Source organism: Lonchura striata, chromosome 2 (assembly GCF_050655825.1).
Source record: "Lonchura striata isolate lonStrDom1 chromosome 2, ASM5065582v1, whole genome shotgun sequence".
Lineage (NCBI taxonomy): Eukaryota > Metazoa > Chordata > Aves > Passeriformes > Estrildidae > Lonchura > Lonchura striata.
In genome coordinates this window covers 12,269,466-12,341,554 of record NC_140704.1, presented here as the reverse complement: position 1 = coordinate 12,341,554, position 72,089 = coordinate 12,269,466, and the positions used below count along the sequence as shown (strand labels likewise).

Below are 72,089 nucleotides of genomic sequence, written 5' to 3'. Positions count from 1 at the left end.
GAACTATAATGAAATATTTTCATCTACAGCTACTGTTTTAGGTGTTGCTATTTTTGTTGCTGCTATTATTATTCACAATTATCATTATTTGCTCTCTATATATATTAGTTATTTCTTAGCTCTGTAGCTGTCTGTGATTGTTCATATCAAATAGTGGTCTATTGATGTACATAATCAAAATTGATTTAATAGTAATATTTTATGGAATCTGAAGAATGAGTAATCTCACAGAAGATGATGGATGAATAGTTCAATAACTGGCATGTGCTGCTATTTCAAGTTCTTCAATCTTTTTTTAGAAAAAACTCTCTAATCAAAAAAGTTTGATTTAAATACATGTATTTGATTTATATAATATACACTCAAATTTTAACTTGGGGAGGAGGAAGGGGGAGTGATTCCCTGTAGTCCAGAGATTTCTAGAGTGACTTATCTAAAATGCTGCAATTTTTGATCTCCATCTCCAATAAGAACAACCAAAGAAGATACTTTTCAGAATCAAAATCTTTCTGGATGTTTCACTATTCCTTCAGGATACACATTATTGAGTTTCAAGAAAATCATATGCTGAATAAGCAGTCAAATATGCAAAGCAGGATTTATCTGACAGGAAAGACACACCCTGCCAATCTGTGGTGACTTAAAGTCATTATTTGGGATTCCCAGCAGGAGATGAAGCTTTGTACTGAACAAGGCACAAACTCAGCCTAAGGTGTCTTTCCCATTTCTCACAGAGCAGCCAAATCACCAGGTTCTCAGGGCATGGGTGAGTCTTTTTATCTGCCTTGCTCTTTCCTAACCCTTCCCAATCCCTTAATTTCTTCAAAACTCTTGTGTTACTGTGGGAACTTCCCATTACAATAAAGTGGAATTTCCCAAGGAGGGAAATTCCATCATTAGAGAATTCCCAATTATTTCTGCTAAGATTTCTCATTAAAATAGCTCCCTAACACTGCTGGGTGAGGATTCCAAGTTCTCTGTATCGATGAAAAACAGCTGTATCTCCTGGGAACTTTAAAAGGCATTTCTCAGGGGAATAAGAAGAGCCCTAAGGTGATGCAACCACTAATTGTAGTTCTGGAACTAATGATAATGCTCATAAAATTACATGTTTTTAAGATATTTTTAAACACATGTTTCTTATAGTACCTAAGTTATCCAATCAGGAGAACAAAACAACAATGTATTACTTAGGTCACCATTTGGATCATGTTGTGGCATTTCAATAAGAATACAAAAATTAAGTAAGAGCTTACTGAGCATTTCGACATAACAAACAAATCCACAAAAATCTGAAATTTAAATAGATTTTAGCTATTCTGCAAGCAGAAAAAGGAGTGAAATAAATCAGATACATTATTCAGCACAAAGTACTCTCCCAAGTCCTCTTTTTTTCCCCCTTTTTTCTTTATCTAGCAAACTTCAGAACCAGCCATTGCTTTCTGGGGATTTCATTACCATGTGGAAGACATATTGTAAGAAAGCTTGTTCACTAGGGAAGCATTATCTTTTACTGGCAATCTGAGAGTGCCACTGAAAAATGACCTTTTACTATCAAAATATTAATGTCTTTATCTCAAGAAAGAATTTAAAATCTAAACCTCACATGAAAATGGGATATCATTTTTCTTTGCACTCCAAGGATATGGTTGCTTCATAATGTCTGTATAATTCTCTGTTTGACATGCACCTGGAGCCATATTATATGATTACTAAAAGTTATTATATTTCATAAGTCTATGGTAGTGTTCCTGTCATGGGGAACAAAAACTGGAGACTACACATATTTGTATCCTGTACATAAAATTTTGGGGTATCTCTGACACACAGACATGGATAGTGGGCAGCAAGAATTAATATCTGTGTGAACCTGCAGGACTGCTCTGTTTGGAGGCTTAGATTACTGTCACTCTCTTGGTTCTAAAAGAAACGCAGAGTGAGCAACGATGCTTCCTTTGAGTGCTCGTGCCATCACAGTGCTTGCATCACTCATGACTTCAGAGCACCTACATCATCTCATTCCAGGGAAAGAAGTGCCTAAGTCCCACATTTCCCAGCGAAGAATGTGCTACATTGCTGATTATCTGTGCCCCTGAGTCCTGGGGCATCATTCCACCCAGAGGGAAATAGGTGATGGGAAAAGAAATAATGAGGGCAGCCCCAATCACAGGTCCAAACCTAAAGCCCAAATGTTTATATTGTTTTTTGATTCATAGGTTTAAGCTTGGTCTCTACTTTTTTACAGCTGGCCACAAAGGGTAAAAAAATTATATATGAAAGAAATGCTGAGATTATAGGAAATGGAAAGATGAAGCTGCATTTCATGCATGTGAGAAGTAACACACAATCCTTTTATACAGATAAGAAATGAATTGGTTGGTCTATTTGGGATAGATTATTTCTTGCAGAATTTCTTTGAACCTATGCCTTGAACAAGTGAGACTGTTACTTCCCCTGTAGTCATGCTAATCCAATGCTATTGAATAATCAGGAAAAGACAAATTCATTTAAAAATATTTACATGGATTACTAAGGATATCAATAAGCATTTAAAAATGCTCTAGCTGAATCACTTTCCTTAGGACACAGTAGATAAATCTTAACTCATGAGCCAAGGACAAGCTCTGAAATTCTTGCATTATTAAGATGATGGAAAAGCTTGATAATATCAGAAGGAGCAGTCCAAATCCTTTCCCCTTACCACCAACCTGAAACAGATGTGTCTGCCTTTGGTTCAAATCTAGTACTCAGTGAACTGATTTAACTCACTAAACAAGTAGAAAAATTAATCCAAAAAGAAGTTGATAACTTTTTTTTTTTGACTTTGTCAGCTCCCATAAGAAAAGCATATGCTATAATTATATCCTGCACTTCAGTTCTACTGATATCCACAGGAATTCAAGAGTTTGCACAACATTCAACAGAAGTCTTCTTTCATGAAACCAGCAGTACATCATAAGGAATAAGCAGAATTCAAAAACTGGATCTTCTTCTCAGAGGGCTTAAAATGGGTCTACATTTCTTTAGCTCTCTCTCTCTGAAGATGCCAGTTCACTTCTAGAGAGCAGCTACTCTTTTTAGTGGTGCTAAAATTTAGCTATAATCCCATATCTAAAACAACACACAGGCCAAAATAAAACCTCAGGTAGAAGCATCTAATTCTGTATGGTTTAAAGTGACTGCTGTGACCAAAAATCCAAATGATAAAAGAAAGCATAATGTTTTTAAGAATTTGCAAATAGCCTTATTACCTAAGCCCATCAATGTGGAAGTTAAAAAAAAAACAGCATTAATATTAACATTCTTACAGCAACACTCTGCAGCATTGAGATTTTGGGTCAGCTTCATTTTAGAAGGATAAATAATGAATTGAAGTGCCAAATCATTTTGTGGACACATCCTGTAATGCAAATGCCTCTTAAAGGCAAAAGAGTGACTCATGCTTAGAAATAACATAGAAGAATCTGTCTCTGATGAGTCCTCAGTAACTACATTGCAATTTATAATAGATTTCTTCCCTCATATACTTCTATGAAAACTTGTTTTTGTTCTAGCACCTTCTAGTAAGGGGTCTGATTTCATGGTAGAAGTAAAGGTATTAATATCTATATTGTATTGCCAGCCTTTTTTACCAAAATGTAGAAAAATGGATTTTGGCCATTGATTTCAGTCACCAAAATTCATGGTCCAGGACTGTGGTATTGACTATATGTGGTATTGACCATATGACTCTGGTCAGGTGGGAATTGAGAATATTAGGTCTCAATAGATATATTACTTGGATGTCTTATTTCTAGAAAAAAAAAAAAAAACAACTCAAAAACAAACAAACAAACAAAAAAGCACAAAAAAAACCAAAAACAACAGGGAAATCACAGAGACCTTTAAAATCTTAAATTAACAAAAATGTTAGTACTTTGCTAACAGAGCTTCAAGTTATTTTGTCCCCAGATCCTAAGCCCCTCTGTTAGGATTCACTGGGACTATGAAGAGAGTCAGGTTTAACTGCATAAGCAAATTTCTTGTTTCAGACCTCAGTTTGACTAATTAATCAAATTGCATTATTTTTAATAGGTTTTACAAGTTGGACTTCGGGTGAGGTTTATGTCCTATTTAACCTGTGTTTTGAATTAAGTAGTGTGAACTTTCACTATCTATGACTTAGTCTTATACATGATATCAGAAGATCAAAATGAGCTAAAATAATTGGTAATTAGCATCCTTTTCTCTCTTTTCATAAATTTGCAGGAACAAATAGTTTGAGTTTTAAGGATATTAGGCAATTCTTGTCACCTTCTTGTCACTCTTCCCAGAGTGTTGGACATAACAAAACAGCAATCATAATGGAGGGAAATAGGACAAACCACAAGTGGGAATCCCTGATCCGTTGCAAAATATAATTTCATACAGAAAAAAAACCTCTTCAAAAGAGGAGGTAGATGCACTTGGGGTTTTTTTCCATAAAATTTTAAAAGCTTGATTTGCTTTTTCATAAAAGCTCATTTCTCAGAGCTAAAAATTGAACTTCTAGCTTTTCCACCATTTACTGAAAGATTTTTAGCTTAAGATAAAGAGGGGTTAAATTTAACATCCCTTAAACTGCCAGAGATCATGAGTAATTCTTCTGAAATTAATGCATTTCCTCTACTTTCAGATGCTAGATGACAATCTTGGCAAATATCCTACACAATATTCACTAAGGGGTAGCAAAATTCTCTCCACAAAATATATGATTCTCTACTAAATTATAAAATGAAAGTGTCTTCAGAACTCTGAGGATTTATTGGCCTATGAGCTGTGGTCAGCTAGGCCCATACATCTACTGATGCCTTGTCCCATGACTATCAAAGAGGTCTTATTCTGGAGTGTGTGGGGATTGGATTTATCCCAATAAAATAACCGGTATGCATATAGAAAGAATTACTCCACTGTAGGAAGACTGAACTGTTTGATTAAGTTAACTACACAAGTGGAAAAGAAAAATAATTTTCAGTAGCTGTTCAGTAAAAATGAATAAAGACGTAGATAAGTTTGTGAAATAATTTCCTCATGTCAGTAAGTCTTTTCATCTATACCTGAAGGTATTTCTTTACATAAAATCAGGAAGAGGAGAATTTTCTAAACTCTCCAATGTGAGATGTGGTAGAGAATTCCCACTTGAGTAATACCATTGTCTAAATAGATAGTTTATAGAGCATTTGGTAAAGTTTGAGTACATGATCACTGATTTTCTTCAATAGTAAGCAAAAACATTAAGTACCTTTGCTGACTTCCTGAATGATCTGTACAATTTTTTTTTAAATCATGTCTAATTACTATACATCACTTAATCTCACTGAGTCATTCCATTTTAGACCCTTGCCTTGAATTAATAGGACTTCATGTACAATTAGTGGAAATTGTAGCCCCTTCTAACACCAGGAGGAAAGATTTTTTTTTATCCTTACAATCAAATCAAATTCTTGATTTAATTTACTTGAGGTTTTCGTGAGATGCAAAAATCACTGAAATTCCACTGACTCAGAAGAACTACTCGATTAATTGCATTCAGTCACAAGAACACAAATGCCCTGATCTGGTGCTTGCACAAGGAGGGTCATGTGTCTTATATGATTCAGTAAAACACGAGTAGTATCAGCTGGTGTCCAGAAGCCAGCTTCTTCACGTGATTATAATTAGGAGCAATGACTGCAGTGAATTCACAAGTAACTTCTCAGTTTCAGGAAAAGCAGAATAAGATGATAAATTTGATTAATAAATTGTGTCATTTACTGCATGGTTCCATTTCTCGGTCTCCAAATATTATTTTATAATTGAGAGTCATCTGACAGCTACAATCTGCATCACAATGTTGTTTTCACACATGAGACAACACTGATTACTAGAACACATCCAACACATTGTAACAAGAACAGTGTGGCTCCAGACATGCAGCCCCTTTATACCTACCACACATGCTCTTGCCTTTGCCTCACACAGACAAACATGATTCCTTCACACAAATCTTAATAAGTTCTTCCAACATTTTTAAACATTGTTTTTATTTAGTACCGCATCTTCAGCAATATGTGAGCCTACTATATTGATGTGAGCAGCCACATTCATTGGAGTGAGAATCAGGGGCTTGTAAATCAATGGCATTAGGCAGCTGACATGACATGGACCTGGGGGCCGATTTCTCACTTTACATTGCTGATTGAGTAGATCATGGAATCATCACAGAACAGATCAATGCTCTCCCACCAGAGCACAGCTGCTTTCACTGAATTACCAAACTAACACAGAATTGTAACACATGAGTTGTTTTGCAAATGCCCCAAATGTGGTTCAGGAAATGGTTCTTCCACTACAGCAGCAAAGTCACAGCTTTTCTTTATAGAATACAACTTGTTAAAAAGTTATCATTTCTTAAAGTTATAATTGCAATTATCATTTGCATGGTTAATTCAAAGCCACATAATTGAACCATGCAATCCAACCAGTGCTAGGAAAAAAGAAATTAAATCTCTTGTCCTGTACTGAGCAGGCAGTTTAAAGAAAGAAGAGCAAAAGTCCTTTTCTTCCCCAAAGCTATTGAGAAGTGCACAGAGAACTGTCATTTTCCTGCTAATCAGCAAATACTGACAAAGCATTTCCTTTTGGTCAAAGAAAAAAAAAAATAGTTTGTTCATATTTTTCTAATAGTTCTTCTCTATTCTTGGAACGAGTTCTAAGTATGTGATAAAAAATATCAAATCCTCTCAATCACACTGAAATACAGTTACCTCCTTAACCCATCACATGCTTATTCATGATACCATTGTCACTGAGGGAAGTAGGAACATAGCATACAGAGATGGAACCTGGCACACAGATTAGACAGTCACCAGGTTCCCTGCCATTAAAGACAATCACATCAGACACACTTTTAAGTACATTTATAAAGGTTCACTGTACAAACAAAGAAAAATAGATTGAAAAAAATCCTAGACTCCCTTAGGAAGGCCATTCTGAGACCTATCAACTGCTCTGATTTTTGAAGCAAACTGTGAGATTGTGAGATCACCTTTGGTACTGAAGCAAGCCAGAGTATGGAATTTGTGTCCAGCAGGAAACCAATGCAAAAATTCCAAGTACCACAGACATAAGGTGAGGAAAGAGGATTCAGACATCTGTTTTGGAAATATCAAAACAAAAAAAAAGGTTGTTTCTCTTTATCAAAATGGAAGACTTCAAAGTTCCATAAGGCAACACTGGAACAATCAGCTAAAAAGAGGATGTTTTAAAGATTAAATGTAGCAGAAAACCAGAAAAGTAATGTTAAAATATTAAATATTCCCCTGTAGTATATATCAGCATTAACAAAAATCTAATTAAGATTTTATATGCTAAAGATTAGAAGACATCAACAATTTTCTTGAAGGTGGAGATACAGAAAAGGACATCTCTCCAATAAGGGCAGGACTCATTTGGCAAAATGTGAATACTGCATTGGAGATGCCTGGGAAGGCCTCAGATTCCTACTTTGCTATGACAGCATATTCACTAAAGGTTTTCCAAGAGCTACTTCTAACCACTAATCATAAAGCAAGCTGAGGGCTCGCTGAGCTGTAGATTTGTGTAGGAAAATAAAATTAACCCCATACTGATGTTTCAGTGATGCAATTATTAAATGTTTTGAGTGCATGTGCATAAATATTTCAAGTTGTTGCAATATTTAAATGATTATTTAAATATTCACATTATGATGATTTATCTTTTACTGTTACATTAGTTTTGTTGTTTCATATGCTCTTAAAGAATCCTTAAAAGAGAGATGATTGACGCTGGATTTTAACTCCCAAATAGTGAGATCTTCTGGCATCATATGGATAATTCCATTGTATCATACTGCCAACATAATAATGTCATGCATCTAGAAGCACATCCACATATTTATGGGGATGAATTTGATTAATCCCATTCAGTTTCTCACTTGTAGAGAACTTAGAACACATGTCAGGATTTGTGAGATCAGGGGCCATGACTTCTAACAGCTGAACACTGAAGAGCCTCACTGCACTGGTTTATTTTTCCTGGGCCCAGCAGCATTCACTGGGTTCTTTTTCGGCTCACCATCCCCGCTGGAGAGCTGGGGAAACGGTGCCCTTGTTCCACCCATTTTGCAGGAAAGTATGGTTATTAAGTTAACACCTGAAGGCTGAACTGAATGTCAACTTGCTGTTGTGGCTGAGAAAGGATTACTGCCACTTACTGAGGTCAAGCAGAAATACAGAACAAAGAGTTGTGTTAAATAACATCTTATACTTCTGCAGTTAAGTAAACTAAAATCAATACCTTAGACATCAGAGAATTTTTATTTGGAAGCCTTTGATGCTTTGTACTTACACAAGGAGTATTGTACAAGACACTGTGTGCATTAATAAAAGTATACAATTTTTAATACACAAATGAAGAGATTGATTTAAAAAAAAGCAAAGATAACAGCAAAATAAAAACATTTTATACTGAAATGGTTAAAAATGTGTTGAGAAAGTATTTAAAAACTGCTCTGTACCCTGATGGCTTTGAAAAGGTAAACAAGACATTAAAAATGCAAATGAAGGAAAAAGATGTTCTTTATCCAAGTAGAACTAGTCTTGGAGGAGAAAAAGAGACAGTGAAGGGACTGGTTTACAATTATACCTTTCTAACATCTCTTTTTTTTATACAGCTGTGTCATTTCATTGTTTCATGGGAGACTGCACTGAAGCGGCATGTGTATTCAGATGAAAGGAGAAGATGGGATTGAGAGAAGCAAAGGAATTCCCTTTTTGGCGAGCTTCCCTCCTGAGCACAGCACTGCCTTCAGAGACCTGAGCCTGCAAACCTATGCTTACATATAAAAGATTGCTGTAAATGGAGAAGAAAAAGATACCACCCCCTCAAAGCAAATGAACAACAAAAAATCTCCTTGAAAATCCTGTGCCTGACTGAAACTAGGGGAGCTATTTCATGCTGTATTACCACAATGATTAATTTTATTTTGAGACTTATAAAAGGACTAATTGCTCTAATAAAAATTAAAAGGCCTTTGCCTACTAAAAAGATCATCTTACAAGCTGATATTTAGTGTTTTTAAGTTACTAATTTAATGGCAGTAACCTTAAAAGGGCCTGATTTGTCAAGCTGTCTCATCACTGCTGCAGCTTGGGCTACAGCTGCTCCGATGAGAATTGTTCCTTCCTGAGAAACCAAAAGATCTTGTCTGCCAGATCCAAGAGGGACAGCTTATTTGAAAACTAGGTCTGGCAGTTGCAGCATTCGTTTGAATGAACAGTTCCTCTTTCCTGGAGCCGTTTTACTGCCGTGTTTCCAATGTTTGTTTTGCCCTGCCATTTGCACTGCTGTAATTACTCAAAGTATAGGTGACCTCATTTAACGTTGATTTGCTGTTTTCTCTCCTGCTCAGTCTGACCCAGCACCCACTGAAGTCAAGATTCCAATGTGCTTCAGCGGCAGGAGCTGGATGTCAGTTCACACACTGCGATACAAACACTGACTAAACACAACTGCACTTAACAGCTGTAGACTAATTCTTTCTGGTCTTCTCCTCCTCTTAAAACAAGGGCTTTTCTCATGCTAAAGAGCAGCCCAAACTGAAGAATGAGTTGCCAGTCCAGTGCTCCTCATGACAAAAGCACTGCATGATTCCATCCCAAATATATGTATTTTTAAAACACCTGGACACCTTCAGTTAAACTTTTCCCAGTCAGCTTTTCTGTGGAGAGAGGCAGAATTTGTCTTTTTGAAGGTCTTTACCTTTAGCTGCTTATAAGTGTGTGAGTCATGTGAGAAACATCCAGAATCCTTGAGCAAAGGAACCTTGATCCCCCTATGCAGATTAGGACAACTGGATCCTGACTGGGGCAATTCACATGCTCTCAGCAGCAGAGAAAAATAAGCACATTCAGTCAGCTGACAGGATTACATCAGATTCCATCTGCTGTGCAAAGGTGTTTTATCCAAATAAGTAAAAGATCCCAAGATACAGAATACACTAAAGCCTGACATCCCAGCCTTGTATTCTTATCTCTTTAAAATGCCTTATGGCTAATATCATCTTTTATTCAGCACTATCACCTCTTCAATTTTTCATTCAATCTCAAAGCTAACGTCTTGACTGAGGTTCCTTTTACTGATTAATATACAACAGTAAAATCCATTTTAGGGGCAACTGACACTGCTTTGGGAAGTGTACATGACAGTAAAATCATGTCAGTGCCTGTTCTGAAGCTATGACTTCAGCCCCTGTATATTCCAGCTGGCAAACATGCAGAGGAGCATGGCTGGGATCACAGTGCCCCTGGGGGCACCATTCCCAGGGTCTGCCCTCCTGCTGGCTGTGGGGTCACACCCAGCTGGCCTCCACCAGCCTGTGCTGGGACATGATGGGAAAGGGTTTGGCATTCTAGCTTGGCAATGAGCTCCTAATGCCCCTGTGAGCTCGGGACACAGCTCCACTTGGCTGGAATTGTGAGGTGAAAATCCCATATCTCTTTGGAAGCTCTCTTTTTATGTCGAGTGCACCTGGGCAGTGGAAAGGGACAGTTTTCCCACAGTTCTGAGGGATCAGGGCCAAGCTGTGGGGAAGAAAGGAAGGAGTGAGGTGGGGTGGTATTCAAATGTGCCACTTGAGTACCTAATGTTTTATGAGTGAGACGTGACAGGGATGCTGAGGATTAACTTGTGCTATCTCCCTTCTATAGCTGGCAGGAGAGAGGGCTGAGACCTGACCCCTGCTTCAGCCATCTGTGACTGTGGTCCTGTCCTCTGGGGGCTGAGCTCATCAAGGGGGGATGCTCTTCATGGGTTTCTAATATAAAGCATATCATGGTGTTACCAAGCCCTGGCATGAGTAGCACATTTTCAGAGCTTTTAAGGAAAGAGATACCTTTGTATTTTCTTCCAGGCTTTTCTTTTTCTTTCCCCTGCCTGTTGTGATTAGAAAAATCCATTTGCAGCACCTCTATTTTTACAAGGTTACCTTATGAGGTGCAATACAGAAGGAAAACCTGAAGGTTGCTTTACTGGTCAGTACTCAGGTAAGCCAAGAATCCCCACACTGACTCATGAGATTTAAAGTACACTTTGAGAAATTTGTGCATTTCTTTCTGCTTTCTCAGCATTTTAGCTTCACAGCACTCACTTCCCTAAAATTTCCGGTAACAAAAACTAGACAAATTTTACTCTTTAATAGTTAACAAAATTAGGGTAATATAATACATTGCATACAAGTGATTTTAAATTTGCCACCAGCTATTGTTATACAACAGCTTTGGGAAATGTGGCTCAGCTGTGACAGAAGAAGTTTGAAATGTCATAGCAGTGAAGGAATTGAAAGTGGAACATGGGTTAAATCACTCTACTGTCCTAGTATTCTCTTCTTCTTTCTTGCACTGCAGAAAAAAAGAAGAAAAGTAGGCACCCAGCCACCTCAGATATTAAGACTTCTAGGACACAAGTGTGGACAAAGCAGAACAAGATATAGTCACTTCAGGCTTGATGTAATTGCCAAACAGGATGCAGTGGCTACCAGGATTATCTTTCTCCAGGCAAGAGTAGTGCAACAAGCATGACACAGCTCTGCTCCAGTGCTTTGAGTATCTTTATCCCCACAGACACCACACCAAGTCAGAAAAAAAAATCAGAGTTATTAATTTGAGTCAGCTAAGTAAAGGAGTGACATAAGAGACTCTGCTTTTGTGCTTGCCACCGAGCAATCTTTATAAGTGGCATTTCCTGGATTGCTGACTTGGGTTCTGACTGTATCACCCGGATGTGAGAACACAACCTCCAGGAAATGGGGTGAAAATGCACTCTCCTCTAATGAGCTGTAACCACACACTTCTGTAGCCTTCACTTAAGCAGTTTAACTGCAGTGAACACAATTGCTGTGCCACACAGAGTAACTGAGAGTGGCAAGTCCCTGAAGTTTTATAAAGGGAACCGCACTGGAAAAGGGAAGTGTCTGGGGCAGCACCCTCTGGAAGAGCTGTCTCTGGAGGTTGCTTGGGAAACAGCTTCTGGCTAATATCTTGTCCCAAAAACAAAGCGATATCTCCATCATATCTAGGGAAATGAACAGGACAGAAGTTCTTGAGTCTGCCTTCCCTAAGCTCTAGGAGAGAATCAGGTCTCCAGCCTTTTGTCCATGGCAACAGAGAGAATCATCTGATGCTGCACCAGCAAAATCATAGAGAAGTTGAATGAAAAGATCTGTCATTCTCTCAATGGCCAAGGCTGGCTCACATACGTAAATTTTACACATCTCCTGGTAGTCCCCAACATCCTTGCTCAGCAGTTCCTGTCTGATTCAAACAGAGAACATCTGCTAGGGAGGGTGATTTTGCTTCTGGTTGATAGGGGACCTCAGATGTTCCCAGTGTTGGACTCCCAAGCTGACATAAGTTTTTCACACTCTGAACTATCTAGTGATGGCTTCATGGATGTTCAATGGAGCTTAGTTCTAAAATCACACTTTTTTTTATTTACCTAAATGGAGTTTAATTTATATATTTCTATTAGCACTGAAAGATAAATGCTCTTGTGACTCTACTTCTGTTTCCAATTTGTAAATAAACTCTTTAAATGTAAATTCTCTCATATTACTCATGTGTGTGACATTTATGCAGCCTCAATAACCACATAGGCTTACACCTTATTTTTCACGATGCTTTGTCAAGTCAGACACAGAAAATAAACCTGATTTTCTAAGCCCATGTGCACATATAGAATTGGACACCAATACTTGGACCATCTTAAAAATAGGTTCTTCTAATTTGAAATTCAAAGATTTGAACCATTTTTAATTCCATTAAATGGACTGTGGTAGGAATCAGGTCCAGTTTGTACTTGAGTAGCTGAGATTAAAAAACAAAAAAGAAGTTGTTTCCTTTGCAATTATAATTGCAATATTTCAATAATTTAAAATGTTGAGACTGATTTTTTATGGATATCAGAAGCTCAGGGTCATATACAACTTGTCTTTTAATCCAAGTGTGGTTTCAGGTATGACTGTTATTATTTCAATTAGCAGATATTCTGTTATGAGGAATATAATATGGATTATGTCTTGTCATTCAAATAATTAGTTTCAATATTAGAATAAAACAATAATAATAATTAATAATAATAATAATAATAATAATAATAAACAGCAATTACTTTAAATAATTTTTTTGAATCTGACTTCCAAAAGTAAGTAAATATTGTTATTCTTTTTTCATGCAGGTGAAATCTGAGACTAAGAGGTAAAGCTACATGATACAAGAAAAAGAAGTTAGAACTGGGATTTTAATCTTCTTAAACTATTATCTCATACTTCTGTAAAGACTTGGTGGCTATGTCTTGCTGGATTTTCATTAAAAATATGTATTTAAATAACAACTTGAATCTGCCATAAAAAAAATCTTAGATGTTATTCACATCATTTTTCAATTAATATTTGCATTTAGCTAAGCAGAGCATAGCATAACGACTGTGAACTGAAGTTATGGCTCTGTAGTTTGTTTGTTTATGGCACACCACGTGTTCCCATGGAAACAACCCACTGTATCTATGGTAACAGGCACAGTGGTATAAACTGTGAAACCAAAAAGAGGAAGTTAGTAAGCTCAAGTTCTAAGAAGAACTTGTCAAAATGGAATACTTCCTGTAATGAAAATCTGTTATAATTCACTGGGCGACTGTCACAAATCTGTGTTTTGATCTTGGATCTGCTGGAGGATCCCAGAAATTCAAATATGCAGCTCTGCTGGGGCTGTGAACATGGTCTGTGTGAGGTGAGCGTGTTCTCTTACCTCAGGGGCTGGGCTGCATTTATTTCAAGTCATCAACAGAGCTTTTGCTCATCTGCCTACAAAAATATCCTGCAAAGGGTTGGGTTTTTCTACATTGTGCAAAAAATACACAAAATTACTGGGTGTTTTTTTCCCCCTGTATTTTACTTGTTCACCAGAATTCTTTATGCCATTTAAAAAACAAGCAAAGCTTTGCCACAGTAGAAGATATCCACATAATCCTATGCTAACATTTTCCAAAGTTGTTCAGAGTCACCATCTGGAGATATTGATTTCTCTCCATTGACAACAGGGAGGACTTAAGTTTGTAGGCTTTGGTAAACTGAATTTTACAATAGTGAAATGCTCAAAATAGCCTTTATAAATACCATCCTTCAAACATTCAAAACAAGTACACCACTTGAATGCAAATTGTGTGGATTTCTTCTTAAATTAAAAACCAGAACATTCCATAATTAAAATTACTTCATGAATTGTTAGGCTTCAAAAATTCAAGGCCTTTTTTTATTTTGAATTTCACTATAGATGCACCCTAATTATGATCTCGTACTGGAAAATTGACTACAGAAGGAAGTTAAATAGGTCAAAATTTTATGTGTAAATAAATATACATCTAGATTTGGAAAGATATATGGTCACAACTGAAAAAAATAAATGTATTGGAAAAAAAACATGCATTTGGTGTTTGCCACTCTATCAGAGATCATTACTCAAAGTTTGTATCATTCCCTGTAGCATTGGCTCTGGTCCAGGAGGTGAAAATGCCCTACATGAGCTTTGGTGCATCAAGGATATGATCCTGTGTTTCCTGCCTAAATCTTTCTTCTTCAGCAAGAATTTTTCCCCAACCTTAATCCCAGCAGTGAATCTGGAACAATTTACAGGACAAAAGTTAGTAGGTGCAAAAGCTCGGTGTCTGAATTCACCTTTGTTAAATGAAGAATCCTTCCAAAGGAGCAGAAGGTTTTTATCAGGAAACACCAAGGAGAAGCTTGTATATATTTATGTAGCCCCATAAACTTTATGGACTCTTGCACGTTCTTACCAAATGAGATTGTGCCTCAGTGCACGTTTGACCCATCCACACCTGGTGTCAGAATAAACTTGGATTTTAACTGGTGGAGCACACATAGCCATCCATAAAGCAATTACTCAGAAGTCTTACACAGCAGTTGCATAATTCCTTTTCCGTATTGTAAAGGAAGTGATGTGCAAGAGAAAGCAAAATTGTGCTTAACTTAAACATTGTGGTCAGGAGGCAGTAGATTATATCACAATTTTCTGTTCTGCTGTGCCATTATACCACTGTGAAATTATAGAATTCAAAATTCCCATGCTGGCAGAAACCTGGGGAAATAAAGTAAACACTCATGACCAGATCTTAATATTTCTGTTAATGATTTTCAAAATGCATTGCAAAATCTGAAATCCCTAGAAATATCACCTCTTTTTTTTCCCCATCAAAGATAGGATTCCCAAGAAACCCAGTAGCAAAAAGGTTTAATCAAAATAGTTAAGATTTCAGTGAAAAACATATTGTCATTCAATTTTGCAATTAAAAATTGAACTTTTCAATTATATGCAGAAATTTACTTTTGATTATGAAATTTACTTTTGATTTTTTTTTTTTTTTAGCTAAAAAGATTATGGCAGCTGTATTATTCTGAACAATTCAGATTAGGTCTTAAATTAGCACTAAAAAGTATTTTTACAGCATTTAAGCACTGCTATCAGAATAGCAATACAAGTTACTGTAACCTCTTGGAAGTTTCCTACAAACACATTGTAGCCATGTATTATATTCCATTTTTAGAATATTGCCATTAATGATCTAAAGGAACATATCAGTTACGGTTGAAGGTCATATTATATTGAGACGTATTTCCAAAATTCCAGAAGTAGTGTAAAAGGAAAAAGTGTTCCAAAACACAGTTTCCAGTAAGAAGTATATATCCTGATGATAGCAAGACCAGAATTACTTGAGATTGGCAATGGAAAAATAAATAATAAATGACTTTTCACTTTAAGGTGCCAGTTCTAAAACCTCACTGTGTTTTGCACTGCATTATGAGAGACGTACATAAATTTGGGTCTGTGAGAGTTGGCTGATTTCATCCTATGGATATTTGGGTTGATTGCTACATCAGCAGCTGAAAGCCCCCAGGGGAAGCACGTCTTGTCTCTGGGTATTTCTGGATATCACACTAAATCTGGCTTACCATCTCTACCCCATCTCCTTGACTCATCCCACATGTCACATCTAATCAGACTGTTCATGAAGCAATGCTACTTTCTTACTCTATAAATATTTGGTGAATAGTTTGGACAAGTGATACTCAGCTGATGATTTGTTTGCAAACTAATCATTCCAGCTATTCATCACTTGGTCTTTGTTATTCACAGTTGTTCACCCAGGTCATGGAGTCTTAAAGACATCTGAAAGATTGTGATAATTGTTTTTGGAGGAAGAGGACAGTTTTGATATTTTTATTTATTTATTTTAATTATCCATATCATGGCATAATCAGAATAGTGAATATTTATTTACAAAATAGTAATTGCATTTCTATATTTTCCTGACCTCTAACCAAATAAACAAAAATATTAAGAGCAAACTAATGAATGGAGTAGGCATTTTATACACTCAAATGTCATTGGAACAAGATTTACCAATAAATCTTGAAGGGGAAGAATTTTATACCACTGTAGAAATCATTAATAAAGTGCTTTTGATCATATTATAGGAAAATCATAACAGGAAAGTCAAAATAAAAAAAAAAGGAAAGAAAAACCTGCCAAAAAAAAAAAAAAAAAACCAACAAAAAAAAACCAAAACCAAAAATGCCAAAGGCATTTTAATGGACAATTACTTATTTATGTATAGGTTTGTGGATTAAAAAAGGGGGAGAGGGGATGTTTCTGGTAACTTCTGATACTAAATCCCAGAACACATAATTTTATAGTTCGTAATCACATCTGTGATTTTAAAGATGACTCATTTTTCATTGGACTATGCCTGTTTTCATCTATTCACTCACAATGGATGTGGCCAAATGAGGCAGCTTAAGGAGCTTCCCTTCCCTGCTGAGCCCAGGGACTGCACTGCTGCCCCAACACAGCTCTCTGCTCAAAGCACTATTTTAGTCATTGATTGCAAGAGGTTTGGAGCACTTCACACAACCAGCTGGCATGTTTTAGCTTCTAAATAGCAACTCTGAGTGGCCACAGCCTGCTCACTGCAATTGTTATAAATAATCATACATACAGAAGTCAGAGCAAAATTATTCTTGCCTGCATTCGTTTGTCCTGAACAGTTAAATGGAGCCAGACTAAAAGAATAGTTTTCCAATGTATATCTAAATAACTGATACAGGAGACAAGGAGACAAAAATAAATTAAATATTTGTATTTCTCATACTCCTAAAGTCCTAGCAACAGTAAGAACAATTTCTATTTTTCTGTGCAAAAATACCTGTTCCAGTATATTTTTAAAAATACTCTTTCACATCCTGTTTGGTGCCAAAGACTCCTTGCTGTGGTCTATGTTGTCTATGGCAGCCCTGAAAATGCTTGTTTGACTCTGTTTTGAATGAAAATACAACATATTAGGAAATCATAGTAGAATTATCAAGAAGGCAATTCTGCAGTTAAACCTTTAGGATGTTTTTGAATAATTAACCTAATAATTAACCTACCAAAGGTGTTCCCCAGGAGGAAAACAGGCATGAGTAGTAACAAATTATTTACATAAAGGAGAAAGAAAAGATTACACTCCAGATGAGGAAGCTGAAAATCCTTGTATTTTATTGTGAAAAAGTGTAAACTCATCTGGATAGAAGCTTTATGTTTCTATTGGGTTCTGCTGTGAGCTGAAGTGACTAAAGATAACTGTAATTTCCTGAATTCAGCTGAAGACGTTCACCTTGGAGGTCTTTAATAATTTTGCAAAACATCCAACAGCCCAAAAAACATACAACTGAAACAGGTAGATGTGATTACACGAACCACCTCATTCTTCTGTGTTCTTGCAGGTTAGAGAAAGAGGTTTAAAATAGAATAATTGAGGCAATCAGGTAAGAGTTCCTAGCAATCAAGGACTATGCGGAAGTCATAGAAACTTGCCCTTTACTGAGTAAAAACCATAATAATCAAAATTACCTCATTTTTTTACAAAGTCAAATATAAGATTGCCAATCAGTCTTAGCACTGCAGTATAGATAGAAATGTATATTGTCAGAATAAGTAGTAATATAAAACGAAGATAGAAGACAGCTACTACACAAAAGCAAAACACTAGGAAATAACATAGTCTGGAAATTAAATTTTCAAACAGTCACTTCATTCAAGCCCAGGAACAAACTTCCATTAGGAGGAGTGGGTAGGGAAAAAAAAAAAACAGTTACAGGGAAACCTGACATATTTACAGAAGTGATTTTTTGATGTGAGGGTATGGTGAGAGGCAGTGAATTTGCTGATCAGGAAGCTCCTATGGCAAGTGTGTCAACTCTCCCTAGGGGAGACATGAAGAGAAAATGAGAGAAATATCAATTAATGAACATTAGAATTTGTCATCAATTTCAGGCTAATTTCATGTAAAGAAAATAAAGTTTTTGGCTTTATCTAAACAGCAAGAAGTTGCTAGAACAGGTGCCAGCCTATTTATCCCAGAAAACCATTCAGACAGAAGTCAGTCTAGAATGCCAACACCCAATTTGCCCATATTGCTAATATCAGTTGGTACAGTAGCAAAAGGACTTCACTTTTTAAGTTCATTTACTTTTTGGCTTTTGCAGGTCTTGTAAATTCCTCGTTATTATAGGCCTGGGGGCAAATCTACAGCTGGTGTCTACACTGTTTTACATAGACTCTCTGAATAAATATGAGGTATCAATTACCTTATTTTTTTCATGCCAAACATATATTCAGATTCTTTTCATGGTCCTAGAAAGTTTAAGTACATAATTTCTCAACTTTCAGCACATTTTTTCACTACACACTCAAGTTTGTTGTGGCTTTTTTTGGTTTTTTTTTTTTTTTTTTTTTTTTTTTTTGATAACAAAACTCAAGAATTGCATGGCTTCTGAGGATTTGAGCTCAAAGCAAATACTTAATATTTCTAGATTTGCAATAAAATCATTAAAACTGCTGACACTGACATTTACCTCCATTTACAACCTGCCCTGCTTTCTTTCCTCTTGAAATCTAATGCACGTTCAAATCACGAGAAGATCTGCAGCCCTTTCTGATGCTTTATTTTCTGTTTAAACTCTGAATCCCTTCTAGTTATTGCTAATTCTTTCTTGTTTGTGATAAACCTTTTGCAAGGTTTTATGATTAATCCCATTAAACAAGGACGTAACCATTTGGTTAACTTTGAAAAACAGGTGCCATGTGTGGACAGAGCCTTGTGTAGGACATGCACAGGAAAAAATGCATCATTGTCTTTGAGGTAAATTGCTACATTTCTGTTAATTAAACAGAAAACGCCAACACTTTTGGACTGTTGCTATGTTCATCAAGAGAGAAAGTGTAAATCCATGGTTTAGAATTGCTGGTTTATGGGAAAGTGGTGTTTTCTGCATCATCATAATCAGCCCAGACTTATCTGTAATTCAATTTCCCATCTAGCAGGTGGGAATATTGGTCCTTACTTCCAAGAAAAACTAAGACCACCAAATTAAGAAAAAAAAACAACCAATACTTATTCTAGTTTAAACATTTTAAAGCTTTAAACAGAAACCCCCAGAGGTGTGGACTCTCCACTGTGAATGCTTTTAATGACAGTTTTGAATAACATCTGAGAGTAACAGCTTCACACAGCTTGGCTGTCTAAAGTGGGGAGGCAGAACCAGATCATCTCCTGAGGTCTTTTCACATCCTGAGGCTTTAGGAGTCTGCTGGTAGGTGGTTAGAGCCCTTCTTTGGGATGCAGTCTAGTTTCCAGTCACCACTTCAACACCTGGGTAGGACTTCTAGGACAGAGACACCTCTCTAGTGCTTGGTGGTTATGATGCTGACTCAAGACATAACTCAGGTTCCTGCTGAGAACCAAAGGGGACTTAATTAATGCCTCACTATTAGTACATAACAAGACATTTCTCATCCTTCCACTCTCTCTTTGACCAAAATTTCATCAAGGATATGAGAAAGGCAATAAAATATAAAAAAAGAAAATAATTTTTGTCAAAACTAGTCAATTCCCAGAAGCTTCTTTTGTTCCAAGCCGTCATTTTCTAGACAAAGGAAAAAAACCCTTAACTAAGTAACGTGAACTAACTGACTGGAGAGACCATAGAAATATTAATCTAGAATCACATCTAATTGTGATAGTCTGGATACATATTTTTACATTCATATATCAGAGTGGAAAAAAAAAGACAGATGTCATCATTAGTTTTTTTACTCAAAGGTCCTTCCTCTTACAGTCATAACTATAGTCAGTGTTAGGGAAATAAAAAAAAATAAAAATGAGGGTGGCATGCGTGATTTGGGGATACACAATAGTAATTGCCATTGTATTTTACAATTGTTGTGTCAACCAGGCAACAGCAACCAATTAACTAACCAACCAACCAAAACAAAACAAAAAAACAGCAAAAAAATAAGTGGTAAGAAAAGAAACCACACAAAGCCTGGAAACTACTCTGACTCCCTTGGAGCCCGGGACAAGTAATAACTACAGCAGCTTTGACATTTCAGAAAGGTTTCCACTGTGGTTTTACACTAGAACCAGATCTAATTAGTTTCTGATGATCTTATTCTCATTCTTTAGAAAGAAATAAAACCTGATGTAAGTTTTAAGAAACATAAAAATACTAAGAAATAGGAAGGGAGAATTGTAAGTATTTTTTTCTCGATGTGATAAGGAGACATTCAGGTTGGTTTGTGCTATTTTAACACTTTTGGCAGAATAAGTTCTACCCTCCTCTTCTACACAGAAAAAAAAAATCTTATGTGGCATGGGGGACACAGTACAGAACTTGTCAAGCAACCAATCCTACCCACTTCCAGGCAGCTGTCCCCAGCTGCTGAGCTAAGTTGCAGCAGCAGTGATGAGAGTCAGGCACCTCCAGAAGCTGGTTCTGGTAACCTGAAGCCTGTTCACTGATTCTGGATGGGAATTGCAGGACTGTCTTTGTAATGGGAGCACCTCACCTCTGTAGGACAAATCCCAGCTGGGAGATGCAGAATGGCTCATATGAATGAAGCCTGAACCCAGGCTGGTATATTCTAAAATGTAAGTTTTCAAAAGTATCAGAAAGTATGTACTTATTTACCACAGGACTTCTGACAGCTGCTTGAAGAGTAGTTAAAGTGGTGAGAAGCCTAAACTATTCTCATCTTTAACAGAAAATATAGCAGCCACAAACTGCATCTTAGAAAGTTTCTTTTGGTGAAAGAGAGAATTTTTTTCACTGAAAGGATGAAGAAAAGCTAGAAAAGTCCAGAGGGCTGTGGAGTCTCAATCTAAGGACATTTTAACAATTTAGGGCAGACAAAGCCATTGTTGATGTGATTTAGTGCTGGTGACAGTTCTGCCTCAAGCAGGAGACTTGGAGTGATTCAGAGATCCCCTCCCACCCACATTTCTGTTCTGTGATTCTGTGGCTCAATGAGGATTTCTTCCTCCACTATCATAGCAGATGCTAAACAAATCAGCATGTCAGCTGGGTCATCCCATTCAGAAAAATGCAATAAATATTCCATCTCTTAGTGAAATGCTCCAACAGATGTGTGTTTTGAATTCTTCTATAAATGCCTCTCCATGAAAAACAAATTTTGTTGGTGTGAGACTAGAACTTCTCCTTTGCTTATCCATCCTTGCAGAGTGATGTCTGCAGCAGCACCGCTGTGCCCCTGTGCCTACAAGCACAAAGGCAATTTGTAGCCAAGAAGGGAAAGTAATTGATCAACCAGCACTTATAATCTGCATGCATCTTAAATTTCAGTCTGAAGATCTAATATGTACTTCTGAAACTGGTTATGTTCAAATGGTCCCTGTGTAGTACCTAAATTGATGTTGTATTGTTTTGACCTTCTGTACAGGTGTTTTACATTGAAAACAACAGACTTCTTTGTATTACAGGGATGTCAGTGCTGTATGAAGTTAAAGGAATTGAGTAAGAAAATCTTACCTGGTAAAGCTACACTTTTTATGTATGGACTCACCAAACATGAATCATATGTGATATTTGAACAAAGCATAAAACTAAATGTTCTATTATAGCAATGGTTTAAAAACAGAAATAAAACAGGAAAAAAGGATACTTTTCTTACCACTGATGCATTTTACTGTTAGTTCTACTATAAAGGGAATACATCAGTTCCTGGTACCTAGGGGGGGAAAAAAAAACAGAAAAAAAACAAACAAACAAAAACAAAACAAGAAAAACCAAAAACCAACCCTGACTGAATTAAGCTTGTTTCAGTAAATTAAAAATCCTCTACAAGTCAGAGGTTTGAAGAGCTGGTAGGAGTCACCACTTGACTTCCAAAGAAAGGGCAGCATCTGTGGGGGTGAAAAGTCAGTCCCTCTGGGCTCTGACTCTCTGAGAGAAAGGTTGTTCCAAAACAGCCTGTTAACCTTCAGCCCAACCACCACTGGCACTTCTCCCTCCTTCTCTCCTTCAGAAGATTCCTTTTTCTAGGACTTGGAGAGGATTTCTAAGATGTTGCACAGGACCTGCCCTGAGCCATGATTATCCCACACCCCACTAGCTCTCTGTTAGTAAGGGACTGTCACTTCTCATAGTTTGGGTACAGAAGAATGACAGAAGAATTTTGTGAAATTATTGGGAAGCCCCAGCAGAATCCCAATCCCTGTTTCTTGAACATGCACAAAAGATTTATTTGGATTAATCATTACCTAAAAATCAAGGTATATGGAAGATGTCTCTAGACTATACTTCAGAGTGCACCTGCAAAATTGTCCTACTCCCATAATTTCTCTATTGTTGCATTAAAGTGATAAATTAATCATTTTTTCAAAAGAAAATAGATTTTTTTTCTTATGTTTAAGTCAATTTTTGATTGAAGACTGATTTTTTTTTTACAATCCAAAACAGCAAAACAATTAATTTGATTAATGGTCATATTTATCTTGAAAATAATCCCAGCAAATTTTTATTTTCTTAGGCTTAATTTTGGGAATTTGCTGTCTAAATATCCATCAAGGTTATACTATGCCTGGCTGTGAAGTGCAGTTCAAATACTTCACATGCTGCTGTTTTCCTGACGGTGGAGGGGAAGAGCTGTTTTCTAACATGAGAAATGGATTTGCAATCTATTCATTTGGGCTGAGGTGTTTAATTTTAGGCAGCCAAGCTTCTTGTCTCAAGTCCTTTGTGTCTTAGATTATCTACTTCTAAAAGGGATATAATGTTCTGTGTTTATCTCCAAGCACTGACAGGAGGTTTACTTAATTTACATCAGCAAAGTACTTTGCAATCCAAGTAAAACGTGCCCATTTAAATGCAATGTTTTATGACAAGACAGGAGTAAATGCTACTGTCATTTATCGCGGTGTCAAAATGGGACTAATCCCACAGAAAACCAAGGAATTGCACTTGGGAAAAGGCAGTGGAGAGTCAAACAGGTGATCCTCTTGGGTACCAAAGTGAAGCTCAAAAAAACCCCAAAAAAACCACATAGGTTGGAAAGGATCTTTAAGATCCTTGAGTGTAAACGTCAATGCAGCACTGCCAAGCCCACCACTAAACCATGTCCCTGAGAGACTCTTCCACAGGTCTTTTAAATACCTCCAGGCATGGTGAATCCACCACATCCCTGGGCAGCATGTCCCGGTGCTCCACAATCCTCTTGGGGAAGAAATTTTTCCTAATTTCCAATCTAAACCTCCCCAGGTGCAACTTGAGGCCATTTCCCCACAGGCTGGTCCCCACCTGCCTGTGACCTTTTTTCAGGCAGTGATAGAGAGCAATTAAGTCTCCCCTGAGCTTCCTGAGCCGCCCAGCTCCTCAGAAGAGAGCGGTGCCCCAGACTCTTCTCTGGGCACGCCTCAGCGGAATCGCAGAATTATTTTGCTCTCCCGGCTCCCCGGGCGGGGAAAGCTGGCGGCTGTGCCGGGGGGGATGCTCCACACACGGGCAAAGCATTTATGAAACTGATTTCCAAACCAAAAGTGAGTGAGGGTCAGAAACGAGAGGCTAAAGTGAAGAAAGATGGTAGGTCAACAGAAAGAACAGGGTCAGAAGTTATTTCTGGCATGGTATCTGGCGGCTGTGTTTGAGCATTGGTGATTAACGTATCAGTTATGCCCGAGTGTGATGCAAGAGGCTCGGTGAGTGCTTTGCCTGTGTGTTCAGCTCTCCAGCCTGTCCACTTTGTCCAGACGAAATCCCAACATAAAAAGCTTATCTGGCAAATTAGCCAGCAAAGTTATCCCAGGGGTTTATTTATTTTAAGCTGTGGGCCCCAGGGACAGACACACCCATTTAAAAAACCCAAAAACTACTGCCCTCTGCAATAGGAGTTTCTAACTTTTTTCCCCAAAAGTGGCCAAAAAAATTGCAGTACATGATATACTGGCAAGACCAACAATGAAGAAAAACCAAATCTGTCTCTGTTACATGTTGGTTTAATGGCATAGTAGGACTCGGGTCTGTTATCTCTGTGCCCAGCGGTTGTGGTGAATGGGGAAGTGTGAAATGAAATGAGTTGGTGAGAAGTTCAGGAGGAAAGAGAGTTAGCAACACTCTGAAACACTGTCAGGGAAGTGAAAGAACAAATGGGTAAATAGCAGTAAAAAATCAGATTATGAAGTGGAAAAATAAAAAATAAAAATAATTAGGAATTAGAGCATTTTGAAAAAATGAATGGGTCAAAAGAGATTGTTGCAGAATATAACTCTGAATGTAACAAATGTATGTCTGTATTCATAGTGGGGTGGGTGGCAGGGATGAGATACCTGACATGTTTGCAGAACAGTTGGGGCCTTGAAGGATGTGCTGATTTTTTTGAGAGCTTTGCCTTCTCAGAACTGCTTAATAACTATAATTTGAAATAGTCAAGAACACATGATAGTGTGAATCATGGCTCCTGTGGCAAACCTGTGGTAAGCAGTTGTGCCAGCAGTAGTACAACAGTTAATTAGAAGGTGAACATATACTTTTCATCCAAAAAGGGACATAGCAAAGGCATTTTGAAGACTGAGAGTCCATTAATCAAAAGAATATGTTTCTATTTGAAAAATAAAAATTCCTTCATGTACCCAAACACAAATTATCCACCTACTGCTTTGGGTCATTTCCACTAAACAAAGCTTTTTCTTCTTTGGAGAGACAGAATTCTCAACTGTACACCACACCAAAAATATGTTATATCTTTAATTGCACAAATATTCCACTAATTTAAAGAAAGTGGCCTAAAGCACTGAAATTTGCTGTTCAACAGCTTGTCAAAGGCTTTGAAACACTTTATAAAGAAGAATAATTTCTGACTGAAGATTTCTGCAGATAGATGTAGAGGTCACACTCTTAGCTGGTATAAAAATGAGGTAAATCCAATTAGATTATTCTAATTTATGATCTTGAGACATTTTTGAGACAGTATCCTAATTGAAACTTGAGATATTTTTTTCCATTAAAGGCTTTCTTCCCATGAGGCTTACAAAGCAATACATTTTTACTTTTTTTTACTTTTTCTTTTATACTTTAAAATCTATTATTTTACTGCTTTTAATTTTCAATCTTAAAGAAGTAAAAGCAAGAGATTCTTAATAGGTGAATCAAAGGTGGCATTTCTCGCTCAAGGCCTGGGTAAAAAAACCAAGTACCAGGTCTTCAAGATAGTTGAAACTTGAGATTATTTCCCTTAAAAGCTTCTAAGATTTTTTAAGAAACAGTATTAAGAATGTTGACACTTACTTTGCTATTTGAAAGCATCCCTGTCAGAATGTTTTTTGTAACAATTCCTGGATTGAATTTCCTGATGGCATAGGAAAAAAATTGCAACTTTCTGTTTTGAGTTGCAACTTTTCTCATGCCTTAATGAGTTGAAAATGTATTCTCTACTATATATAGGTATACAAAAGAGTTTAAATGTGAGCCACAGCCAAGTTTTCAACCATATGAGCTAAGGCATAGGCAAGGATTTGAATCTGACTTCTGCATGAGGATTCCATCATTTGATGAACAGGAACAGGCAAATTGCTGGACTAAATCAAGTTTGATTTATGATTTATGAATTTTCAATCTCTGCTCTGAGACATCAGGTTTTGGACCAGATTGTATCAGAGGGTTTGAAAATGAAGTTGTTGCATTGCTGCTTAGTGAACTGCAGGACATTTACCTGTCCACCAACATTTAAACACAGAATGTAATAGCTATTCAAACAGAAGTCCAGAGGGTTGGATTCCCCAGAGCCTTAATCAGCCTACATGCATCAATTTAACACCAGTGCATTGTTTTATTGACAGATACAGGTCAAATCACAGTGATGTCTAAAATCTCCAATTTCTGATCATAGTTTAAAAAAAGCAGAATCAAAACCATCTTTTCCAGTAAAGAATTATTGCTTAAAATGGTTCAATTTCAGTCATAACTGCAGCATTTAGGACAAAGGAATAGCCTTGCTGCTGAGATGCTATGAGGAGTGGGTTTGCTGTTACTCCTGTTTAACAGAGCTCTCATGCAATGCTTTCTGTCCCAGAGGATTTTCTTACTGTGTTTTCTGCCTGCCAGAGTAGTGGGTACCAAATCACAGTCCATACAGAGAAACAGAAGCAGAGCCTACACAGGTCAAAATATGTAAGGCTCTACCAAAATCACACAATACATATTGAATGGAGGCCTGAGCTGCCATCAACAGCACAACACAGCTTGCACCACTTTGGGAGGGAAGGAAAACAGCCACAACAGTTTAAAAATCCTGGTTCCTCTGTGGTCAGAAATGGTATGCTGGAACTTGAACTAGTATGCAACCACATTTAAACATAACTGTGGCTGGAATGGTTTGAATTCTAATGTGGACAGTACCTAAATTAGAAAATGCTTGGGAGAAGCTGCATGTAAATGTGCATAAGGGAGTATAAATGGTGTCACTTCCACTTTGTTAATTAAAGCAGCCTCAATAGTTTGAAAGCATACAGGATTCAGAGAAGTGGAATTGGCTGCTGCTTTTAGCACAAGGATTCAGAGGCCCTCTAATTTTAACTCTTCATGAATGTAGCATTTGAGCAATTATTCTTATGAAGCAGGGAAGAATATTCCCATTCTCTCAATATAGGCAGCTCCAGCTGAGGTGGTGTCATGTTCTGGTTTGGAAGCAGTCACGTTTCTCCACACCCATTCCTAGACAACAATTTCTTCCTTATGAGTTTTTTTTCCCACTGGCAGCAAAGCTCTTCAGTATTTGCAGAATACAGTGTAGGTGAGGGTCACTTCTCAGCTGTAAGTTAAAGGTCATTGTCATCTACTAGAGGGCAGTGAACCAGCAACTATGTGCTTTTAACATCATGGTGTATCCTGCTGGAATGTTTTGTCTCCCATGGCAAGTGGCCTGAACCATTTGGGGAGCTGCAGCCTCCTTAACACACAGCCTGAAGCCCGCTCCCAAGGCAGGATAACACATCACAGCACCATCACCTTCCAGAGAGGCTGATCCTGCTGGGCCTGACCAAGCTTAGGTGATTACAAAAGCAGGGATTGGATCACTTCACTTCACTTGCTGCAGTTGTTTTCCAGTGTTGATAAACATGCTATAATGTCCATTTTTACACAAAATAATATCATTTGCTTTTCATAATAGGACTACCTATCTCTCAGTAAAATGTGCTGCTATATGCTTATGACATTTTTAGCAGCGTGTTAATAAGCATGCAGGTTGGCCTTGTCACTGCTTCTGAAATAAATTAAGGTTTCTTTTGTCAAAGCTTTTAATAGACTTTTGGATTGGAAAAGTGCCGAGATGGTCACAGGATCTCATGACTCAGAGGGCTACTTATATTTAAAAGTGTTTTAAAAGCTTAAAACAATAAAAATAGCTCTACTGTGTCATTTTTAATAGATATAAATGCGTGTTACACAATTCAGATCCAGAAACTCCTTTCAGTAATGAACAAAGATCATCATCATATCTGACATATCTGAAATGTTTGAAAAGTAAGTTCAAGGTCATGTTTGAATGCAAACATGTTACACACAGTAATTATCATGTGTTTGTTATATTCACTGGTACAAAGTATTCAGAGAGTCATGTATCAAGTAAACTAATGGTCTATTATTGAGCAAAGTTTAACATCAAGCAATGTGCTATGAATTTTAAAGCATTTTTTAATGTCAGAAACTGTAATGAGAAAAGTATTTTGATTACAGATTTATGAAAGAAGAGGGAAGAGGGAAGGAGACTAGAGGGAAAATTTCTTTAAAAAACAAAACACAAGAAGACATTTTCTAAATGGATAGCATGGTGAGCTAACAGGATGGGATCTATGGAAGTGAATTAAATTGTGTTATGCATATTAATATCTTGAATTTCCCAAGGCAGGTGAAACCCTTTCCTGTTCATTTCCAAGCTTGTACATTCTGACCCAGTGTCAAACTGAAACTGGAAGGCTGAAAGTGCTCTCAAGCTCTCCAGGAGACCTCTGTGAGTAATGCACAGGTCTCATCTCCTGACACAAGATCCCTTTGCTGGAGGCGATTTCAGTATTAATCAGTCTGTCGGTCGCTAGGGGCTACAACCTGTTAACAAAACCCTCAGACTTCTCCCTGATTCATTGCACTCCATGCTCTAAATTTACAGTGGTTTCATTTAAGTAATGTAGTTTCCCCCAAGTTTTTTTTAAATAAATATTTTTTTGCCAAAAATATTTATTAATGCCATGATCTTTTCCTACTACCTGTTTCATATTTGTACTGTGCTAAAATCTTGGCTTGCCTGTTTTTTAAAATTCCTGGCAAAACACTTCTGATGTCACAGTGGGGACAAATCCTGGACAATTGTCCAGGAAGACACATTAATATCTGTGCTGGTGCACAGCAATACCTGTCAATAAATTGAATGGGAATTGGGTTCAGAGCCATATTTGTTCAAGGCATCTCTGGAGGCAAGGCAACCACATGGATTTCATCACTTCATACTGGTGTGGCCCCAACACATGAAGTTCCCAGAGGTGAAATTCACTTAAAAAAAAAAAAAATCAAATTAAGTGCTTAACCAAAATGGCATTACTGTGGCTATTAGAGATAAGGGAAAGGGGGTAAGATTCAGACTTGAAGGGCTAGCCCACCTGATAAAAATAAGGGATGTGATTTAGATGGCTCCATAAGTTGAGCTCAAAGTTGAGCTCAGCAGGGAAGAGAAAATGCAGTGGTGGGATCCAGTAGCTCCATAAAGGAATTAGACAAAATACTAAGACCCAGCAAATAATCTTGAAAGGTGTGATTCAGCAAAGCATATCACCACTGTTCAGATATTTTCCTTGGCCAAGCATAGGCTGTCAAGTGGGAACCTATGGAAATCATAGAGAGAGATGTTAACCTCCAAAAAAAGAGAGAAATATATTTGCTGCCTAAAAGATGTAATTGGCAGTTGATGCAATCAATATTTTTTGCCTACTGAGTGCCTATCTAGTGAAAGGATCTATTTCTGGGTTGTTACTACCTTCATTATTTCAAAAGCCCTGGGAATGACCACTACAATCACTGTAACAGTCCTCAGCCTTCTTCCTGTGACAGTTTTCATTGGCAGGTCTCAACATTCTCTACAAGAGAACTCAAAATCATTACTCTCTTCTTATAAACAGGATAAGCAAGGCACAAGAGGGACAGAGGGGGCAAGATCCCTCCTGAGGTCAGATGAGGACTCAGACACAAGCCTGCAGAGTCCCAGGCCAGTGATCAGCTGTGGGGGTTCCTAATCCATTCCCTCTGCTCATCTGTGTTTGGTCTCTGATGTTTTTTTAAGGTCTGTACACATAAATGTAGCACTGATACAGAATTGATGGAATTCAGGATAGACCACTGACAATTTTTCATTCCTGTTATGTTCAAATATTTTTTTGTTCCCCACCCAAACAAGTGTGGAGACACATTAGAGATGAACAAGTTTGAATAACTCTAGGAGCACCTGTGTCTACTTAAAACCATTTCCTTATGCCACTCCCAAGCATAGTGGCATATATAACATTTTTTAAGCATTGAAGTCAGTGCTTGTGGCTGGAATTTATCTTCAAAGACATTGCAATACTTGGAGGTGTTGGGAAAGCCTTTTCCACTTACTGAAACTATGGGAAAATAATGTAATTGATATGCAATTTTAAAAAAATCTAATTCTAGCCCTAGTTTAGGAAATAAAAGCAGGATAATGTGAACTTAGGAACTCTGAAAATAGGGATTAATTAAAAGATTCCAGCATATTTTCAATTTTGCTTATTGGCATACTTTTTATAAGACTTCTTCTTATCTTGCTTTTCATTTTTGATGACTTAGCAGTTGTGACTGTTTAGATCCAGAGAGGAGTTTTTTGCTCTGGTTTTCATATTTCTTATGGAAGACTCATGGAGAATTATGGATCTGGTAGATAAAAGTATGCTGGGAACAGGTTTCCTGGGCACAAGATGTTTATGGTGACTGAAAGGGTTGACTGAAAGTTGCAGGGCTTTCATTAGCCTGTGTCCAGATTTCTGTGCCTAACTCTGGTAACAAACCCACCACGCAGCTCTGAGAGACAAAGCAAGGGGGCAGGGAGGAGGCTGAGGCCCAAGGCAAAGCACTAATGGGGGCATGTGTCTGTTTTGAACAGTTACTGGAAGATTTCCCAGAGACAGAAGGATAAACTCTAAGCCAGGATACAACTCTTTTGAAAACCTGTGGCCTAACTGGTAATTCTTAAATATTATCCCCAGTTCTGTGCCTCTAAAAAGCTGCTTTTCTTCTACCTCACACATAGAGAGGAGCATATCAATACACTCTTCAGAGTAGATGGATGGAGGGCTTAATTCACTTTGCAAATCTATGGAAGCAACACTTTAGCACTTTGGCACAAACCGCCTCTGACAGTGAAAATTAGTAAAAGAAAAGAAGTGGTGAAAATGTCAGGAGCGGGAGGACTTCATTTTTCTCTTGTTTAAAATGTCATCTGTTATCTGCAATCAATGCACAGAGACAACTTCCCATACCATAATGATTTACAGTATGTTTATAGGCACAGATAGAAGTAATCACAGGGTTAGGCGAGTGTCTCTTGGTGAATTCTTCAAGCCTCAGAAGTGCTTAGTTCTGCAGTTCCCTCTTCCCAGGAATGCAGGGGAGATCAGCACAAAGAGCTGTGCAATTTCTGCCTCTCCATACCCAGACCATAAAATCTGCAGCCTATCTAGCTTCAGCTGTGTATAAACATACCACATGATCACATGCCTGTGACTTTAAAAAAGAATATTGTCTTTGCCTCTGAAGAAAAGGCAATAAATATTTTTCACTCTTTTCATATCTAAACAAATATGTACGAAAGGAAGTACATTCATAGTCTTGGTGCTAGATTTAATGTTTTAAGCTTTCCATTGTTTGGAATTTCCTGTTTAATGCCTTGGAAAAAAAATTCCATTACTGATTTTTGTCCTTTCCCAGTGAGAACTCATTGTCCAAATCTTTTAAATGGTGCTGAGATGAATGAGTCCAAGTTTATTCATTTCCTTTGTGTCCACCAGAATTTGGGATACTGCTGGATACAATATCTCCTTTGCCTACAGAATTCCTGTTTAATATTCCTTAGCAACAGAACCTCGGATGTCTTGTTGGCTTTTGTAGCCATAGAGCTCCACAGACATCACGTGCTCCTTTCCACCCAGTACTCCATGTGAAGCAGGGAAGTGTTAAACTCCCGGTCTATGGATGGCAAAGTAAAATAAAAACATCTCAGCACTTAATGCTTCTGAGAGGTTTTAATCTGAAGTTCAGTGCACAGAGGTAGAGTAAGGAATAAGTGTCAGGGTTTCACATCTTGGGCCAGAGCCACAGTAACTTATTTATTCTTCTTTTCAGTGTGTGACTGATGGCTTTTAATAAATAAAATGATTCCTGCATCTCGAGGCCACTCCCCTTCAAATTAGCACGGTGGTTTTCCAGAGGAGTTACTCATACTGTCCCCACAGCAGCTGCTACCAAACTCCACCTCATACAACAGAGAAAGGAGTGGTGTTTGTCTCATGTTCAAAATTAGAGCTGGTCAAAACTTTTCCGTTGATTTTTTTTTTTTTTAATAAAGATGCTCTATATTCTTACAAATCCTATTTCTTATAAAAATTCAATTTCAGTTATTTTCATGAAAAAGTTGAAGAAACCAAATCTTTTCATCCTTTACCCTCTGAAAGCATTGAAAACTTTCCAAACCCAAATCAGCTAAAGCCTTTAAGTCCCAGTCTTACACACTCACAGGTATTCTAACCATCCTTTTTCTAACAAACTCCTGCTCAGAGGCTGTCATCTCTTCCATAACACCCCCAAAGCCAAGTATATTGTGAATATTATAGAGCATACAGTAGGTTAGATCATGGGTTAATTTATTCGAGTAGCTCCATTTTACACACTCAGTAGTTCCCTTAAAAATGAAACATATGCTATGGCCCTTGGCATTTTCACAGTGCTCACTTGTCAGTTCAGTATTTATTTATTCCCAGGTTTGCTACTTTCTTGGAGGGTGACCTTGAACAAACACTTTCATTTGTCCATATTTTACCACCACTTCCTTTTCTTCTGTTTTCAGGAGCTTCACAGCAAGCATTATCCAATAAAGGGGCAATCTGATTTTTGAATTTAAGAAAACTACCACAGTAAAGCAAAAAAGTATTTTCATGCCATTAAGGCAGAATAATATGAGTAATAAATAGTAAATAAGTGGCATGACCTTAGTTATAAATTTCAAGGTCCTGCCCTCTGCTTATTTTACTTCTCTGTGCTACTTTTGAACAAATTCTCAAATATCCTCCCAAAATAGAACATATAAACACAACTCACAAAAGTCAGAAAGAGAAAAAGAATATCAGCTCAGCAATATAAAAATATAAAAATAAGGGTTAATTCGCAACTCCAGATAGCATTTCAACTCTCTTTGTACAGTACTCAGCATATACTCACTAATAAAATCTAACTTGATGCTTTATGGCAACAGTGATGTTCCTAGAAATCCTTAGTATAGTAACATTTTGGAAAACAACCCTCTACGTGAGGGGATCAGTCATTTTCCTTCTGTAACATTAAAAGCTTCAGGATTTCAAACGGATAAACACTCTGCAATTTGAGCTTTGTGAGTCATACTTAACAAGGCAGATGTGTGCTGAGAATTAGCAGTCCAAATGCATGGGTGTTCCTTGGCTCTGACTAAATTACCTAAGACAGATCGGGCAGAAAATGCAAAGACTTGCACAGCAATGCATTTCTCTTTGTTCCAGGGCACAGAGGTCGCTCCGGTGGTGCCTGCATGGGGAAGGCTGCAGTGCCACTTGCACATGACTCTGCAAAGACGGATACGAAGCCTCCCTGCCACTGGGACACGGATGAGCCCGGGGACAGCTTAGAAATTGTCTGTTAGGTCAGATTGAACTCTGAGCCTGCAAATCACTGCTTCTGTGAAGCCTATTCAGATACACAGTTTCTTTGAAGTCAACAGCTGGTATGAAAAAAATTCAAAGTAATGGCGTTATTTACCTGCGTAAAAGCCATATTCATCTGAAGGAGAGAAATAAAGCTCTGCAACAGCAGAGGAACATCCTTTTGCTCCATACAATCATTCCTGACTCTTTCAAAACCAGGCTTCACATTTTGCTTTACCTCTTTGTCACCTTCATTTCATCCTTGATCCTGAACTTTTCTCAGCTCCTATTTTTCCTGCATCTATTAATCTGCTTCAGACACCCCCTGTGACTGTCACCTTTGTTTAAATTCTCAAGTATATCACTCTTCCCTCACCTTGACTGCTGCTCTTTCTTTTTCTACAGCATCCACAAACTCCAGCACACAGTATTTGTAAAATATGCTGTCTGATTTCTAGGATATTCAGAAAGCTCTGCTCATCCTACTCTCAAATAATTTCACATAACTCTGTATCAATTTCAAATTGCCTGTCCCACTGCATACCTACTGCCCAATTTAGAATTTTCATTCCCATATTGCAATCCATTTCCTTCCTCAATACATTTTTTTAAAAAGGAAAGTCACTATTGTTTAGAAAATCCAGTTCCACCCAGAATAGCTTTTCTGTTTATTGCTCCCTCATTGAATTTTGGAGCCAAATTAATGTCTTCTATAGTATTTCTTTTGAAGGCAATGAAACTGTGTCCATTTGCTACTATTTTGTACCATGGAGTTAAATCTGGCATTCTTAAATGACAGAAAAATGAAACAACGTATTTTATAAACTTTGATTTATCTTTCTGAAATTCTGTATTTATTTTGTAAAAATCTATTGCATATCATGACTTACTCTATCAAGTGCTTTATAAAAGACATATAAAGATATAGATATATAAAATAGTTGAAATCAAATTGCCCTGTATCTCTGCTCCTGTAAATCCCTGTGCTATCTTTGAATATATGGTACATCTTAATCATGGAATCACAGCTGAATACTAAATATTTGTACATGTAAGCCCCAAGGAATGCTAAAATTCTTTTTTCCTTTTCAACTATGCATGCTATTAATTAATGCATAGCAAAATGATTAAAAGCATTTTTCAAATAATGAACAATACAGAGACAGACAAGTTAATTGATTGATTGGTGTATGAGCAGGGTCCTAATGGATTAGCATTTGCATATTAACACAGATGCAATCTCTCTCACTCTTAATGAGCTGCTTGCCACATTTTGTCTTCTTTTAAGCAGCAGTGAGCATGATAAAACAAACCCACTGGATTGCTCTCTCTCAAGAGACCAACGGACAAACTTTAAAAGAGGCCTTTCTCCAGCACTGATTTATAGAAACCCTCTGCACATCTATTTTGTAGGTATGTGGGGACAATCACTCCTTATCTCAAGTTACTTGTGAAAGGATATATCCTGAAAATCATGGAAATTTAAAGCTTCTGCTTGTAAGATTCTCATAACATAATTTTTCCCACAATGATCTGGCATTTGACACAGCTGTAAGGTTTTGCTGTATGACAAGATGGAGTGGGATGTCACTGGCCAGCTCATTCCATCTGTGGTCTTTCCATTGCCATTGGCAGCTGGACTGTGCACATCAATCTGATTCAGCAGTTCACAGGGAAGGGATCTGAATAATTTCAGGTAGGTAGGTGGCAATTTTTAGTCACTGGACTCATTGAGAAGGATTTCAAACCTTCCAGCATCTCCCATACTCAAGGTCTACACGTAGGCAGTGTAATGAAAAAAAAAGCTGTCAAAGCACCTTCCACCAGGAGCATTGCCACAATAACATGGCAAAACTGTTGTCTTGTTTATTCAAGTATATATCAAAAGAAAAAAAGAAAAAAAACCAAAAACACAGGTGATTTGGTTGTATACGAATTCTAAGTACTGGTGTCACCAGGTAAATCTGTGTGACTTTAGGTGCACTGTTGTGGATGGCAGGACACAGAGATCTCCTTGATGCCATCCATACCTTGATGCCATGCACAGTGTGTATATACCTGTGACCATGGGTTGTAGCCGAGTTAGCTGGCAATCTGAGTGACTTCTGGAGCCCACATTCACTTCACAATAAGGAACTGCACTGTGCCATCTAAGAAAATACTTGAAGCCAGCTCAGAGATCTTTAATATACCCCTGGTTTGAGCCCTGTAGACATGCCCTTTGAGTTCTTGGCCCACAGCCTTGATTAGAGTCAATTGGCAAAGCTGTACTACAGTCATTTCCCTGTTTACATAGGATGAGGATCTGGTGCATTATGTATTTTGGCCATGGAGTGCAGCTCTGCCTTCTGCTCAGCTGGCTGGCTGTGAAGCCTGCAGTTGCTGGGTTTTGAACTCGGCATTCAGGCTCGGGCTGGGCGACACTGCAAAGCCTCTGCACTCAGGCAAGTTTCCAAAGCTTCCAGGAACCCCGTGTGACCTCCTGCTACCTGATTTTCTCTGCTTGTTTCACTTAACTCCGAAGGCTGCTGGGATCAGCATTTACTGTGGGTGCTCAGAAAGACTCATGCAGGTCCTAGAGGAGCTGTTGCACCAGCAGTGAAGGGGACACCGGCACACGGGCACTGAGGCGATGTGCTGCCTTCAGGGAGATTCCCACACCATGAACCACAGGCAGACTTGGGTATTTCCATATTCAACCATGAAGAGACTTTGCTGCTGTCTTGATTGACATGATTCATAAGGTGTGAAGGGTATTTCCATCAGGGAAGTACAGATACAGTTTAAAGCAACCTTTAAAAAATAGACTCATTTATAGATTCCACACCAAATGGTTTTAAGTCCCTGTTTGAGTAAGATAGATAATTAGTCCACCTATGGAGGGTTCTTTTACTGTTTGTCTCAAGTGGGTAGTCTTAAATAACTTTTAATCTTATTTATGTTACTTTAACACAGAATGTGGGACTGATCTTTTTTCATTGTATGAACGCTTTTTCAGATTACACCAACCTGCTCTAGTAATTTCAATTCTGAAAGAAATTTTTAAAAACTCTAATTATTATTCTAATTATGTTTATATTATGGATTATTATTACAGGTTGCGTGTTCATGATTAATGAAGTCCATCATGGAATTCTAGAAATCACTGTTGAAGCATTATGTTACTATAGTAGTGTCTGGTGGTATCTGTCACATTTTTCATGGAAAAAATATTCCAGGCATGTGTAGCACTCTATCACCTGTCTATCTGGGCATGATAAATGCAGCAAAAAACCCCAAAGCATTGACATTGATATGAGTTTTCCATTGAATTCTATCAAACAAGAAATAGCCCCAGTTTAGGGGTTTGGCCAAGGTTTCTTCTTGTAATAACTATTTTAAGCCTTTTTTCTTTTTCCACTACAAACTTATTATTTTATGGAAAGAAATATAAACAGAAATGAAATGCCACATATATCCAAAATAAAATTTAAAAACAAAAGCAGAAAAAACTATCATCTACAACCTTGTTTGCTTTAATTATCTAATCTGCCTAAGGAGCTACTGAAATAATTGGGACCTTTAAGATTTTGATAAAATCTTTTTTGTTTATCACGATTCTGCAAAGCTGAAAAAGGCATAACAACTGTGGCCAATATTTGTATACTTGTCTATTTAACTCTCTTGGTGTTTGACCCACTTTAATATAAAATATTTCTGACTGTGCAGTTAGCCAGAAAACCAAAAATAGGAAATATTACTCCAGTTTGGTTTGGTAAGGTGTTAAAAAGGCTTGTGGATAAATTCACAAAGTGTGTAATGCATCTGTGATTCTGCCACTTCACAGCCCCTTCCCTCTCCCCAGCCTCCCCCATGCCTCTACTGCATCTGTGCATAATCAGGGAGAACAGAAACCTTTCTTTTACACTGTCTTATCTCAATATCCTTTGTTCATACTAAGCAGAAGTTCATGAATGCCACTTGCTTTGCTCTACCTCTGTCTCACAAAGGTTGTGGTTTTTCAGTTCCAAGGGGAGAAACCTATAATTCCCAAACAGTTGAAGAGATTTGTATCTGAACATAAATAAACAAAAGCTGTCCCTAGGGAACATGGAAAATGTTTTTCTCTAGAGAAGCAGTTCCTTCACCTGCCCCAAGTCCCTGGGGCCATGCTGCAGATCCTGCAGAGGTCCACCCTGCAGCCAGTGCTAGATGGAAGGAAAGCACATCCTGGGCTGAAGGGAGGGAGTGCAAGGTACCAGGGGCTACTGCTCCTTCTGGGGCACATGGCAGGAGGTGTCTGGGGCTGAGGCAGAGAATGTCTTTATCTTCAACTCACAACCTAATTCTTTACCTTCCTACTTGACAAATCTTGTTTCTCATGGTGTCTTTTCCCTCCTCTGCAGAGGACAACTCACCTGCTTTGATTCACTCTTCTCAAAATTCAGAGGTTATATCAAGCTAGAAGAATCATAAGAATCACCAAATTCAACTCCCTGCTATCCACAGGACAATTGTTTCTACATCTGTTCCCTACAGTGGTTTAAATGATGATACTATTTAACATGATGTCATTTAAACATCATGTTTTCTGATATCTAACCTAAACCTCCCCCAGTACAACTTTGGACCATTTCATTGGGTTCTGTCACTGGTCACCACAGAGAAAAGATCAGTGCCTGCCCCTCTGCTTTTTCTTGTGATGATGTTGAAGACTGCAATGAGGTCTCCCCTCAGTTTCCTCTTCTCCAGGAGGAACAAGCCAAGTGTCCTCAGCTGATCCTCTTTTCAGTTGCATTTTGTAGCCAAAGAAATTCAGAATGAAACACTATGTAGGCATGACTAAGCATAGATTTACTGAATTAAATTTTATATTCACACTAAGGTAGTCTAGGCCAGAAGGTACTAAACACTTGGGGAACCTCTGTCAAACAAATTTAATGCAAATGTATGAGCTTATATCCTATCTTCTAATTAGAAACCTAATTACATCTACAGGCCATAGGTAACAATTTGTGTAATTTTTTTTTTCACTGTAAAGCATTCAGGACATTTGCAAGAGACATTGTGCCTGAACCCTTCAAGTAAAACTATGCTTTTCCAGTATACTCACTGAGAAGAAGGCAGAACCATAAAAAATATAATCATGCAACATCCAGTAGCATCATTGCAGATGGGAAATAGGAGTTATTAAATAAGACTCAGAAATGGGTGACACAATTGTCAACAACATGTTCTTGCAGGGAACATTCACAGCTGGTGTAACTGCACTGATTCCTGCAGTGATACTGACTGCAATGACCTGGAAATGTATCCTTCCAGTATGATGGCCTTCACTTTTGAGGGGATATTTTGCTGTCCTTTTATGTACCTCATTACAGCCTATTTTATCTCACTCATATCCTCCCTGTCATGGCATTATTGCACCATCAGTTACTGAGACAGACACTCATCATCTCAAAATGCTCATCAAAACTCTGCTTCTTTGTGAGAAACAAACTGAATTGCCAGCAGTGAGAACAGACTTGATAAGAGAAGCTGGCCTTTTGCTCCTCTCCTGGTGCTTATATTTTGATAGGCAATATGTCAGGAATAATTAGACAGTTTGGTTTATTTTGCATTAGCTTTTTTTTCCCCCTCCCAATAAAATAGAAATAGAAAGTAGTCTGCAAGAAACAGACATTTCAGACAGAACCATTTCACCAAGATGTATGAAGCAGAGAGGTCTTTTATAATGCCAAAATCTGTTTTAAATGTAAACATTGTTTACATTTGAATGTGAACACTCACAGAAATGAGATATGAGAAAGGTGTGATTTGGCTCCTGTGGAACTCCTGAGTTTTCTGTGACTGGCATTTCTCCCTGGGGTAACTTATAAACTAATATTCCCTGTTGTGAGAACACTGGCAGGCTTGCAGAGAGAATAGCTCCAATTTTCACTCTAACATATCTGGCTTGCATCCAGAAATTGCAGAAAGAATTTGCCACAAAAGTGAGAAAAAAGGGAAATTCTTATATGTACAGTATTAATGACACTATTAAAAAAATAAAATAAAAGGCATAATTTGAGAAAAGGTATATGAAGACACTACGCAGAAAAATAAAGATGCAGAATAGTGATTTTTTTTTATTACAAGCAAATATAATTTATAAATTGTACAAAAAATATAAAGAAAACTACATAAATAAGAACACCTTGCTAGCACACAACACTAAGTGGACGCTGGAAACTGCACAAATTCCCTTCTTAAGCGCTGGAATTTTTTGATCTAGGTCAAAGGTTCCATGAGCTACATGAATCAACAGATGTAGTAGGTTTGAAGATGTACACTGAAGCTCTTTGGAACTTCTTAAAATAGAGTGGCTGCTGAAACAAGATACAGTAGCGTTGCCGGCTGCCTAGACACCGTTCTATTTTAATAAGTGTCATGGACGCTTTGGGGCATATCAAAAATAAATGGCAGTAATAGGTAGGAAGCCAAGCAGTCTGTGACTTCCAGCAGAATTGCAATGCAAATAAACTCCAGTGAAGTCTTTCACAACCTCTCCAGGGTTATCTCTACACCATTGTTTCCAGTCAACAATTTATAAACTTGGATTTGCTGATTATCCTTGTCTGGACAATAGACTGCAGCTGCTAATGCTTTATATAATGTCAGTTTGACAAGTGATTAACAGTCTAAGCTAACTAATTTCACCTTTACGAAGGCACTGCAGTGAGTGTCCTTTAAAACCTTTGATTTTCTTCTATCGGTTTTTACCTCTGTGCAGTTTCACTGACTTCAAAGAAGATGAATACCATTTGTTCTAGAATATGTGAGAAAAGCAAATTAGGGCCGAGAGATTTAAAATACAGGCAAAAAGAGCCTTCCAAAATCCTAAGCAAGTTTGGTTTCAAAACAAATTTTCATGAATGAGGGGAAACATCATAATACTTCAGGCATTGTTCCCATCTTATGCCTTTCCCCTTTTGCCTTACCTAATTTTTATTTTCAAATATAATTGAATATTTCAAATAACAGAAATATATTTAGGCAATTATATTCAAAGACTCGACTTGTTTTCCAAATTGTATGAAAAATTAGCTTTTTCTTATTACTTTAACTCCATCAAATGATTATTTTTTAATCCTCAAATTGTCTATATAATGGAAAATTAATATAAATGATACATTATTACAGCAGCCACATGAAACTCTTAATGTATGTGCAAGTGCATGTGAAAAAAGATTTTGGGCAAGAAGAAAGCGCTAAGAATACCAGAGAAAATGCATACTAGAGAGAAAAATCTTTAGATAATAGTGAGATGCAATAAGAACATTCAAACCCCCTTGTGTGTTCACATTAACAATGATTTGTTTTTATTCAGGAGATTGTCAATTGGCGACACCCTGGAGGAGAGTTAAACACGTGGACAGAACTTCTGTGTGGAACGTTTTGTTTCCAGCTATGTACATGAAAGGCATTTTTGAGAAGAAAGTTGCTGCAGTCACAGCCTAGCAAAGCAAACTTACTAATTAACTGCAGGCTGCACCGCTCGCACTTAGCTACGTGCCCAGGCTGACAACACCGCCTTCAGTGCCGGTTTGCAAACAAATTTAAATATTCAGCGCACAGCTTCTGGGAAAAAGGCCATCTTTCTTCATGCTGTAGCTTTGGGATGTAACATTTATTAGTGACTTATGCTTATTTCCACTGGCTTTGTGATGCCAGGAGAGTTAGCAGCAGGCTGAATCCTCTAGTTGTATACACCCAGTAGGAACGAGAAGGGAAGGGGCTACCATGAGGGATGGAGCAGAGGGAAGGATGTGGAAATGCCTGTGCAATGCTGGTTGGAAATACGGCTGTAGGGAAAAACAAAATCTACTTTGTGGCATACACAGATATTTAAAATCTGTTTACACTGTGTGTCAGAATGTAAATTATTTCTATTAAAAAAGTACACCAAAAGCAAAGAATATCCCCACCAGGTATCTGATAACCAGCCTCAATACCTTTTGATCTTCTCTGTGTCTCCTTCTACCAGCTGGCCATTCCTTTTCTGCCAGGCTCACAACTTTGATCCTCTGCTAAGTGAACTCCCCCTCCCTTGTCCTTTTTTCCTGCCTTCCTGGAAAAATGATGCCTTTTCTTTTTTTGTTGGTTCCTCAGTCTGAGGAATAGCTGCAATTAATTTGAGAGGGAAATGTTGAAAGCTTTTGTCGGACTGTTTGTTGTGAACTCTTGGAGATGACTGGTGTTAGCTTTATGCAGCATCAAGTGTTCATGAATAAAAATACACTTCTTCAAGCAAATAATGTATTTCTTCCCCCTTTAAAACACTGTTCCTAAAAAGGTTTCCTGCTCAACTTGTAAAAACCTTAGAATAGCAACTTCAACTTGATAGGAAGCATCAAATCAAATCTCTATATGTGATAGAGAAAAAAAAAGAAATAATAAACCTAGGTTATAGTATACACTTGTAGAGAAATCTGATCTTATTACTGGATAAATAATGTTCATCCCCACTTGGGATTTCCATAGTTTAAATCTCTGGACAATGAAGAGAAATAATTTACAGACTCACAGCCTTTTTACTAGTTAAGAACAAGTTTCCAGAGATTTTCCCAAGGCTGACCTAAAGTAATCAATTTGCAGTTCTGACTTCATAATATGACTTGTGATTCCTCTAATGCATGTGCCCCCTCCTGCAAGTGTGCTCCAGCTGGTTTATACTCACCATGACTGAATTCATGCTTCCTAATAAAATTTCTGAGGGAGTGTGCTGTGGTGTTACAATGTACTTGAAGTGATAAATGAAGTGATCCTGACAGAGTATAAGCTGCAAGTTGATAGGTTGTGTGTCTATAAATGTAAGTTATCATTATATGCTCTCCTAGGCCATGGAGACCATTTCTGCTCTTTAGTGTCAAATATAATTTGACTCTTAATTTCCTCTGCAGAAGAGACTAAGCTGGAAACAACTCCTACCTCTAACACCTCTTGAAAGTATTTGATGCATGAATTCATTTATTCCATATCATAATTAATCATGTTCTCTCTCGCTGTAAAAATGTGCAGTGTCATTTGCACTGCACGTGTTCATTTACTATTTACACCAATTTACTATGAACATGCCAGTGCCTACCAAGAAGATGTTAAGTTTTCCAATCCACACTAGAATCTGCACTATGAAGCAAAGAAATGCACATAAATTGACACTGCTGACAATGTGGGAGTTTTAGGTGCTCACCTTGAATCAGCCTGAAAAAAACCCGCATGATTTTGAGGATAGGATTGTCAGTAAAAGTCATTATTGTCAGACCACACTGCTATTTATACTGTCCATGCACATATGGCACAGGTTCGTGATGCTGCTTCTGCTCTGTCACGGTCATTACAGACTTCATCAAAAGCACCATCCTTCTATATTCTCTTTAGAGTGATGGTAATCAAGATGAAAGACAGCTAAAAAGGGCAGGAACCCTTCTGTGAAGATCCTTGATTTGAAAGTATGATAAAAATTCTCATCTTAAGAATATTAAAATCAATAAAATGGGTAAAAGAACAGAATCATATTTGATGATAGGCTGAATTTGATGCTGAAAAATGCTGCAATGAAAGGACCTAGTCATCAAGTAGGGTTAGTCCAGTTAATTTTAGAAAACCCCAAACAAAACAAACAACCAACCAGAAAAAAAAAAAAATTCCAATGGGTCTGTTATCTTGTTTTCCTTTTTTAATTCACACTGAAAAAAAATGTCTCAAGGGACAACCCATAGTACCAGTAATATACCACACCAAGCTAGCAGGAGACAACACACTGAATGGCCAATCTATCCCTCTTAAAGAACATTAGGTAGATACATAGAAGGACTGAAATTATCATGTTAGGTAAGATCTACAGGAGAAACAACTCTGGCTCCATCCAAGCATTCATTTTGGGTTTAAGACTGGTTGTCAGCAGACCACTGAGAAAATGGCAGAAGATCCTCCAGCAAACATGTGGATATAACTTGTCTCTTCCATCAGGTATGAACTGATTGTGTCCTGAACTTTTGTCATTGAGCCCTGGAGCACAAGATTTGATGGCCATTTCAATGAGTTTAATTTCATTGTTTGTATAACTCCGGGTACCACTGGGATTATTCAGCCTCGCTAGGAATCTTCACTGGCCTCACTTCCTCTGAAAATGAACTCTATCACCTAATAAAACTCTGTAAAACAAAAAGTGTTTCCTTATAACAGTTTCTGACTTGCACTTTCTTTTTTCTTCTTGTTATACTATTTATCAGAGAAAAGGGATATTCCCCTTCTTCCATTTCAATAGCAGTCACCATTTTATGTACTTTTGATATGTTTGCTCAATTCCTTTCCTTTCTAAATCAAATAATTTCATCTTTTGAAACTCTTCTTCTTAGAGTTCTTTTTGTTCACTGCCATTATCTTTCTCTGATCACATTAATATATGATGTGCAAATTCAAGACTTGATACTGCAAGATCCTTAACACTGCTTGTCACTCATCAGATAATTAATTTAAAGCACACAAATATTCCCTCTGCTCTCAGTGGGAATTTTTGTGTAATTTAATAAATATTTAGAAGACATTGCTGCTGGATGCTGCCAAGTACATGTTTGTGCCTACAACCAAAGAACCACATGCAGTTTTATTAATCACCCCAGAAGGACAATCTATGTAGCTATTGATTTTCAGCAATGTATTTATATGCTTAGAAATAGGCTCACAGTGAAGCTTTTGCTTCTTCAGATTAATGCCAATCTGCATGTGTTTGCTCCCAGAAGACCACACACTTACTCCTATCTGAACACACTATGAAAACAATCTGCATGGAAACAAAAAGAGATGCTGGGGGAAAAATGAAATGAAAAAAAATAATGCAAAGAGAAAACTGAATTATGAAACTAAATTATGGCTAAGCACAATGACAATAAATACTTTTAGCCACAGGCAATAAAATATTTCATCGTTAATAAAGCTAAGTGGAGAAAAATTTTGCTTGTCATTTTCACTTATAACCTAAATTTTATAATTTAGCCTTACATGTTAGCTCAGCACATTACACATCTCTCAGGCAATTCCCCTCTGGCCCCAGGAATCATGAGTTACTGTGGTTTTAAAAAGTGGTGAACAGGGTAAATGGGAACTGATTTTAAAGGATGAAATAATGGCCTAATTCAAGACTGTAGCAGTTTTAAAGGAAAGACACTTGAGACAGGGAAAAAGGAAATAATTGATGATATGGAGGTTAAAACTCCAGGTTCTCATGGACGTGAGAGACAATCTGAGAGGAACTTTCAGAGCATTCTTTGCTCAGGTGTGAGATTAATCATTCATAGTTTTACACAAGCTGTCAGTACAAATAGTGCTGCTCTTGCCTTTCCTAGTGATCCAAACACCGAGTCCATTCCATGTCCTAGCTCATAGAGCCTGTTCAAGAGACTGACCAAATCTGAAGAAAAGCCTGAAGAATCACGGAAAAGGAACTGTTCATTCTACCACCTGGTTCCAAGAAAAGCCAGGAAGAAATAGTCACAAGTTATCTGTTAGTTGTGCTGTGTAAGGAGCTCATGCATCTTTAGTATTTGTGAAGAAGTGTCTTTGTTACGTTTGCATTTCTGCAATAAATTTAAATGGGAATAACTCCACTTATGGCCCTAGTTATGGCTGTTTGGGGTCTTGTCTTACATATTTTTGGTATATCTGCATTTCAGACATCAAGGCAGGGAAGATTTACTAGGTAGAAACCCAGCACAGCAAGTTCTTCCCAATTGAAGTGAATTTTTGAGAGACAGGAAAAAAACAGCTGAAGATAAAACTCCTGGTATTACCAGCTTCACGAGGAAGCAAAAAACTTACCTGCAATCTCAAGGGAAACAGATATCAAGGGATGTAAAAAAGGACTAATAGGCTAAAAGTTAATTCCCTTGAAATCTCCCTTCTGCCACTACAGAAACTAATCATCCCTACCAGCTCCTGTCCTTTCAGACATTTAAAAGATATGGCATGTCAGCTAAAGCCAGGTATTACTTTTGGTTTTACTGTATGAGTGAGCAAGCAGTGAGATAGATATTTTATTATCTTACAGCACTGTTTTCTTGTTCAATGTTCTTATGTGAGGCCATCTTATGGACACCTTGTTGAAAACTGCAGTTTATGGTTTATTCCTCCAGTATGTTTCATATTGAAGTTGAAAACTCTGTTGTGAAGAAATGAGTAGCCTAGAAATAAAAGAGAAAAAAAACAGCAGGAAAAATCACATCAGCTCAACCTAAATGTATGGGTAAAGATTTTGAGGATTTACTATCCAAGGAAGTAAATAGAAAAGTTGTTCATGACCTTGGGTTCAATGCTGGCACCCCATAATGTCCCTTCCATTTATCCAGTAGCAAAAGAACCTTCAAAAAACTCTTCTAAAGAAAAAAAACTGTGCAAGGATCTTTGGAATTCACAAATCCATTGGTTAAATTAGTGCTATTAACAGTATTCCTTTATGTGATGTTTTTGTGCATACATGTATACATTAAATAGCAACTGCTTCCAGATTCCTAGTGACTCCCAGTGTCATTACTGCTATTGGATTCAACCATCTTCATTTAAGCTCTGATTAAAGCACATGAGGGTTCCTTGGATCAGAAAAGATTGATACTGGCAGCCTGGAGATTAAAAGGAAAGATTTAATATAAAGATAAATAAATGAACTTCTCACCAGTGTCATCTGAACCTGGCCACAATATAAGAATCTTGTGTGAAGTCTTGTGTTAAGAATCACTGCTTGCTACATCAATTAAGTAGGTTCACTTTTGCAGTCAAACTTTTTTCTATAAACAGTATTAGAAAGTTTTTGTTATAGCCTTATATAGAATATATCTGTTCCTTGCCTCTTACATGCCATAATTGGCATTTTAATGCACTGCCAGGCTGTAAGGAATTAATGCATGACCTTATGCAACTATATACTGGGATTCATTATTCTGTTGCAAAATGTGCACATATTCAGTATTAGGCTTATTATTAAATCTTTAAAATAAATATTTACATGTACTTCTATATTTTTATCTAGGGGCACTTAAATTTCATTTTTATAGATAGGCATCTGATTACAAGAAAACTGAATAATTCAGTTACTACCATATGTTTTCCCATAGGGTTTAATGGGAGATTACTATTGACTTCAATGGGTGTGTATCAAACCATTAGGAAGGCACATGAAAATTAGATATCTGAGTCAGTTAAATCTGAATTTGACTGAATTTGAATTTCTTTAAACAAAGATCTCCCATTGAAACCACGTGTTTGGGAACACATTTATATACCAACATATGCACTGGTAGATTTCATGTAATTAAAACCTGTTTGCATAGAAATGTTGTGATCTATATATTTAAACACTGCTAATGGAGCCCAGCTTTAGTTAACATATTGAACAATTTGTCAGATACAAAAGCTGCCTTCTGACTTTGCATTGTATTGATTTCTACTGAATTCTTAGAGAACTACAATTCTGTACTCTGAAAATTAGTTCTTTATTTTCTTATTATTTTTCTTATTATTACTTGGGATCAGTTGTAATTATATAGCTTTCTCCATAAAGTAAAGAAACAGGTCTGAGCTACACAGGGTGACTGATCTGAAAAATGGATGCTCCAGACCTCCTGCAGTTCTTTAATCCTCTTGATATTATGCACTGTGATAGAAACTAACATTTTTTTATAGCACTACTGTGCCAGAAAGCAACTCAGTGGATGTCTCACTCATGAATGAATGGCTGAGATGTCCTTTTTTATAATCACTGATTTATGGATCAAGCTGTCACTGTTGAGCTGTGGTGATATTTACTCTCAACAAACACATCCCTGAATAACTGTTGCTCTAATTATAGACAGGTAGCTGAAGGCAAAAATGGAATAAAATAATAGCAAGGAAGGGAAAACAAACTAAAACTAAGCTAAGCCAATAAACAAACAAAAATACAAAAATTAACAACAGCCAAAAAAGCAAATGAAGGGAAACAAAATAATAATTTGCTATAAAGATTATATACTGAATAATTCCAACAGAATATTGTCATGGGGTTGACACCAGTCAATGTACCAATATGACTTTTAACATTAAGAAATTCTTTTGAAAACTGAGCAAAATAAGTGGTTTTCCAAACTCTTTGAGATGTCTCACATATTAGGTTCATTTAATGTCTGGTCCAGTGGGAACCCAGTTTCATCTAGATTTTCCAAGGGCAATAATATCTCTTAGTACACTTTATCTTATTTTCAGTGTATTTTTTTGTCTGCATGCCAGGTTTTAAATTGTTTTTAATTTCATTATTTCAGCTCATATTTTCTGTTCTCCAAATATTTTTTTTTTTCTTATGAGTTCCTAATTCAGTGTTCTTTCACCAGCAGATACCTGCTTATCATCTCGCATAACGGAGGTCTCAAAACCTTTCCCGATGGAGAATTACCTGCATAATGACAATTTTAATCAGATTTCTCTTCACCATCCGAGCATCCACATAGGCATTTTGCTCCAGCTGTACAAAGTATGAATTGTCCTTTTTTCCTCACTGGCTATCAGTCTGGAACAGTCAAATGGCTTAATCCTGAGCCTATACAATTTGCAAATTAGTATCATATAATATCCCTACAGATTGTTGTCATCACCTCTGTGATTTGCATGCACTTTTCTGTGTATTACTCATTATAATTCTACAATTCAGGATGCAGAGTCCAGTTTCCCAGGCTTAATGGAGGCAGTAGATACCTAGGAAACACAATCAGTGGAGGCAGAGGATGCAACACCTCTTTTCCTGCAGTAAACATCTAAAATATATTAGTCAGTGCACACAAAAATGCCTGTGCCTCCCCATGGACTACAAAGGGAACTCACCCACCCTGCCAGCTGCAGACATTTATACTGTGGACTTTTAAATTGTGTGATGTGTACTCCCTCTTGATGACCACATCCTTGCTTCTGTCAGAAATTTTCAGCAATGAAAAGAGTTAATATCACAATGCAAATAATAAATTATAAAACTCTCCACATGAAGTTTTAGGTTGGAAAAAATCTTCTCAGGGAAGGGTAGAAACCTATTTGTAATGTCAGATGCAAAGATAAAGGAAATATTTATCTGATTAAAAATATTTATCAATGATAGAGCTTCCCATGAAGCAGTTTCTTGTTACTTTCTAAACAAAAATGAGCAAACTAGTTCAAACTCACAAATCTACTATAAATAAGAATGTTCCAAGTTTCTACTCCATATCCTTTTATCACCATAAGACTCTTATGCTGACATTGCAACTGGAGTGAAATAAAGAAACAAAATAACAGAAACTGAAACTACTGTACTGAAGACTGGTTCTATTTTTCTTTCTATTTATTTGAGAGGAAAGCTTTTATTTAATTGATAACAATTACCTTTAATTGTCAGGTGTCATGAGTACTTTCTATTGCTTGATGCCATAAACACTATTAGAATGAATTTACTGTCTTTCAGGAATATTTTGTAAAAAAAAATTGTTTGCTTTGCTAAGTGTATGGTGATTTTTGTGGTTGAAAGCCCTTCAGATTTCTCAGGCCACCTCTCTGCTTTGGATCCTAAAAGAAAGAAAGGTTTTAAATCAGGCAAAATGTTAAAGGAAGAAACCAATGTAGAGACTGTCTTTAGTTTTAAAACACATATTTTTTTTAAAAAATAGAAATTATTTCCCTACCCAAAATAAAAGGAAACATGAATAAACATTTTACTTCATGTCTTTTCTTGGAAAAGTTCATTCCCATGCCCAAAAGACTACAAATAGTAATGGTCATCTCACTACAGTGAAAATAGTTAAGCAATATGCAGAAGTAATACATTCTTATTTATAGCAGTACTGAGATAGTAATCATTCCAGCAGTCCAGTAATACTCCAGAAGCACTTATTCCTGACAAACTTTTAACTCAAGCTTGAGTTAAAGCAAGTTGCAGCAGTTTTTTCCTTCATGCAGTTTAACATGCACTCAACTACTCCAGCTGAAAAGTTGTGATTGAAGTTCCGTTGTCTTTGGAGCTCCAAAAACCAGGCAGCATTATCTCAGTGCTGGATTTGATGCACTCCTCTGATGCTGCAATAGGAACTAATAAGGTTGCTCAGTTCTGTAGCAAGAAAACCATGTCAGGGTCATCTATGTGCAATCAAAATAAACAAGGAGAGAGTTGTCGTGCTGAAATTACCTTCCTTGGAGAGAATAAAAACAGGTGTTAAGAGATCAGTAGAACAACATCTTTTAGACACTGCTACAATGTCCTTTGAAAAACTTGTAGTGATGGAGCAGCTGAGAGATGTCTCAGAAAGGTACAAAAACATCTTAACAGATATAAGAAAGGTGAAATGTAAAACAAAGTAATAGAACAGAAGCAATTATTGAAACCACAATGAAAACCACAAAAACCCCTTAATGTCTACCCAAAAGAATTTATTCTCATTAAGGTTTTGACCTCACATAAGGGTTTGTCTTTGTATGTAAGAATTCTTACGTAGAATAATGGCAGTTACAGCTGCTAATCCAAAAAGGAAAATTCTGGGAGATAATTTTCTGCAACAGGAATTGAAGGATTAAGCACCTGCATTCAGTGAGTGCTGTCAATGTTCCTGTGAAGCAGAATGGCACATCCTTAGCAAATATGATGGTTGCTATCTGTTTCCCTTTCTGAGCACTCATCTTTGCTGCTTGGACCTTCATTAATTAAGAATGGACAGCCTAAAATTCACAGCAGTCTCTCTAACAAAGACAAGATGGTCCAAGCAAGATATAAACCAATATATTCACATGATAGAGAAGATATTGTGGTTTAATTTATCTGTGGGCCAAGGCACACAAACTTGCATAGCCTGAGCTATTCCCCTAAGTTCAAGCACAACTCTGGCATGCTCAAAAGCAGCATAGTATGTCTGAGCAAATCTCTGTCAGGAGCAGGAAGGAAGAACATCAATAATTTATGACATCAGGAGTCCTTTATCTGATCAAACAGTGGAAAAAATATTAATGAAAGTAAGAATAGGAAGGTCTTTTACTAGATACATTCAAGGTGCTACTGAACATCTCCAAAATAAAGACAGAGATCTCTAATGACACCTATTGTGTTTTATCCACTCCAATTTAAATAATATCTAAGAGCCTCTTACCAAAATGCTTGACCATCCTGATGCACCATTAGCAATAGAAGTAAATCATAACAACATTAAATATCTCATCATGACCTTGGCCAACCTACAAAATTACTTTTCTATCCTTTCATTTCCTTGGAATGGAAAGTGGAAAGCTCCCACTCAGTTCCTGTCCACACAATTTCCTCATCCATTCTTGAGAGTCCCTGAGGAACTATAATGGAGCTATGGAGGACTGAAGGCATTGACAGAAGCCTGGTAAAGTCTGTTAAAGGTACTTGTCAGCACAGACACATGAAGCAGCACAGAGCTATGTGGTTTTTTGGGCAGGCCTGATAAGGGAGCAATAATAGACTTTGCAGCTGTGTAAAGCAACTACTGTCTTGTACTTTGACTTTCTCTGGATAAAGTGAAGTCCTGCTTATTACATTAGATTTGCTGTTTCCCTCTCAACACCTTTCTCAAGAGCATCAGGCAAAAAAAAAAAAAAAAAAAAAATACCACCTCTGAATCAGAGATCTGAGGGAAATAGATTTCTACCCTCCTAGAGAGTCAGGGCAGAAAACACAGAACTATGAGTCTTCTCCAGTTCTTCTTCCAGTCTGTGGCTGAGGTCTCTCACCACTGGCACAAAGTCCACATGCAAGGCCACATCTCTGCCTCTGTGACTTTTACACAGCCAGTGGACGAGTGCCAGCCAGCAGAGCTCTCTGGAGTACTCTGGCTGCTCATGCAGCTTCACTCTCACCCCACTGACACAATCTGAGAAGGATCTATAAATAACCAAAAGAATTCACCCAGTGCTGAAATAAACACAAGGGGCCAGATTGTATTTGTGTTACTGTCCCAGGAATGTGTTTGGGCCATTGGTGTTCATCTCACAATCAGATTGCAGCAATGTGCAGATGTCTGTAACACACTGACCTAGCACACCATGGAGATAGAAATCAGCCACTCTGTCATCTGTCCTTACACTTAGTAAACAACAAAACCAAAGATATATTCCTTAGTACTTCCTGTTAATGCTGCCTTCTGACCCAGTGTCCCTGAAAATGAGAAGCAACATTTAATTGCCATGGAAACTTTCTCTTCTTACACTTGGATTCATCTACTCTGAAGACCATGCAACTGAACCATCAGCTTGACCTTCAGTACTTTAAGGCAGCAATATACTCTGCCTCCCTAGCTGTTCTTGCACCACTCTTTTGATAAAGAGGATCCAGAGAAAGAATGGCTGACTTTCTTGCAAAGCATCTCTGGATTAAAAAAAAAAAAAAAAAAAAAAAAAAGCTTCACATTCCCTCTGTTTAAACAATGCTTTCAGCCACAGAGGGGGTGACATTGCTGAGAACAATCACATCTATTCAAATTTATAAAGCAAGCATTTGATAGACATGCTGCCTCCTGCACAATAACTTCACTGAACAAGCTGTTAGCTTATCTAGCTTCTGCACTTTGAAGTATACAGTTTGAGAAAGTCAAGCACATACCAGCAGCCCTAGACTTGTTTATTAGCTGGAGAAATTGCAGTTTCACACTGAAAAGAACTAAAAATGTGACAGCTCATTTTATTTGCTCAGCTTTTGCTGATTGACAGAAGTGAGAGTGAGCACTAATTCACCATGCAGTTATGAGGACACCAGCAGAGAGTGATGAATTTCTAAGAACCATCTTTCTTAGGCCCTGTTACATAATCTTACTCTTTGCTGTATTCATAGTTGACATCCTACAACACTTAATCCTACGGAAGATGTCACCTAACATGGATTCATTGTGCACATTAGTTGAAGAGATCTGTGCATGAGGTACTTGTCTCCCTATATTTAGGCCTGGAGCTGATCTTGATGCCACCAGAAATTCTTTTATCAAGTAAATCCGTCATTCAGATACTACTGGCATTTCCAGCTAGACAGGATAATTCACAAAAAAAAAAAAAAAAAAAAAAAAAAAAAAAAAAAAAATTAGAATAAACAAGTTAATGGTCTATTTAAAAAAGGCTTCAAAGTCACCTAGAAACTACTACCTTAAGTAAGGAAAAGAAGGAATGACCCCAAGACAGACCTTAGCTGATCCTGACCTAGGAAGGAAGATGCTTTTTTTGATAACACTCTGTGCCAAAGCCAGCACGCACCAGATATAGCCCTCACTTCAGATAAAAAGAGAGCTATAGTATTTAACAAAATAGAAATGATGGAATTCAATACCATTGCCAGATCACACTTATTTTGTTTTTTAAACTTGAAATAGTCTGCAATGTTTGCTAATTTTTGAACTGCATGAAGCCTGCTTTTTTAATAGAGCTGTTGCTCAATTCCTCATAAAACTTGAATACAGATTTTTTTTAAAAAAAACCCTGACTGCAAACATTATAGAAGTACACATACTGAAAGGCAGAAATTATGTCTGCTAAGATCATCAGGAACACTTAAAAGGATTTACAAACATAACAAATAAGTTTATAAACAGAACACAAAATTTTGCTGTTGGATTTGCAGAGATTCCAAACTGATTTCCATTATGTGAACACAGCAGCTGAAGAAGAATACAAAGAAAGAAAGATATTCCTGTACTCCTTAGAGCATTTATTTAGCATTTCTTCAAAAATCTCATCCCTTATCTATAGAATATTAATTTATAGTATTTTAGAAAATACAATGGAAAACAGTCATGACTATATTGTGACATAGATCCTGTTTGCAATGAACCTTTTAACAGAATTCAATATAAGCTGATAATTTGAGTTGATTTTAACATTTCTCCTATTTGGCATGGAAAAAGACAGGAATACCTTTATTTTAACTATAGAAGTCAAGGAAACATTCTTATTTTGTGATGAAAATACAGGTGTACCAGCAATCTCAGATGATTAGAGCCATGCACATCCACAAGTCAGCAAGTGGAAGAGAAAACTTGGAGATGCCTTGTATTGTTTCAAGCAATGACATAGATTTTCGAAAGTTTGATGTTCTTTTCCCATGCAGAACAGGCCAATTTCAATTCACCACATACTGTTTGTGATTATTTCAAAGTATTCTGATTATTCCATATTATTGGTTAAATGAGAATTGCATGTGTAATAGGCAACTTCCAGCTGTCTAGTATTAGCCTGGTAATGAAAGTACATTACTGAGCCAAGTAGAAATCCATTGACAAATTTTCATTGATAATAAGAGGTCTGCAGCTAAAATATCTTATAGAAGAGAAAAATAAGTCCTGTTGTGGACTAACCAAAAGTTTTTGCCAGTGTGACAAGAGATAAACATCACAGTAACACCAGGAGGTGCTTACTAGAATGAACACAGGCAATACCCAACCTCAGATAAAGCTTTAAAACATCATGTGTTTTAAACTTACTACTTCTGTAGTTTCAGAAAATATATGGAAAAGGAATTACTTTAGGTAACTCCAGAGACAAATCATTAGAATCTAATCTGCTATAATAACTATATTAAAAGAACAAGAAAGTGACAGTTTTGAACAGTATCAATTTTATTTTTCTTGAGCATGTTACACAGAGCTTTCAGCATACTTGCAGATGTGTAAGTAATCATTACCTACACAGAACAAGTCAAGAATTATCTAAACTATAGGGGTTTATACAATCCAAAGATTTTGTTAACTATTCCATGGTTGATGATGTCACCACAGAGCATCTTACCTAGTGAGTCAGTTAAGCAGGAAATCAAGAATGTTTCAGCTTAAACAACCCTTCATCAAGGGCTGCCCTGCTCAGAAGTTCTGTTTAATGAACTTGTAAACTGCACTGTAAAGTTAAAGGAAAATCTGACTGCTCACTTTCCATGTTTATACCTTCTTTAGGAAACATCTGCTCACCATTCTGCTGCTTCTGCATCCCTTCCCCCATGCATTTTCTTTGCCCTGCTACTATTATTTCTTACATTCAGGCATTTCTTGTTTCAGGGGTTGAAGGTATAGGCAATCTTCTAGTCTTTAAAAACTGGCATTTCGGGGTTTCACTGAGGTCACCTAAGCAATGAAGGAACTAACAACTGTTTGCTGGATTGTAACTGGCAAAATGATTTTTTTCCCCAGGGGGTAGAGTTGTGACCTGATTACATGGTAGGGCCAGAAGGGAGCTCTTTTTGAAGGTTTTACCCTTCTTGCAGCTGTGCCAGCACATGTACACAATCCTGAGCTATTAGCCTGATGGAAAATGCAGTTTGAAAGCTCCATGCAAGTCTGACTGCTACAAAGCTGACATTTTATTAACAAGTGTTGTATTTGTGACTTGTGCAGCCCCAACTTTACTCTGGAATTTAAAAGGTCACTGCAGACACCAAATAAGGCTTCAAACCTTTAAGACCTGCTGTGAAGGACAGCTGGCAAGGCACACAGAACTCTTGCCACAGGGTGATAAAAGAATGAAGGAAATATTTTAGCAGAGAGCTGTCACTAATTAACACAAAATTGATTTACTTGAAAGATAGATATATTTGGAAATGGTAAGTGCCCCAGAAAGAATGTTTGGCCATCAGTTGTGCAAGCAACTTGCTAAGTCGGAAACACACAAGTCGTGCCTTGGAAAGCATCGGAAGCAGCGAGGCTGAGGATCTCCAGACTTGGAGACATTAATGTGTGGAACTGGTTATTTCACACCAACTGCAGGAAACCCGCTGCTTACGGTGCACCAACCCCTGATTTGCACCTTTCAAAATGAGAGGAGCAGCACTTTCTGAGCATCATGCCCAAAACCTGTGCTTTCCTGCCCCAATCTCCAGGTACTGTGGAACACCAACACTTTGAAACAGCAATAGCAGAGATTTTAATGCAGTGGATTACAAATATTAGGAACTAGAAAAAGCATTTATCCTACATTTAGATCCATGTACATGACATGACAGCACTGACAGTACAGTTGCACTTCCAGCAAGGTTCAGGGATGTGCAGGATCTGAAGGGAGAGGTATAAAAATAAAATTCCCACTGACTTTTTTTTCTCATTCAAGTATATTTTTTCTTGGTTATTTTCTTGCAGAAAGTTTTAATATGCCTGGAACTCTGATCTCTGTGGCTTTTTTTTTTTTTTTTTTTCTTGTATGAATGTAAAGTAGAGCAGGGCTGAAACTTGTTCTGCTAATACAGAATAGTCTCCCAAGGTTCTTAGCCAAATGACACCTGATAAAAAGTTGACAAACTGAAGGCCATGGGAAATTCTGCACATATTTTCTGCCTGGGATCCAGGGAGAGCACACAAATATGAATAATTAATCATTATAATTTGAAAGTGCTTCTTTGAGGGTTACCTTTACAAGGGACCACAGGGAATTCTTCTTGAAAGAAGACCAAAATGGTAAACACTGAGTCAAAAATGTCTCATTGTGAATTAAATATATTTAAACTGTGTTGTAACACAGAGACAATTCATTGTGCATTCCTTCATGGAACACTGCATCCCATGTCAGCAAATCTTAAACTGTCTTTCCTCTGTGAGGCCACCAAGAACATCACGTGTAGCCTCTGTGTTGAATCATATTCTCCTAAATAACTCCAGTACAGTGCTCTAATAGGCACCAGCAGAAAGCAGTGGCCACATCTCAATTAAATACACCTTGGGGAACATCCATGCCAGGATACTGATGTACAGCACCAAGCCTGCTCAGCAAAGCAGCAAATTGCCAGGAGGTGGCCAGGCAGTAAGAGGCTGTCTGCCAGCCACATCGTTCACGCTTGCAAATTACCAAAGCCTTGCAGGAGATGGCAGAAAATGGTTTTAAAGTGTCCTGATGTGCTGCCCAGCCCATCTTCAGAGCTACTGGAAAGCACATACGCAGGTTCTCCAGGAAGGCATCTGAGACACTGAAACACACATGGTGCTCATCAAGGTGCTGACTGAATGGATTTCACTGTGTTAACTGAGAATCTGTGAGCCATTCCACATGGCACCATGCCTTGTTCCCATGGGAGGATGAGTATGAGGTCCACCTCTCACAGTGAGGTTATCTTGGCAATTTTTGTGTCACTGAGTTTACCTGAAATCCATTTGGTCCAAAACCACAGCAAAGGGAGGTTAGTCTGAAACACAGTAGCATCACTTCAGATCTTGTACAATGCCAGGACTGCTCATTCTACAGAATAATTCAGTGAAATCTTTGGATGCTGAGATGTCATCCAACAGAGGAAATCCACTGGAGTGTTGCAGAACTCTGGAGCTGCTGCTCCGCTGGAAGCCAAGGGAAAGAAAATGTCAAAAATTTCAATGTCATCTTAAAACACGTTGTAACAAAAAAATTCACCAGTAACAAAATCTAGACAAAGTATCAACCTTCTGGGTCCCCGGAATAACACAGAGGGAACGTGAGTGGCAACATGAGATTGACCTTTTGTCTGCTTTCCTTTTACAAATCTTAAATTCAAAACACATTCTATACAGTATAATAGAACCTCAGAAGGACTAATGTATAGCCTATAGGACTGAAAAGGGGAGCAGAGAAGTGGGCAGAGTCAGAATGGTTTTCTTTGTAATTGCCTACTGCAGTTGGAATGAAACATTCTACTTAAATTATACTTTATTCTGTGGGGTGTTTTTCTCAGTTTCAAAAGTGCAGAGAAACTGCTGAAATGAAACATTCAGACTCCACTCAGTGTTAAATGACTGAAGATGATATGCTTCCATGTAGTACAGTATCTCATTAAATCAGGGTCTAATCAAGCCATAAATGAAACATGTCAAGGCACTGGCTGGCCAAGCTCTCATTAGTACCCGACCTCCATTTGCAGAAAAACTCCACAAAGAGTGACTTTCAAAGTGGGAATACTATTGTTTCATGAGGAATGCAGAGGTGAACAGTGTGCAGTTATGCTAGAGGGTTACTTCAGTGTGCTCAAGAAGGGTTTGAAGTTTAATTCTGCACAATGCACTGTTACTTCAGAGCACTTTCAACGCAGATTAATTTAAGATAAATTGAAAATACCAGTGAATCTACATCTGAACCAAAAGGTAGGATTCATCTTATCCATTGATCTGTGTTCTGCAGAACCAGTGTTTGACTCCAGTAGCCATCAGCCTTTGACTCTGAGCCTAGATGTGATGTCAGCTCTGTTTTTTGAGGCCATATTCTGCCCCATATTTGACATTACATTTAGAACCAACATGTTGAAGCAACTGAACATAGTAAACCCATTTGTAACAACTCCACAGTTCTTCGCAGATTCATTCCATTTCTTCTGAAACATGTTTTTTTTACCTCTTAGCAGTGCCAAAGCCAGAGGAAGATACATAAAGGACACAAAAATCTTTCCAGCATGCCTCTGTTTCAAGGGTGAGAAAAAAGATACAGACAAATTTGTCATGACTAAGAATAAATATAAACTAGTTCCATATTTCTTTGCAAATGAACCTGGATAGAAATATTCAGCACCTTCCATCTCCTGACCACTGTCTCCAAATGACAGAACTCCCACCAAGATCTTTTAGGAATTTAATCAGAGGATGGAATACAATTCTGATGCAGATAGCAACAAAAATCCAGCATCTTGGAAAGGAGGGCAGGGTTGAGAAATAAAGCCCAAAAACTCTTATAAATATTATCATGAGAGCTATAAATGTTCAGATAAGTAGACATGTCATCAATCCTTAGCATCTCTTCCAAAAACCACAAAGAATAGTATAATAAATGCTGGTAAAAATTATATTAATAAAAAGAAAAGTGTAAGAATTTCAGTGAGCCTTCTGGAGAGCTGCAGGACTGAAATGACCCTTTTGCAATGTTGGAAAGTTTTCTAAAAAGAAATGTGTAAGGCTCATAAGCAGAGAGTTTAACTCCCAGCATTACAGAAGTCAGTGGGAGTTCTGCCACCGACTTAACAGATCATATTTTTCTAAGTGACTGGAAGGGAGGAGAGCATGTAGCAGAGTTCACATTTGGAAGAAATGAAAGGAGTGTTGAATTTGCTGGAAGATGTCCTGGAAGAGTAAGGTTGCAAACATGAAGCATATGTGAAATTTGAATCAAAGTGGCTCCTCACGTGCAGAAAGCCAAGCCCAGCACCAAGTGCTCATGGAATTGAGATATTGAATGTTCTTAAAGAGAGGTCATATGTGTAAGTCTGCTCTGAGTACACCCCATAACCACATCTGTCACTTCTTATATTTCATTAAGAGACAGCTATTATATTCATCTTGGCATCAATAATAAACCATAACAGAATATTTTTCTTTTTTTTCCATTTCAACTTTTTAGGCTCTTTCTCTTTATTAAACTTCTCTACATCTCCGTCTGGAAGCTAGAATCTTCACATTAAAATGAGAATTCAATAAATGTTATGGTAGGTTAATTTAATGCACATAAATTCTTCTTATGGTTTGTGGGAAAAAGTTGTAAAATTTTTCTGTCACTTAGATCTTTGCTTTACTGGTACCACTACCTTGTGAAAGTAACTGGTTTTATTTTTAAATGTGTTGGAGCTTCTTCCCTCAAAATTACAAAACTTCAAAACAAGTATTCCTAGAGTACTACCAAATTCACTCTTTCTGCAGTACCTTTTCAAGACAGATTATTAAAAACAAATTAAAAGAGAATGAAGTGTACCAGTGGAGATTGTCCTGTGCTAGTTCTAAAAACTGAAGCAATCACACAAAATGACAGAAGTCCAAAAAATGAAAAACAGATAACATATATTTTTTTTCCATTTCCAGAGCTTGTTTATGTTTTTATAGAAAGGCACAAGTTCTAAAGTCTCCCAAACTTCCAAGAGGAATTATCTTAATATAAGCCAATATTAATTATACATTTCAGTCTTGGGAAGTGGGAGAAGTCAATCAAAGCAAAATAATTCTGTTTCAGTTACTGAAGTATGTGCCTGACTCCAAGTATGAGAACTGGGGTTCAGTGTATGTTTCAGGTCCATGGGATCAGCTGCATGCCAAGAACCTTAATTTCAGCAAGTACTGCCCATATGCCTGCCATAAATACTGCTTTGCTTCTGCTGCTATGCATCAGAACAGCTGCAGGTGTTTAGAATCGCACGGGAGATGTGGGAAACACACACACAGAAAAACGTGCACTTCTCCCCATTGAAGGAAACAAAATCACCCTTATAAATGTCCACTGCTGTATCAGCAACAATACGTGCCAGCCAACACTATTGCTATTTTATCTCAGCTGCACTTTTATCATGTTTGAGCACTGCCTTTCCCCATCACAGCACTCCTCCTGCTGTTTACCCCTTTGCCCTATCTTCACATTCTCTCCGTGTAAGTGTAATAAATGCGTAATGCGAGTGGTATTTCAGCCAGCGAAACCAGCAATCACTCCCTGGTGCTGGCATTTCACCTTTGACTCAGCGGCCTGGAGTCCTGCCAGCTTCCCAGGCTGCGCCCCCGGCTGCCGCCCAGGGGGGACAGGTACCGGACTTGTCACCAGTGACATCACCCGTGACACCCAGCACGCTGCTGCCTCTTACCAAATGTCATTCGTTGCAGTGGTGCTGCAAACTGGACTGCAACTCTTTTTGGTTAAACTGAGAGTCCTCGCCACGTTTTCTAACTTTTGCAAAAAGGGCGAAATCTTCCATTTCTCCCATCTCCCCCTGCCAAGTCATGTCACTGAGCAAGTGACACAGGAGCCACATGTGATGACTGACATCCTATTCAGATGGTCTGAAGAGGGTCTTTATGCAAAGGAAAAACCCCGCAAAGTAAAATGTTCCACAAGATTGTTTCAGACATTCAGTTTATCTCTGTTTCATTGGAATGCTATTTGCAGAAAAGGCTGAATCTACAAAGCTCCTCCAAGTGCTAGCCTTGCTAACTCCTGTGATTTTATCAGGAGTCTTGTGATACTTGTCCTGCTAAAGCCTCGCTGTAACATGGAAAATATTAGAGAACTCAGTATTCCATGATTTAACAAATCAAAGTTAGGCTTCACTTCTAGGAAGAAAATTCACAATGCATAGACCCTACAGCTTAAAAAGCTAAATTCCTCAATCTGTGTGGGAGAAGTTTGAGGCAACTTAAGAGATTTATGTTTGCTACTGACATTTTAGCACATACCCTGGGTTCGTGGCTCTGGTATATATGATGGTCCTGCTATAAAGGCATAGGACAGCAGCAGAACCCAGATCCAGATAGATTTAAAATTTCAGATGTCCCCAAGGCTTGTTTGGGCCTCACAGATGCTGTAAAGCTGTCTGTCAGCAGAACAAGGAGGACAAAGCCCAGTCCAGCTCACAGGCATGAAAAAGCTCAGCAATCGCTCACTTCCCCATGTGATAGGCAAGATGGGAGAAGGAAACACAGTCATGGTGTTGTATCACTCACCCCCTTATCCCAGGAGGAGGAGGAGGAGGACTGGCAGCTTGCCAGGACCTTTCATTCTATTCTTCTTTATGCTGTGCATGCAGAAAGGAAAAAAAGTAGGAATCTGGCCCCTCAGGTTTTGATTGCTAATAAGTTATCCATAGTGCCTAGTGAAAGGCATGCCTTAACAGACATCAACATTGACACCTACTATTTTGTTTTGCAAAGGACCTCATCCTGTTCCCCCCCCCCGCCCCCCTTCCCCATTTACACTCAGACTTCTGGGATTTTTCTGCTCCTATCATTGTTTTCATTAATGATACAAGAATGGATTCAGCCTCATTTTCAAAACAATTGTTAAACATTACAGAAACAGACTTATTTTCCTAAAAGTCTTTCACTGGCAATCTGGTTAAAAAAAAAAAAAAACAACAGTAAAGAAATGTTGGGAGAGAGAGAAACACCTCTATCCCACAGCAGGGAGAGGTTTTCAGTCCTTGGAGGCCCCTAGAGAACTTTGAACACATTTACTAATATCAAAGCAGGGCAATAGCTTTTCAATGACATCATCTTCCCACTCCCTGTAACTGAGAACTCACCGTTCCCTGAACTAGATAGTCAGGAGGTTTGAGTGCCAAAGGTCTTACACCATAGTTTCACCTACAAGTATTATGATTTTCAGACAGCCGGTGACTGACCTGCTGCACCTGAAATAATCTGCTGGTGGCAAAGTTTTTTACTGTCTACACAGTAAAGAGTTACCCATGTCAAACTGCAAGGTTTATTTTAAGACAGTCGTAGAAGGCTTGAGTCTAGTGTTAGGATGATATGTGTTCTTAAAAAAAAAAAAAAAGTATGAGATTCTTAATATCCAAACTTAGGTGTAAATTATATCCACAGATGTATTCTGGCAGTAAGTCAGTACATGGACAGGGAGAGCTGCCCACAGCAGAATGAATGTCCAAGGTATGCAGCAGCAGAGCCTCGTGGAAAATAAAACTTTGGGTCACAGTGATACTCTTTGGTGTCTGATACATTACACCTGAAACAAAGACAATCTCAGGCAAATACAATTCCCTTCCACTGATATAGTCTGGAACACTGTAAGTGCAGTTGAGAGCCAACATTTGTTCTGTTTTAGTGAAAAAAGAAACATATACAAAGTGTTCTTTCCCATCCTGAAACAATGGAATAACACATGCTCTCTCCTTTACAGTGGTGAAATTCTGACAGTGATCTGAACAGCTGCTTAGCCACCAACCACAGCTTTTACAACTGACTAATTACAGACATCCAAATCCTTGCAACACATTTTGCATTCATGGCTCAAACAGTATAATCAGTTACTTTTTCCGGGACTGCACAATAACATCTCTGTTTATCAGAGAACAGAGCATAGTAACTTATCCCAGATTCATCATGGTCAACTGAAACATATCAACTTACATTTTCTGTTTTCTTTTTTTAAATGAAAGAGAAAGGAAAAGAAAAAAAGTGGTTTTTTGTTTTTTTTTTTCTTTTGTAAAAATGTGACAGCAAGAAAACTGAAGATTAAGCTCGGCTAACTGTTAATAAGATCCTTGTTCTGTGCCATGTTTATTACAATTTGATTGTAAAAATGGGGGGATGAAAAGGATGTTCATTGACATGTTTCCCATGAGTGATGACCTTCCTCTTGTGAGTAGCACTTCACAAGTATGTTCATTCAGTTGGAGTCCTCTGGATTTGGCTGAAGAGCTCTGGCAAAAGAGACACAGGCCATATAGGACTATCCATCCCATGGCACTCAGGAAGAACTAGTGTAAGTCATTCTGCAGGACAAATTTTAAATAACACAAATGCAGTAAAAAAACCAGAACCTGGAGAGATTATTTTGCTTGCTTGAAAGGACTAGAGTTTTTTTTTTCTTGTGTCTAGTTCTGCTTGTCCACAAGTATCAAATCAATTTAAAAGTTTAAAACATCTGTTTCCCGAAGGGGGAAACTGAGGCACAAAGAAGTGAAGGTTTTCCATTGGCCCTAAAGTTTGTGGAATTGATAGGAGCCTTGATTTTTTGAACAGAAAACCAGGATGAAAGTCCCAAAGAACATGCAAGATAACATGCACTCCCCCCATATCTTATTAACAGGCTCAGAAAAGTCATTTGTGTTGCACAGAATGAGTCAGTCACTGTGATTCACATACAGATCTGACAGATCATCCAGAATACAGCCTGCCAGACACTGCTCCCAAATAATGTTTAAAACATGGGGCATGGAGGGGGTAATAATAGTACTGAGCTAAACACTGGATTTAGCTTTTATTTTCTAGCTGCTTTAACGGCAGAAAGGGCTTTTGCCAACTGATTTTGCCCAGGAAATGAGTTCCAAGCTGTGATGTAAAAGCCCTAATGAATTCCTGCTCTGCTGACTCAGCAGTGCAGCAGGAGCAGACCCCTGCTGCCTGCAAGCCAGGCGAGTGCCCGTCCTGCAAAAACGTGATCGAAACCACTGCCTGCTTAATGTTTTCAAAGATAACTTAAACAGGTCTTTAAAACCCACCACAGTCCACAAAGCACTAGAGGTTATCTGTTAGGTGACAAGTGGAATGATCTTCCAGGTACTTTTCAAATCTCGGTGTAAATAAGAAGCAGCTGACTGTGATCCTGCAGATTCCAGTTGAGAAAGCTCTGATGATATTAATGCACTATGTTGTGTCTAGAATCCCTTGATAGAATTACAACATTACTGTACACAGCTGGGTGGATATTATTATGTTGCATGAAGAAATAAGAGATTATACTATCAGGAGTAAATGCAACCCAGATCTGACACTAATGCACTTGAATGCAAAGCTGGTGCCTCCAAATTTAGTACAGTGTGTTTTTCAACGGTAACTTTCTAACAAAATGGACAAATAAAGCCATGCACACGCTGGCAAGCTCCACTGTGTGGCTAGAGAAGTTTGCTGATGACAGTCTTGTTATTGTAACAGGAAGTGACTCAGCCTTGGCAACAGGAGATCGGATATTTTATTCAGAAGCATTAGGTCATTTTTTTTCCCCTAACCAACCAACAGTTTCACAAAGCAACTGGTTTTGTTTGAAAATTAATATCTATTTTGAAAGTGATTTGCTGAGGGAGTGTAGTTAAACATTTATGGTTAGAAATAACCACTCAGTTTAATGCAAGGCATCTGGAAACCTCTTGTCCTTTTAATTCTCTAAAATTTGCTGCCCCTACAAAATTCAACCCCCCCGCCCCAGGCAAGAATTCTCCCACATGGGTGAGTAAAGTATAACCAGCCACATTATCATCATGAGAATGAGGATGAGTGAGGAGATTTGTGTCTGGACCAGTAACTTTCCACGACAATTAACATGACTGATGTCGCTGTTGCAGTTAAAGTAAAAGGACTTCACACAGGCATTACAGCTGAAGCAAATATGTGCCTGTTCTAACAGCCTATTACATGATCTTTCATCAAGTACTTATAAATGGCACATGGTGTTATGCTGCTTCTCCTAAAATCAGCGTAAAAGAAAAATTCTCTTAATACCTGGCACCCAGCCTAGCCCAGAACAGTTTCTTTCCTTCTCCACTTCTGCACTGTCACTTACAGTGTGTATCTTTTGCATTACATATAAGTTCACATAACTGTGTGGAAAGAGAAAAAGTGGTTTTCCTTCAAATGCTACACTGCTGTTACTCATTTTTGGCTCAAGTGCCTTTAAGCACTGTTCACAACTGCATAAAAGTTGCACAAAAAGAAACTAACTCTGCAAGCCAAATTCAAATTCCCCCTCTAACAACAGAGAGTAAACATGTCACCAGCTGCAGCACTCCTGGAACAGGATTTCATCATCTTCTGAATATTTTCCTGGTCTGTTATAAGTTTTGTATTTTTAAAATGCCAAGGAAGTGCTATACTCCACACTACAATGACTCAAATATCCCATACAAATATATAAATAACATATAAATACTAATGCCAGCTTTTTATCTTGGGTAGGGAGCAGCCAAAAAAAGAGTTCATGGAGTAACTTAAAAACTCTATAGCAACAGTGTTTATCTATTGCCTCCACGCTGTGCCCAGAGCCTAATTTTAGGTATTAAAAATAAAACTCAGGACAATTTCCTTCAACAGGCACTGCAAGAACACAGTGAGGCCTCAAGCATTCTTCTTTGACATCAAGACACACTACTTTTTTAAATGTGTAAAAAATTTATTTGGAAAGCCATTGCAGTGAATATGAATTTACAATTCAGCATAAGATGAAATACATCCTGAAAAGCCTAAGCACCCTACATCATTTCACTGTTATCTTCCTTGTGGCACAAGCATCATTTTATAATTCCAGCCCATGAAAACAGAAGATTTCATAATTTTGCTGTTAAAGCAACACGGTTTTCTGTGCTCTGTCAAATAGCATTTTTATCTTCTAGCAGTAAAAAATAGCTACCTTGTTCCACCGTCTGCCCAGAACTACTAAAGCACAGGGTGTGCTTCTGTGATTTCAAATTGCAGAAGCTTAAGTAAGCCCAGTGTTATACCTATTAAATATACTGACAATCAGACCCTAACATTTTCAAACTACTGTGGCACATTACTTAGGAAAGGTATTTCAATCAAACTCTTCCAGGGTTTAACTGCTATCAGGGTTTGCTTTCAGTCAGCTGTCCCACCCAAGCACTGCTATGAATTAAGTGATTTTAACATCCTGAAGTGCTGGACAAAGCCTTGCTACCTAATCATAATTTAAAACTAAATCTGCAAAACCATGTTTCTTTTTCCAATTGTATAATCATAGAGCATAATATGAAAATTATTTCAGATCTACAGCAAAATTCTTCCTATCCCATATCTAGTCTCATGGTACAAGTGTCTGAAAAAACAACTGGGAACCACATTTTTATATCTGAATACTCACACACAGCTATGTAACATTTTTGTATATCTCATATTTGCTCAGACAGACTTGAAACATAAACCCTCAGCACTTTAACACTTGAAGGATAATAAAAGGAACTTATTTATTATCTACATTGCACTGCTTTAAAGCCAATGCTGTACTTTTCTGGGACCTCACATTTAATATATGAATGCTTGGAGTCAGCTTTCTGTGTGTTATGTTCAACAGGCACGAATATATTGCTATCTTCCATTGGAACCATGTCAGTTTTATGGTTACAAATCCCCCTTTCGCATGTTTTCTCAAAAGTACTCATGTTTTAATGGGCCTCCATCATATGTGAAGCCTTAATCTAGGAACTGACAAGTTTCAGCCCTGATGTTATATTTCTTACTGAAATAGAGCCTCCAGAGCTCTGATTTAGCACACTCAGCCAGGAGCAGCAGTTGACAGGAACAGATAAAGTGCAACATGCTTGTTACTGTGTGCACCTCCCAGCCTCATGTCAAGCTGGGCTGACCCAAGAGCTGGGGATGGAGAAAACATTCTGAGTTTTGCAGATTAGTGTTTTTAGTTTCTTTTTTCTTTTTCTTTTTCTTTTTTTTCTTTTTTCTTTTTTCTTTTTTTTTTATTTTTTAGTCCTTTTTTCTGGGACAAGATATTATTTTAACTTGTTGTAAGGCACAGTACCCACTAACAATATTAATAATTTGTAAACTTAGGAAGCTAATACAGGTTGCATTTTCATAAGGACAAAATATTTTTTCAGTTGTATGCATTTGGGATGCTGCTGTAATGCATTTTAATGGCCTCAAGTTCTAAAATAGAAAGATTCTGAAAACTCATTCTGGGCATGCAGAATGAATTCTCTATAAAATACACAAGCTTTTGGTAGAATTCAAGTATCACATACACAACGAGCAACCTAGTAAATCTTGATATTTTTTCTCTTCAATATGTACTGCATCATGTAAAATAAGGGAAATAAAGAAACTGCAGAAATTTTGTAGAACTGAAAAAGGAAATGGGCTGCATAGGAGACAAGTTCTCCTTGAAACTAAAGACACAGTCAGAAAAAGTGCTTCAGAAAGTGGTCTTCATTTGCCTAACTCATTCTAAAAGTGATCCTAACAGGGCCACAGAAGCAATAGCCGGAGAGAAAAACAAACTCTTATAAATCCCAGGAATTAATAGAGAAAATTTGTTATACTGAAATGATATAATAACCTAATGTAGAAAAAGTATGCTCTTGCTAATACTGTCCACTTCCCTAAGGATCTCACTGTATAATAGTGTTTCACTGTATTCACTGCATAATAGTGGTGGGAGTTGCTCCTCAGAGGCCAGTACTGGGACCAGTGGTGCTTAAGGTCTCTGTTGGTGACGTGGACAGTGGGGTCAGTGCCCCCTCAGCAGGTTTGACACTGAGCTGTGTGGTGTAGACATGCTGGAGGGAAGGAATCCCATCCACAGGGACCTGGACAGGCTGGAGAGGTGAGCCCTTGGGAACCTCCTGAAGTTGAACATGGTCCTGTGTAAGGTTGTGCCTGTGGGTCAGGGCAATCCCAAGGACAAGCACAGGCTGAGGGATGAATGGCTTGAGAGTAGCCCAGAGGTGAAGGACTTTGGGGTGTTGTTGGATGAGAAGCTAAACACAACCCAGCGACGTGCACCAGCAAAAACACAGCCCAAAGCAGGATACAGATATACTAACAGACATCTGGGGTGCAGCTATGCTGCACTGTAGAATCTGAAAGCTCAAAAACATTCTTCACCCTTCCCAGCTTATATGTGGAGTCCATGAGATTTATTGACAAACTAAAGCTCAGGATACTGAACTGACTTTTAGAGACATCAAATCATCCCTTTCCTCAGCTCTTAATGTGATTTTGATCTGAGGTTGTGCATGCCTGGAAAAGGTTAAAATTGTGTTCAATATTGTCTAACCAATGAGCCACAAGTCCAGCACCTACCAGAACCTCTGGATGTCAATTGCAAACATGAATCTCTTCCCAGTACAAATAGGATTTCAACTATTAATCCTTATCCTCAAGAAAAAAAATAAAAAACATATGCTTGCAGTTTTGTCATGAATTCTAAACTCACCACTGCAGATTATAAACATTTACTCAATATTATAAAATTGTACCATTTATGCAACAGGCTTTTCTGCTCCAATTCCTCTTCTGAGCTGTCTATTCTCATGTTGCAGTTTAAACATATTTCCTGTTAGCCACAAAATGGGGAAAGAGCAATCATTGTACACAGTTCTTAACAACAGTAATGTGTTTCCATCTCTGAAGTGTGAGAAGCTGCCAAGCCAGCACTACAATGGTCATAAACATGCTTTTTGAATAAATTCAATAAATTCAATGCACTCCTTGTTAAAATTATTGCAACAGAGATATTCTACTAATAGAAGTGAAGACAGACAACACTTCTGTCTCTTTATGAAGGCATTTGCAGCTTTGATTTGAGAAATGTGACATATTATAGACAAAAGAGGAAAGCAAACCTTATTTGGAAAATCTAAGCAAAAAAAAAGTATGAGTGAGGAAAGTTAAAAAAACCAAACAGGCCTTTAAAAATATTTGGGGGTTCCCAGAAAGACATTTCCTGAGTTCTTTATGACTATCTGATTCTCATAAACAATAAGGATAGGAAACACGATATCCAAGGACACGTGGCAGGTACAGGCAAAATGCCAGTGATGATGGAGCACAGTCACCCTGACGACAACAGCAGCCTTGTTGAAGAGAAGATGCCAGACAATGGAATATCCACTCCCAGGAGAGAGTCTGAAAGACTGAGGTGCGTCGGAGGTGAGTAAGTGCCAGCTCAAATCTGCTCCCAGCTCCGCTATCTGAAACTCACGCAAGGACAATCGCGACTGTCCTTTAAACAACGGCGCTGCAAACTCCATTAAACTTCCCCTGTTTCCTGTTGTGCACCGTGCAGCTGCCAGGCAATCACCTCTGGTCCTTGCTTCTTGATAGAGCTTGAAAGCGAGAACTGAGATAACAGCTCTAGCTGAGTGGTTATTTCAAAAGGCAAAAAGCCTATTTAAAGGCTGAAATATGTCTGCTATGTATCCTAAAAACTGAATGCATATTTATTTGTTTCAAATATTGCTTGGTGACTAAAGAACTTGTGATGCCATCAGAATACTGGTTTCTATGCTATAGAAACATAATATTTTGCTCTTAAGAAGCTAAAGATATCTTAAGTGTCCCATAGTAGAGGATTTTCATGATGACACAAGGGTGACACATGCAATCACAAGAGTCCAGTATGGGTAAATATTTTTGCTGCTCAGAGCTGCAACTTGTGAGATGAGTGGAAGGGACATATCCACATACAGAGCCCAAACCCCTAAACAGATGGCAATCAATAAAAAACAGAAATGAAATTCATGGTCATCAGATCTACGAACAGATTTTTGTTAAGGCACAAATGTAGTATCTAACATCACTAGACCAGCAGTGATGCTAAGGGAGTACAAAGGGAATGGACTGCAGAAAGCACACAGCCTCACAAACTCTCTGTCTCTCTCTTAAAATATTGCCACTGGGTTTTAGTCCTTGTTGTTTCAAAGGGAGAATGTGAATCTAGTCCTTCATTACCACAAGTTCTGAGGTTGGGTTTCTGGCATTTCTGCAAAAATTTTATGATGATTGAACAGAGAGTACTGAAACTGATACACCACTCACTTGATCCAGTAGGGCTGCCTTCTTTTACTGCTAATAATGAGATTTTCATTCCACTACCCCTACTACAACATTTCCCAGTCTAAACAAAATACATAAAACATCCTAGTTTCCAGTCTGAACCTTTGCATAACTACTTTCTATGCAACTCTTCTTTTGCCTGTCATGTTTATTAATGTTCTTCCTCTCTGGTATTTGTTCCTCTTCATTCAGAGGACAAAATCTTTCTTTGCCTAAATGAGCATAATTTTGTATTTCTGTTTCTCTCAACAAAAGTCCTCTAGGCCATGTCACCCTTCCCTGCCATGTGTTCATGCAGTGTATGTCCTGTTAGAGGTGGGGTTCCAGACCTGATGCAATTTAGGATTTTGCACATTAGCATCTAACTCTGGAAATGCCTTTTGCACCCCACAACTTCATTTACCTTCCTGCCACCGGGTGAAATTCTTCCTGATGTCATGATCAGGTGATCTCCTGATCAGTGATTAAGTGGCCTGTTCGTTCTTCTGTCAAGACAAACTGATGATTTCCTACAGTACAACATAAGTCCTTGGGTTTGGAACATGAGTGCATGACCATGAATTCAGACTAGTTTTCCCTTTCAGCTGGTATTACCCCAGTCCTCAAGGCCATTTCTTTTCCTGTGGTGCTACAATCCATCTCTGTATTGACAACATCTCACAGCTTTGTGCCACCAGTATATTTCACCACTGCAGTCCTACTTCTCCTAGCTGCCAAGATACGGAATGGAAATATTAATAATAATTCTACGCACAATATCAGTTCAAATTCTTTCATGAAGTCCAGGAAAATTAGATCTGTCAGATTTCCCTCGAGAAAAATCTATCGATTTTCTCTTGATAAGAGAAAATCTATTATTTTATCAGTGAAATGTCTAATTAATGATATATGTTGGCCTAATGAAATCTAAATTAGACACCAGAGAAGTCTCTTGGGAAGACAGCAAAAGGATCCTAATTCTGTATTTTTAATCTGATTGAGGTAATATTAAAACCTGAAAAGAATCCAAATGATCTCCTGTAATACTAAAACCAACATCCAACAGATATATTAAATAAATCTTAAATTTTATTTATCAGGCTTCTTAAAATTTATGATACTGATCTAAAACTTCATATTTTCTTATATCACAGGTGTGTCAATGTCAGGTTTGGCCAGTTATTGACCAGGTAGTTGCCACTTCAGGATTTCCTCAAATGTAAAAATCCAGTGATGGCCTATTTATTTTCATGTTAGAATTCAGATTTTCACCTATTCACTTGTCTCCAGGAAAATAGTCTTAGAATTAAAAATAAAGGTTAAATTTTTTAGTAGTTGTGTGAGTGTCAGGTGCAGTCAGGCACATAAAGAACTTTTGAGGGGCTAGGGAAAAAGGGAATTTTACAAGTAATCAAATATATTGAGAGTGGCCATTATATTGAATTTTCAAAGAAAAGTCATTTCACAAAGAGATTGTTGCTCTAGAGATTTTGTGTAAGTCATCTGTACTATTGCAATTGTACTGAAATAAAAGTATATCCACTGAGATTATAATGGATAAAAGAATTACACAGATTGTGTATTTATCTATCTCTGTCCTACTTCAGCTGCCTGGTATTGAACATGAATGTTCCATATGCCATTCCAAGACTGAAGCATGGATGACGGATACATGGATGTGTCTCAAGACTGAAAAACAAAATAAAACAACACGGAAACACTGTCAGAAGCAATGGAATGGATTGGAAAGGACTGTTTTGGGTTACAGTCGGAGATGGGAGGTTTGCTTTTTGAGTCACTGCTGGACCCCAGGATGCACCTTGCAGGTTAAATAGTCCTGGCAAACCTCTTTCTTGGCCAGACAAGCACAAGCACTTATTCCAGCTGGAGAGGCTGTGGCAGGTGCCTTGCCCTTTGGCTATGTGCAGATTAAGCTCCTGGTGGGTGCTGGGCCCTCCACCTGAAGCTACCCCAGTGGTTATTCAGCTCAAAGAGCTACTGCTGAACGCTGCTCTCTGACAAAGCAGGACTGCATGAAACCAGCTGAGTTTAGTGTTTGCAGCAGCTATTTACCTGCAGATGATATTCACAGTGCTGTATTTTGATGGCATAGGAAGTAGCAAATAAAAAATTGTGTTTACTCTCTGTGTAGAACTATTCTCATAAGTCACAGGAGTGCTCATACTAGTGCCCTTTTTTAAACACTTTCCATAACATATTTTCAATAAGAAGTACTTCCGGAGACTGTGTTTAGAGTCCACAATCATTAACTTTCCAAGCATGCCACAAAGCTCATCTTTTCATCCCACAGGGATTTGGGAAGATAGAAAACTACTGGATTAAAAGGACTTTTACTTGAACAAGCAGTGATTCTATTTCAGAAAAAAAATCCAGGAGACCTTATTTACATTTAATTGCATTTAATTTTTTTTTTTATTTTTGTGTCATTTTAATTTGTAAATAAGCATCTATAGCATTGTCTGATACTTTACAATAAAGTGCCAAGACACAACATGCTGTGAGTTACAGTTCCTGGAGGTAGGGAATTGATGGTATTTTAATTATCTGTACACATGCACCATTGTGTGTTCATGTCTTTAAGCATTCAGATAAGACATTTTTAGTCATCTTTAACAAGGAGAATGACCAAAATTTTTGTGTTTCACTTCCCTCACTGCTCTCCACAACACTCTGACTAGTTATTCTTTTTCCTTCTACAACTTCTCCCCTGTGATCATG

At 37.8% G+C, this 72,089-nt stretch overlaps 1 long non-coding RNA gene across 1 annotated transcript; it reads left to right on the top strand.

Annotated features, from left to right (window-relative positions):
• Positions 1–23,714: 23,714 nt before the first annotated feature.
• Positions 23,715–52,469, top strand: LOC146768115 (uncharacterized). The gene is made up of 2 exons (XR_014950569.1): positions 23,715–34,782; positions 40,718–52,469. It is a non-coding gene; the product is annotated as an uncharacterized LOC146768115 (long non-coding RNA).
• Positions 52,470–72,089: the final 19,620 nt, after the last annotated feature.